This window comes from Salvelinus namaycush, chromosome 34, assembly GCF_016432855.1.
Source record: "Salvelinus namaycush isolate Seneca chromosome 34, SaNama_1.0, whole genome shotgun sequence".
Lineage (NCBI taxonomy): Eukaryota > Metazoa > Chordata > Actinopteri > Salmoniformes > Salmonidae > Salvelinus > Salvelinus namaycush.
Window position 1 is genome coordinate 25,956,065 of NC_052340.1, and position 72,089 is coordinate 26,028,153.

The window sequence follows — 72,089 nt, forward strand, 5'->3', positions numbered from 1 at the left end:
AGCTTTTATTCCACCTCAGATCATGTTATACACTCCATTTCTTCTCTCACTGCCTGTTGACATCTAGTGGAAGGCGTATGAAGTGCATGTATACTAATATATATCAAGCACATTTATAGGCAGGCCCTAGAACAGAGCATCGATTTCAGATTTTCCACTTCCTGTCAGGAAGTTTGCTGCAAAATGAGTTCTGTTTTACTCACAGATATAATTCAAACGGTTTTAGAAACTAGAGAGTGTTTTCTATCCAATAGTAATAATAATATGCATATTGTACAAGCAAGAATTGAGTACGAGGCCGTTTAAATTGGGCACGATTTTCCCCCAAAGTGAAAATAGCGCCCTCTGTCCTCAACAGGTTTTAATGTCTTATGGAGTGCGTGTGCAATTTATAGCCATCATGACTTTATGTCCAGGAGTGTGATCAGGAGAAATATGAGTGAATGACATGTTGAACAACTGACAGGCAAGTCCATGGGTTAGAGACTACTTACTGAGGTGAGCTTGCATAATGTAGTAATATTAGTCGGACTAAAGGATGTGTTGGAATGCAGAGCATGGTGCCAATCATAAACCTGTTTGTATGTCCCACCAATAAATGATCAAATCTTCGCAGAAACAGTTCTCTTTTGTCTTTACTTTAATGGTTAGTCACCCTTTGAAGTATCCTGTTTTTCAAGTCCCGCAGTCAAGTGATTCCATTTTTGTTTTAGCTGGGCTGAAGTGTGTTTGGCTACACTCTCTTTCCCTGGTGCCAATCATGTTTGGTTACAGTAGACTGAATACGTCAGAGTTGCAACCAGGTCATCAAGTAAGCCTCTGTGCTGACAGTTTGAGTACAAGAGGCTGCCAGTCTCACAGAAATGAGGCGACATAATTACTTTTGCACTAATTAATAAATGGTCTTATCGCAACCTTTATGGATCAAGATTAATGAGTTGTATTCATGATGGGTACCTGTGAAGCTCCGTTTACTTCCACGATCTTTAATCATGTCTCACCTTTTTTTACAAAGTTGTCATAGTTTTTTAATTGCTAGGCAACATGCAAAGGCTTATTCATCACTGACTCGTAACATCATATATTCAGACTTGGGAAAATATATTCGACTGGTAATACACGTGCTGTAAATACTAATTGAATTTGCATTAATCTTAATTTTATACACTGAGTTAATGTGAATGACCCACTTGATTAACATTAACTTTCACTGGCATATTAATTAAATAAATATTATTCATGAGTCTTCAGCATTTGAGACAATATGTAACATTAGCTACAGTGCTTTTTCTTTTCACCTCATTTTTTTCTTTCTTTGATCAAGTTTAATTGAGCAGTTAAGCAAGTTATAACTTTCTAACCTTAATAGTTCTAAATAAGCCTATTATATATTTTCTCAAACTTTTGAAATCTCAATTATCAATTTACAAGGAACGGACAGAGTTTTACTTGTACTATATTGAGATCAATTACTAGACCAATGAAAGTGGAATGGAATTTTGTGCTACAAACTGTATAGGTAGCAGTATATATTAGGGGCCTTTTGAAAATGAGCTGTTTGATTCAAAGCTGTAATAACAAGTTAGCATTCAATTGATGTAGCGATATCAGCTTAAGAAAATGAAAGACAAGTATGCAAATGTAAGATGCTTTACTCAATGAAAATACTATTGTGTGGAGGCAATAGGGCCTTTGTTACCAGATTGAATCAGTGTTGTCCACGTCTGGATTATTACCTAGCTTTAATTCATTCATATTTTTTTTTATTTTACTCAGCAAGGAGCGTAAACTGTATTGTTTTGTTAATTGACTATATTGCAGTAGGCCTTTAAGGCTGCAGGTATGGGTGTGGTTGGAGTCGTGTCTAACCCAAACCACAGGGGTTATTTTGAATTAGGCCCCAGGCCAATTGTTTTGAGAGCATTATTTGCTACAAAGAGGAATTTCAGGACTCTTTTCTTCATTATTCAATGCTGCTTTAGTGGAAAATAGACATTGAAATATTCAGTCTTCATCTTCCATTGGACGGTGGGAGAGGAATTATATCTATTTCCTTGGATTTGGATTTCGACTTTATTTCAATGTCAATCAACCAGTTTTGAATTTGAATAACAAAATAGTTAGGAGATACTGTATTTGTCACTACTTTGTAAATCCTTTGAACATTTGAGTCTAAATCCAAATCCAAGGATATAGATATCATTCCCCCCCCCAACAAATAATAATAAAGGAAATCCCAAAGCTATTTCAGATATAAAGTCAATAATCCAGCTGAAAATCTTATGGTCCAATGGAAGATGAACGATTCAATGTCTATTTGCCACTGAAAATGCTAGGCTCTCCAAACAATTGGCCGGTAGCCTAATTCAAGATGGCACCTTTGGTGTGGGTTAGACATGCCACCAACCAAACCAATACCTGCAACCTTAAAGGCCTACTGCAATATAGTCAATTATAATCTCAATACAGTGTGATAACATAGTCTTGGCCAAGTACATACATAGACACATTATTTTCATAGTTTCATAATTTCATTTATTTTTAATTTAATTTCCAATACATTTCTTTTTTATTTAATTTCCAATACATTTCTTTTTTATTTAATTTCCAATACATTTATTTTTTATTTAATTTCCAATACATGCTTTCATGGTAAAGCATTTTGCATAGTGATTAGGGTGCCATTTCAGACACAGCTCTTGACTGGATGGAGAAACCTGTTGATTACAATAGGCTAGCAGTATTCAGTGTTAGATGGAAGGTGAAAGAGGTTTTCTCTTGCCATTTAGAAAGTAGATTTTATCCCTTCTTTTAAGTTAGGAAAACAGGAACAAAAATGCTCTTAATCTTAAATTATCTTCAGCGATGATGGAGGTACTGTAGTAATTGCAACATCAATAATAGATGTGGTTCCTTTTGTAATGGGCATTAAAGGATAATTGCCAGTTTCAGGGAGAGTGGCCCAATGGTTCCGTAGTACATTGATAAAGTCCATGTGGACATTGTTTTATCATACATACACTGGTGTAGGTGTATAAGGTCTAGGGCAGTGGAGACTGGTGGGAGGAGCTATAGGAAGAATTTTGATCTGTTTGATACGTTCCATTAATTCCATTCCGTCCATTACAGTGAGCTCGTCCTCCTATAGCTCATCCCACCAGCCTCCACTGGTCTAGGGGTCAATATGAATATGACCTATTGTATTTTCCACTGCCTAAAAAATGACTATAAGAATGAGCTTATTTCAGCAATTCTATGCATTTTCTGTGAGGATCAGATAATAAGTCATGAAAAAGTGAATGTTGCATTACTTTATGTCTCATAATATCATCTGTAACCTCTGCAACTTTACATTCTACCCTTCACGCTATCAGATTATGTGTTCATTTCCCCCCCATTCATATTCACTATTTTCAATGTATTATCACTTAAGCCTTTAACTTTAATTTATTATCCTGTTTTCCATGCTTTGAGAAATTGGTTTACAAATGTATGAAGTTGATTCTTGAATTTGACATTTTTTCCAAGAGCTTATATCAAAATTGTCCACTCAGCTGAACTGTATGCTCTGATGGAGAGAAAAGTGCAATATACATTATTTTCCTCTCCTTCAGGTAAATTGGAGATTAGGGTTTGTTATTGTTATTAGTGTAGCATGTGAAGACTATTTTACCCAATATCAAGCATTTTTTCACACAATTTACCTGGATGGTATTTTGAACTTGGGGTCCCAGGGGTCTACTTTAGGGTTTTGACAGGATTTTCCATATCAGATGTTTTTATGATAACAAATGCATTCTAACATGGTGCATATTTCTTTAAGGAACATATGTATCTCAAAATAAGTACAGTATAGAAGCAAACTATTGTTCTCTATATTTGAAAATGTTCAAGACAAACAGAACAGAATGTTTTTTTGTCATCTTCAAATGCTCATGAATTTGAGTCAATTATAATGCTATTAAAAACATCCAGAATTTTGACTTTGGTGGGTTTCATCAAATCAGTTAGACCCTCCTCATAGAAATCTGTTGTGTTTGACGTCTGCTTTACCTTCATGCTATTGTTTTTGCCTCGGGAGGGGGGGGGGGGGGGGTGTCTTCAAATGGAAATGGGTCATCCTTTCTTCTTTTTGGCCCTTTAATTTCGGTTTTTATAGTTTCCCTGCTGTACAGTCCCTAATATACATCACATGCATTTGCTTTGAAATGCAAGTTACCAATTTATCTAATTTGGAGTATTTTGTTTTTAAGCTTACATTTCTTGACCTCTAAATGTAAACCCTCTAAAACAGGAAACAGTTTGTAGTGCAACATGATATGACTTAATAACAACCTGACATACCTGTTCTCCTAAACCCAGGAGAAATGCCAACACAAAATATACTGAGCAAAAATATAAAACGCAACATGTAAAGTTTTCCTTATAGGAACTGTAACTGTAAAATCTTAGAAATTGTTGCATGTTGCATTTATATTTTTGTTCAGTGTATATTTAGTCCACATCTGAGTGTGGATATGTTTCCAGCTGTGGGAGCCTACAAGGCAGAGGCACCCGTTGATCATACAAATAGTAGGTTATGAAGAGAACATGATTAAGTGTTACACAAAAAATGTTGTACTTTCTCCAGAACATGATGGGTGAACTGACAGATCTAACTCTCGCTACAACCATAAGGGATCTAAAATCGAAACAGGTCCCTGATGTCTGTTCCTGCTTACGCAACAACGCATATGAGTCATATGCAGATCTATTGAACCAGAGGGAAGAACATAGCTTTCTAAAGGGGGGCTCTGAGCATCTTAGATGTGTTTCAGTCCGTTTTTTCATCTCTATATTGTGGGAGTTTAATCTCGTTCCAATTGACATATCCCCAGGCAGGGGTTTTCAGATAAAAACCAAACAACAGACATATCCCCAGGCAGGGGTTTTCAGATAAAAACCAAACAACAGACATATCCCCAGGCAGGGGTTTTCAGATAAAAACCAAACAACAGACATATCCCCAGGCAGGGGTTTTCAGATAAAAACCAAACAACAGACATATCCCCAGGCAGGGGTTTTCAGATAAAAACCAAACAACAGACATATCCCCAGGCAGGGGTTTTCAGATAAAAACCAAACAACAGACATATCCCCAGGCAGGGGTTTTCAGATAAAAACCAAACAACAGACATATCCCCAGGCAGGGGTTTTTCAGATAAAAACCAAACAACAGACATATCCCCAGGCAGGGGTTTTCAGATAAAAACCAAACAATAGACATATCCCCAGGCAGGGGTTTTCAGATAAAAACCAAACAACAGACATATCCCCAGGCAGGGGTTTTCAGATAAAAACCAAACAACAGACATATCCCCAGGCAGGGGTTTTCAGATAAAAACCAAACAACAGACATATCCCCAGGCAGGGGTTTTCAGATAAAAACCAAACAACAGACATATCCCCAGGCAGGGGTTTTCAGATAAAAACCAAACAACAGACATATCCCCAGGCAGGGGTTTTCAGATAAAAACCAAACAATAGACATATCCCCAGGCAGGGGTTTTCAGATAAAAACCAAACAATAGACATATCCCCAGGCAGGGGTTTTCAGATAAAAACCAAACAATAGACATATCCCCAGGCAGGGGTTTTCGCATAAAAACCAAACAACAGACATATCCCCAGGCAGGGGTTTTCAGATAAAAACCAAACAATAGACATATCCCCAGGCAGGGGTTTTCAGATAAAAACCAAACAACAGACATATCCCCAGGCAGGGGTTTTCAGATAAAAACCAAACAACAGACATATCCCCAGGCAGGGGTGTTCAGATAAAAACCAAACAACAGACATATCCCCAGGCAGGGGTTTTCAGATAAAAACCAAACAACAGACATATCCCCAGGCAGGGGTTTTCAGATAAAAACCAAACAATAGACATATCCCCAGGCAGGGGTTTTCAGATAAAAACCAAACAACAGACATATCCCCAGGCAGGGGTTTTCAGATAAAAACCAAACAACAGACATACCCCCAGGCAGGGGTTTTCAGATAAAAACCAAACAACAGACATATCCCCAGGCAGGGGTTTTCAGATAAAAACCAAACAATAGACATATCCCCAGGCAGGGGTTTTCAGATAAAAACCAAACAATAGACATATCCCCAGGCAGGGGTTTTCGCATAAAAACCAAACAACAGACATATCCCCAGGCAGGGGTTTTCAGATAAAAACCAAACAATAGACATATCCCCAGGCAGGGGTTTTCAGATAAAAACCAAACAACAGACATATCCCCAGGCAGGGGTTTTCAGATAAAAACCAAACAACAGACATATCCCCAGGCAGGGGTGTTCAGATAAAAACCAAACAACAGACATATCCCCAGGCAGGGGTTTTCAGATAAAAACCAAACAACAGACATATCCCCAGGCAGGGGTTTTCAGATAAAAACCAAACAATAGACATATCCCCAGGCAGGGGTTTTCAGATAAAAACCAAACAACAGACATATCCCCAGGCAGGGGTTTTCAGATAAAAACCAAACAACAGACATACCCCCAGGCAGGGGTTTTCAGATAAAAACCAAACAACAGACATATCCCCAGGCAGGGGTTTTCAGATAAAAACCAAACAATAGACATATCCCCAGGCAGGGGTTTTCAGATAAAAACCAAACAACAGACATATCCCCAGGCAGGGGTTTTCAGATAAAAACCAAACAACAGACATATCCCCAGGCAGGGGTTTTCAGATAAAAACCAAACAACAGACATATCCCCAGGCAGGGGTTTTCAGATAAAAACCAAACAATAGACATATCCCCAGGCAGGGGTTTTCAGATAAAAACCAAACAACAGACATATCCCCAGGCAGGGGTTTTCAGATAAAAACCAAACAACAGACATATCCCCAGGCAGGGGTTTTCAGATAAAAACCAAACAACAGACATATCCCCAGGCAGGGGTTTTCAGATAAAAACCAAACAACAGACATATCCCCAGGCAGGGGTTTTCAGATAAAAACCAAACAACAGACATATCCCCAGGCAGGGGTTTTCAGATAAAAACCAAACAATAGACATATCCCCAGGCAGGGGTTTTCAGATAAAAACCAAACAATAGACATATCCCCAGGCAGGGGTTTTCGCATAAAAACCAAACAACAGACATATCCCCAGGCAGGGGTTTTCAGATAAAAACCAAACAATAGACATATCCCCAGGCAGGGGTTTTCAGATAAAAACCAAACAACAGACATATCCCCAGGCAGGGGTTTTCAGATAAAAACCAAACAACAGACATATCCCCAGGCAGGGGTGTTCAGATAAAAACCAAACAACAGACATATCCCCAGGCAGGGGTTTTCAGATAAAAACCAAACAACAGACATATCCCCAGGCAGGGGTTTTCAGATAAAAACCAAACAATAGACATATCCCCAGGCAGGGGTTTTCAGATAAAAACCAAACAACAGACATATCCCCAGGCAGGGGTTTTCAGATAAAAACCAAACAACAGACATACCCCCAGGCAGGGGTTTTCAGATAAAAACCAAACAACAGACATATCCCCAGGCAGGGGTTTTCAGATAAAAACCAAACAATAGACATATCCCCAGGCAGGGGTTTTCAGATAAAAACCAAACAACAGACATATCCCCAGGCAGGGGTTTTCAGATAAAAACCAAACAACAGACATATCCCCAGGCAGGGGTTTTCAGATAAAAACCAAACAACAGACATATCCCCAGGCAGGGGTTTTCAGATAAAAACCAAACAACAGACATATCCCCAGGCAGGGGTTTTCAGATAAAAACCAAACAACAGACATATCCCCAGGGAGGGGTTTTCAGATAAAAACCAAACAACAGACATATCCCCAGGCAGGGGTTTTCAGATAAAAACCAAACAACAGACATATCCCCAGGCAGGGGTTTTCAGATAAAAACCAAACAACAGACATATCCCCAGGCAGGGGTTTTCAGATAAAAACCAAACAACAGACATATCCCCAGGCAGGGGTTTTCAGATAAAAACCAAACAACAGACATACCCCCAGGCAGGGGTTTTCAGATAAAAACCAAACAACAGACATATCCCCAGGCAGGGGTTTTCAGATAAAAACCAAACAACAGACATATCCCCAGGCAGGGGTTTTCAGATAAAAACCAAACAACAGACATATCCCCAGGCAGGGGTTTTCAGATAAAAACCAAACAACAGACATATCCCCAGGCAGGGGTTTTCAGATAAAAACCAAACAACAGACATATCCCCAGGCAGGGGTTTTCAGATAAAAACCAAACAACAGACATATCCCCAGGCAGGGGTTTTCAGATAAAAACCAAACAACAGAAATTAGGACAGAGTGAAGATAGAATGCATTTTTTCCAAGCACTGATTTTATTTTGGATGGTGTTTTTTTCCCCTCATCTCTCTCTCACTCTCTGTCTCCCTCTTTCTCTCTCCAGACCATTTTTACAGAGATTATTTTATCTTATTTGCCCGGTTCTGGCCACGCTGGCCTTGGGGCTGAGAGGGCTTTTATGGACTAATCCCCCACAAAGCCAGTAATAACCTGTCAGTTCATCCCCAGCCACCCCTCTACCCCTCCTCCCTCTCCAATCCAAGTCTCACTCCCATCCACAGACAGAGATCCCAATCTGGGCAAGATGGCCAGAGGAGGTCGAGGCTGAGGGAGGGAGCAGCGAGGGGTAATGTGGGTTCTTGGGCGATGCTGCTAAGTCTGAACTGAACCATAAACATTTTACAGGGAATGGATAGATCTCTTTCCACAACGCATACCATTTGTATGTCTTTGCATACAGTTTGAAGGAAGTGGAAGGAGAAAGAGAAAGAGCTTCTCGCACTAACCTTTTAAACTAGGAAACTAACAGTAGTGTATTTATGGTTCACCAAATCACTCAACGTGTATGGGCAATGATTAACAAATTTCTGCTCTTCATAATGTTTCTTAGTGAGTTCAGAATCTTAATTGTACCTCTTCCTCTAAAAGCATTTCTGCCTTTAAACAGTAGAGCAGTGTGAGGGACTATCCCATCTCTCCCACACTCTCTGTTAAATCTGTTTGTAGGCATATATCTCACTTTTACAGAATTATGTTTTTACATGTTTGAAACTACGCCAACAATGCTATTGGAGGGATATTATGCAATGATGTCAACATCAAATCCCTTAATCAATGTGGAGATGTTATTTTGACTGTGGGGTTGTCTATGATACTCTGAATAAACACAATCAAAATCACATTTTATTTGTCACATGCGCCGAATACAACAGGTGTAGACCTTACTGGGAAATGCTTACTTACAAGCCCTTAACCAACAACTCAGAGTTTTAAAAAGTCGGTAAGAACAATTTGCTAAATAAACTAAAGGGAAAAATAGTAACACAATAACATAACAACAACGAGGATATATGCAAGGGTTACCAGTACCGAGTCAATGTGCAGAGGTACGGGTTAGTCGAGGTAATTGAGGCAATGTATATGTAGGTAGGGGTAAAGTGAATATGCATAGATAATAAACAGAGTAGCAGCAGCGTATGTGAAGAGTGTGAAGGAATGTTTGTTTGTGTGTGTGTCCGTGTGTTGGTGTGTAAGTGTGTGGTTAGAGTCCAGTGAGTGTACAGTGAGTGTACATCGACTGTGAGTCCAATACATTGTTGCTAGGTATTTCCCCTTACACCAACAAGATTTTAACATAAACTAAAAATGTATCTATTTGATATGGCAGTTTACCAAATTAATAAAAGCCATATTGCTTTAGTAATGTAGACTTACATGATGAGGCGATTGACTGTGATCCTTCTAAAATTACAAATGACAAATTAGATATTCATCCAGTAGATTTACAGTATGTATCATTCAGATATACAGTGCCTTCGGAAAGTATTCAGACCCCTTGACTTTTTCAATATTTTGTTACATTACAGCCTTATACTAAAACTGATTACATTTACATTTTCCCTCATCAATCTACACATAATACACCATACCGACAAAGCAAAAACAGGTTTTTATGAATTTTTGCAAATGTATAACCTTATTGACATAAGTATTCAGACCCTTTGCTATGAGACTCTGAATTGAGCTCAGGTGCATCCTGTTTCCATTGATCATCCTTGAGATGTTTCTACAACTTGATTGGAGTCCACCTGTGGTAAATTCAATTGATAGGACATGATTTGGAAAGGCATGCGCCTGTCTATATAAGGTCCCACAGTTGACAGTGCATGTCAGAGCAAAAACTAAGCCATGAGGTCGAAGTAATTGTCCGTAGAGCACCGAGACAGGATTGAGTCTAGGCACAGATCTGGGGAAGAGTACCAAAAAACTTCTGCAGCATTGAAGGTCCCCAAGAACACAGTGGCTTCCATCATTCTTAAATGGAAGAAGTTTGCAACCACCAAGACATCTTCCTAGAGCTGGCTACCCAGCCAGACTGAGCAATCTCCAAATACAGGTGTACCAAGCTTGTAGCGTCATACCCTAGAAGACTCAAGGCTGTAATCATTGCCAAAGGTGCTTCAACAAAGTACTGAGTAAAGGGTCTGAATACTTATGTAAATGTGATATTTCCATTTTATAGATTTTTTTTATTAGCAAAAATGTCTGAAAACCTGTTTTTGCTTCGTTACTATGTGATATTGTGTGTAGATTAATGAAATATATATATTTTTTAATCAATTTTAGAATTAGGCTGTAACCTAACAAAATGTATAAAAAGTCAACGGGTCTGAATAGTTTCAGAAGGCAATGCATATGTACAACACAATATAGCCCTGGCATGGTCTGAAAATAACCATTTACCACTATATATTATTTTGAACAGGGATTAACTGATGGATAAGCAGACAGCTCTGAGTGTGCAACCAGTTTTTTTTATTTTATAAATAAGCTTTACAAATGGCATTGTGCTGGTATATTCTTATTAAACTATATAGGACTAAAACTAAACTTAACCAAAACAAAAGAGACCACATGTTTACCACCAATGTCTTCTACAGTTCATCCCTGATTTATCAGCAGCTAGCGCCCACTTTTTTAATCCCGGCCAGTCACATCTCCCATACTGTACAGTTACAGTACCTACCCAGCTTGTTATTTTTACCTTCTGTACTCTCATCTCATTGGAGCCAGATGGAGGCATGTCCCGCAGCATGTGTTTTGGCAGAGCTGCACTCCCGGTTAGCCTCTGCCTCACTCACCATTGAAATGAAGCCTGTCATAAGGCATCAGTGTGACTCATCTCAGGAGGGTGCGTTAACACATCATTGCCCCAGACTTTGACTACACATTTCTGTGGAGGTTGATTGTCCATGAACAATGCAGTTCCCATCAAGTGCGTGCATGATTTTCATTCATCATCATCCGTATGGTGTGAAAGGAAAAAATTATAGAATTAAATTGTATGACGTTTGTGCCTGTTTGCCTTGACTCACGTTCACATCTGCCTTCAGTTTGTAAATGCATGTTTTGATTAACATAAACTAAAATGTGTTGTCATATTGGTGTGTCAGTTATGGACTTTACAAAAACATAAAGAGCAATGAACATGGCTAAAATTAACATTTTACCCAAACATCCTCAGCACATACTCGAAACACAGAGTCACTAACCAATACGATAAACCTCTAATCTTAGAGTTGTGTCACGAATCAGAGTAGCCACCTCATAAAAATACAAAGTATGTCAGAGTGCTGGGCTTACTATTTCTTGATTTGGAGTGGTGGCAGAAATAAACATTGTCATATTGCAGACATCGCTTCTAAAACCGAATGTGTCGCAAAACAAGATTGAAACGCAAAACCACGAAACGTGGAACAAAACAAAATATGTCTAAAAGGGATGAGGTGTTTCACACCAGACATAAAAATTCAAAGAATAAATAGCACACATGCCCACTCTAGTACAAAACAATTTACCATGTAGCTTAGCATGTTTTTTCAGAAGTTTACAGATGCATTACTGTTCCTGTGAGCACTGCCTTATTTTCTGGATCATTTATATATGTCTTGTTTGGGCTCTGGGTATAAAACACAAATACTTTTTCTCTGGTGCATATAAAGAATCTATACTGTTCGATCCAAATTCCACTGTATATAACCCCCTCATCCCTAGGGATTCATGAACATTCATTAGTGCAATGTTTATGCTGATTCTAAAAAAAGGAAATAGGTAAACATATGTTAAGATGAAACAACAGTTAAGTAATGTGTGAGGAAACCACTCTGCATGTTAATTGAGCACACAGTTGTCACGCCCTGACCGTAGATTGCTTTGTATGTTTCTATTTTTAGTTTGGTCAGGGTGTGATGTGGGTGGGTATTCTATGTCTGGGTATTCTATGTTATAGGTCTAGGTTTTCTGTTTCTGTGTGTTTGGCCTGGTGTGGTTCCCAATCAGAGGCAGCTGTCTATCGTTGTCTCTGATTGGGAGCCATATTTAGGTAGCCTGTTTTCCCACTTTTGTTTGTGGGTGGTTGTTTCCTGTTTAGTGTTTTGTTTCACCTTTCAGGACTGTTCATTTGTCGTTTTTGTTGTTTGTCAAGTGTTTTCGTATTTTATAAAAAAATATGACCACTTACCACGCTGCACCTTGGTCCTCCTTTCCTTCTCCAGACGACAATCGTTACAGAACTACTCACCAACAACGGACCAAGCAGCGTGGTAAAAAGGAGGAATGGACATGGGAGGACATTCTGGACGGCAAGGGATCTTACACATGGGAGGAGATCCTGGCTGGAAGGGATCGCCTTCCATGGGAACAGGTGGCGGCAGCCAGGAGAGCGGAGGCAGCGGGAGAAAGGAACCGGTGGTATGAGGGAACACGGTTGGCAAGGAAACCAGAGAGAAAGCCCCAGATTTTTTTTGGGGGGGTGGCACACGGGGAGATTGGCGGACTCAGGTAGGAGACCTGAGCCAACTCCCCGTGCTTAACGTGGCGAGTGTCGTACTGGTCAGGCACCGTGCTATGCGGTGGAGCGCACGGTGTCTCCAGTACGTGTGCTTAGCCCGGTACGTTACATCGCAGCTCCCCGCATCTGCCGGGCGAGAGTGGGCATCAAGCCAGGAAGGAGTGTGCCAGCCCTGCTCTCCAGGCCTCTAGTGCGTCTCCTCGGCCCGGGTTATCCTGCGCCAGCTCTACACACTGTGTCTCCAGTGCGTCTGCATAGCCCAGTGCGTCCTGTGCCTGCGTCCCGCACGTGCAGGGCCAAAGTCACCATACAGCCAGGACGGGTTGTGCAGGCTCTTTGCTCGAGACCTCCAGTGTGCCTCCACGGCCCAGTGTATCCGGTGCCTCGGCTAAGGACAAGGCCTCCTGCATGTCTCCCCAGCCTGGTGAGTCATGTGCCTGTGCTAAACTCTAACCCTCCTGCATGTCTCCCCAGCCTGGTGAGTCCTGTGCCTTCTCCCAGAGCAAAGCCTCCTGTGATAATCCATGGCAAGAAGCCTCCAGTGATAATCCATGGCAAGAAGCCTCCAGTGATAATCCATGGCACGAAGCCTCCAGTGATGATCCATGGCACGAAGCCTCCAGTGATAATCCATGGCAAGAAGCCTCCAGTGATAATCCATGGCACGAAGCCTCCAGTGATGATCCATGGCACGAAGCCTCCAGTGATAATCCAAGGCAAGAAGCCTCCAGTGATGATCCATGGCACGAAGCCTCCAGTGATGATCCATGGCACGAAGCCTCCAGTGATAATCCATGGCAAGAAGCCTCCAGTGATAATCCATGGCAAGAAGCCTCCAGTGATAATCCATGGCACGAAGCCTCCAGTGATAATCCAAGGCAAGAAGCCTCCAGTGATGATCCATGGCACGAAGCCTCCAGTGATGATCCATGGCACGAAGCCTCCAGTGATAATCCATGGCAAGAAGCCTCCAGTGATAATCCATGGCACGAAGCCTCCAGTGATGATCCATGGCACGAAGCCTCCAGTGATAATCCATGGCAAGAAGCCTCCAGTGATAATCCATGGCACGAAGCCTCCAGTGATAATTACATGGCAAGAAGCCTCCAGTGATGATCCATGGCACGAAGCCTCCTGTGATGATCCATGGCACGAAGCCTCCAGTGAGGATCCATGGCACGAAGCCTCCAGTGAGGATCCATGGCACGAATCCTCCAGTGAGGAGTTATGGCACGAGGCCTCCAACGAAGGACGTCAGTCCGGAGCCTCCAGCAACGCATTCTAGTCCGGAGCCTCCAGCGTCTCCCTCTAGTCCGGAGCCTCCAACGACGCCCTCTAGTCCGGAGCCTCCAGCAACGCCTTCTAGTCCGGAGCCTCCAGCGACGCCCTCCGGTCCGGAGCCTCCAGCGACGCCCTCCGGTCCAGAGCCTCCAGCACCTTGGTCCTCCTCTCCTTCTCCAGACGACAATCGTTACAACAGTAGCCGGTTCGTAGCTACTGATCAATAGGGTAACTTTTTAACACAATCTGAATTATTTTGTCATGTCTAAGCATTATATTTATTTTATTTTATGTATTTAGACTTCATTTAAATAGGCAAGTCAGTTAAGAACAAATTCTTATTTACAAGCCCTAATGACGCTGGGCCAATTATGAGACGCCCTATGGTACTCCCAATCACGGCCGGTTGTGATACAGCCTGGAATCGAACCAGGTCTGTAGTGACGCCTCTATCAAATCAAAGTTTATTTGTCATGTGCGCCGAATACAACAGGTGTAGACCTTACAGTGAAATGCTTATTTACAGGCTCTAACCAATAGTGCAAAAAAGGTATTAGGTGAACAATAGGTAGGTTGTGGTGGCATATTTCTGCTTTACCAAATGAGGAGAGTTACAAACTTCCCACACCAGTCAGAGTTATACTTAAACTACATCTTTAATAATAAGAGCTTTGCAATAGCCTTTGACTTTCAACGATGCGCTATCTCTAATGAACCATTGAAAGTGTCAACAGAAAAGTACAAAGATCTTTTATAGCCAAAATACACCCCTCTCAACTTACATGACGAACCACAGATCTTAGGAACTGTTCACAAAGAAAGACATTTACTTGAGAGAGAGGAGTATCCCATAGCCAGATAGCATTCGCTATAAATTATCGTTCAGTTTGGTCCCTAAGACGAGGTTCTAAACTCGTTCCTGGTACTTCATAGCACAAAAACATTACCTCATGTTATTTGGAATGCTCTTTAGGTTTTATCACCCAAAGACATTGTAAATCTCCTCTGTCTCCTCTGTTATCTCATAGGCCCATCCTCAGTGGAACACACACACAATAGTTAACAGAATGCTCAATTCTGTCGAATAAAACAACCATTATAATGCAATAAAAGCATAATAACATAATCTTGCAATTTTCCACGACAAGGTAAATAAATAAAACAACAGTAAAAAGACAGGCTATATACAGTAGCGAGGCTGCAAGCCCTGCCACATAAAATGAGCACCGGAGCCGGTGTAGTATGATTCAATCTTAGCCCTGTATTGACGCTTTGCCTGTTTGATGGTTCGTCGCAGGGCATAGCAGGATTTCTTGTAAGCTTCCGGGTTAGAGTCCTGAACCTTGAAAGCGGCAGCTCTACCCTTTAGCTCAGTGAGAATGTTGCCTGTAATCCATGGCTGTCACGCCCTGACCTTAGAGATCCTTTTTATGTCTCTATTTTGGTTTGGTCAGGGCGTGAGTTGGGGTGGGCATTCTATGTTTTTGTTCTCTGTTTTATATTGCTATGTGTTTGGCCGAGTGTGGTTCTCAATCAGAGGCAGCTGTCTATCGTTGTCTCTGATTGAGAACCATACTTAGGTAGCCTAATCCCACCTGTGTTTTGTGGGTTGTTGTTGTGTGTCTGCACCAGCCAGAACTGTTTCGGTTGTTATCTTTGTTAGTTTTGTTATTTCAGTGTTCATTTAATAAATATGGACACGTACCACGCTGCACCTTGGTCCTCTCCTTCCAACAGCCGTTACAATGGCTTCTGGTTGGCACTGAGTTGTAGTGCCTTAGACCACAGCGCCACTCTGGAGCCATTACTGTTAATGTTTATAGTCATGTCTGCTAAATATTTGTTATTTCAACCTTTGGGAGTGGCATTAAACATGAGTGCGATGTTAGTAAATGCACTGTAAAAGGAAGGTTTAAAAACCAAATCCTTTTTCAAACAACACATTTTACTGTGATTTTGTCAACCGTGTAGCTAGATCTTTCCATTATTTGCCATATGTTTTAAACATTTACTTTTTGTCAAAGCAGGATGGAAAAAATATTGCCTTGAGAAAAAAACATTTTTTGGAGGAAACACACTATGCCTTAGAGACACGTTCTTGTAATGGACTGATTATTTAAAAAATAATAATCAACTAGGCTTGTATATGAAATCCAGGCAACAAGTACAACAATTCACTAACAAATGTAGTTTATGTCTACACCAACTGAGAAATGTTATGCAGGCTTATTGGGAGAAAAAAATTGAGACTTCTGTAATGGTAGGGTGGGCGTAATATTATGTCATTTCTCTCTGCTCTTATATTTCACATCGATTGAAATCATACCATGAAAAATATTTATGACGCTGATACAACACTATGTAATGAACACATCAATTACATAACCACACTTCCTGGACTCTGCATCAGGACATGTAGGGTTCTATACATCCTCAGGGTTCACGGACGGCCAGAGCAGAGTGAGATGCACTTAACTTCTTGAGGGCAGGGGACAGCATTTTCACTTTCGGGAAAAATATGCCACAATTCAACTGCTTGCTACTCATCCCCAGAATATAAGATATGCATATTATTAGTATATTTGGATAGAAAACACTCTGAAGTTTCTAAAACTGTTTGAATCATGTCTGTGAGAATAACAGAACTTATGTAGCAGGCAAAACCCTGAGGACAAACCATTCTGAATTTGTATTTTTTTGATGTCACTGTCTTTTCAATTAGGTTTTTTAGAGACACCAGATTTCTAATGGACTTGCTTGCAGTTCCTACCGCTTCCACTGGATGTCACCAGTCCTTGGAAATCGGTTGAGGTTATTCCTTTGTGTAGTGAAGAAGTAGGGCTATCGTAAATGAGGGTCACATGAAATAAATATTTTGAGAGAGTCACGTTACGAAAAAAGTTGCGTCAGATTGTTTTCTTTTTGTATTGAACACAGATCATCCCGTCTTCATATTGATCGATTATTAACGTTTAAAAATACCTAACGTTGTATTACTAAAGTAGTTTGAATGTAACTTTTGATATATTTTGCAGTGACTTGGCGAAAGTTGGAAAGTGTGTTTTTCTGGATGAAACGGTCCAAATAAATTGACATTTTGGATATATATCGACGGAATTAATCGAACAAAAGGACCATTTGTGATGTTTATGGGACATATTGGAGTGCCAAAAAAAGAATTTCGTCAAAGGTAAGGCATGATTTATATTTTATTTCTGCGTTTTGTGTCATGCTTGCAGTGATGAAATATGCTTCTCTCTTTGTTTACTGATGTGCTATCATCAGATAATAGCATCTTATGCTTTCGCCGAAAAGCTTTTTTGAAATCTGACATGTTGGCTGGATTCACAACGAGTGTAGCTTTAATTTGGTATCTTACATGTGTGATTTAATGAAAGTTTGATTTTTATATCATGTTATTTGAATATGGCGCGCTGTATTTTCCCTGGCTATTGGCCGGTGGGACGTTTGCGTCCCACCTGCCCCAGAGAAGTTAAGCCATGATACAGTTCCACTCCAACTTCATCAGCATGGTTAACTCATTCCATGGAGAGCAGCAGCCCTCGTCTTTCTACTGTATATATGTGCTGGAGTGCACTCACCAACTAGCTGAACACTGCCTTGCCTTGAAACTTTCCACTGCAGATACTGTAGAGTAGAGAGCGTGGTACTGCAGTACCTTGAATGGCCGATTGAATAGAATGAGAAATAAAAATAAATATAATGTTGTATTGTCAGTACATACACACAGACAAATCAAGTCACATTTTATTGGTCGCATACACATATTTAGCAGATGTTATTGCGGGTGTAGCAAAATACTTGTGTTCCTAGCTCTTACAGTGCAGTAATATCTAACAATACACAACAATACACACACATGATGGAAATGGTGTCGGAGGAGATGGCTGCCGTTTTTCGGGCTCCTTACCAATTGTGCTATTTTGTGTCACGATCTTTCAAGATCGAACCCAGAAGCAGACCAGGACAAGGAGCGTAGGAAGAAGGTGAGTATTTATTTACAGTGAAATGTGAAAAGGTAGATATATCCAGATGGCGTAACGGGCAGCGGTGGTGAGTAGATGAGAGGAAATAGGTGAATCCAATGTAGTAGCAGAATCCTCTGTCAACCAGGCGGGAATGGAGTGAATGATCCAGGTGAGTAACTGAAGACAAAACAAACGGAGGTAAGTTCAAGGCAAGCAATACGTAAATGAAAACAACAAAACAAATTCTATCCAACTGGAGTCTGGTACTCAGGCACAACATACTGTTCATGGCTAACGATCCGGCAGGGAATGGAAGTCAGGTCAGAGCTTTTGAAGGGTAGAGATGATGATCAGGACAGGTGTGCAGATTACTGACGGGAAACAGGTGCGGGTGAAATCAATCTCCCAATGAGCTAATTCGCCCGGCAACCAGACAGGGTGCGTTCCAGGACACCTGAAACACACTCCAGGACAGACACACAGGCAAACCCAGACTCAGGAAGCGGGATTCGTGACAGTACCCCCCCTCCGACGAACGCCACCGGGCGGACTACCTGGAGCGCCAGGATGGAGGCGGTAGAAGTCACGAATCAGGTCGTCATCCAGAATCTGTCGCCGAGGAATCCAACTCCTCTCCTCTGGACCATATCCTTCCCAGTCCACTAGAAACTGGTACCCTCGACCCCGCCGTCTGGAGTCCATGATGCGGCGCACCGTGTAGACAGGACCACCTCCGATCATCCGAGGAGGAGGAGGACGAGGAGGAGGAGGCAACAGAGGACTGAGGTGAACCGGCTTGAGACAGGAGACATGAAAAGTGGGATGCACTCTAAGTGTTGCAGGCAACTTGAGTCGAACCACCACAGGATTTATGATTCTCTCCACTACAAACGGACCAATGAACTTAGGTGACAACTTCCTTGACTCCGTCCGTAGAGGAAGATCCCGTGTAGCCAACCAAACCTTATCTCCAACCGTATAAGCTGGGGCAGGAATACGGCGACGGTTCGCCTGTATCTGATACCGGTCAGAAACTCTAAGGAGAGCCTTCCTGGCCCGATGCCAGGTCCGGTGGCAACGACGAATATGGGTCTGGACAGAGGGAACCGAGAGATCCCTCTCCTGAGAAGGAAACAAAGGAGGTTGGTATCCGTAAAGGCATTGGAAGGGGGACATCCCAGTGGCAGATGAAGGAAGGGTATTATGGGCATACTCAACCCAGGGTAATTGAGATGACCAAGAGGTGGGATCAGAGGAGACAAGACAACGCAGCGTGGACTCCATCTTCTGGTTGGCTCTCTCCGCTTGACCATTAGATTGTGGGTGAAATCCAGAAGTGAGACTGACTGTAGCTCCAATGGCCAAACAGAAGGATTTCCAGACAGCAGAGGTAAACTGAGGACCACGGTCAGACACAATGTCACTGGGCAATCCGTGAACCCTGAAAACCTCCCTGACCAGGATCTCGGACGTCTCCGTAGCCGATGGAAGCTTGGAGAGAGGAACAAAATGAGCAAACTTGCTGAATCTGTCCACAATGGTCAGAATGACCGTGTTCCCAACAGAAGGGGGCAATCCCGTGACAAAATCCAGGGCCAGATGCGACCAAGGTCGCCGAAGAATAGGTAGGGGATGAAGAAGCCCAGAGCTGGGCCGATTGGTACTCTTGTTCTGGGCACAAACAGGACATGCGGCAACAAACCTCCGGGTATCTTCTCCCATGGCAGGCCACCAAAAACGTCTGCGCAGTAGTGCCATAGTCCGAGCAACGCCAGGGTGACAAGCTATCTTGCTGGCGTGGGACCACTGAAGGACAGCAGAACGGACCGACTCGGGTACGAACAACCGACCGGGTGGACCGTTACCGGGGCCGGGCTGCGTCCGAAGGGCCGCCATCACATCCTCCTCTATCCTCCATGTAACGGCTCCCACGACAACATTCTGGGGAAGAATCGTCTCAGTCTTGACCCCACTCTCCTCCGTCTTAGAGAACATCCGGGACAGGGCGTCCGCCTTCCCGTTCTTAGACCCAGGTCGGAACGTCAGGGAAAAATTGAAACGTCCAAAAAACAAGGCCCACCTAGCCTGACGGGCGTTGAGACGTTTAGCCGATTGTACGTAAGCCAGATTCTTGTGGTCAGTCCAGACCACAAACGGTTGCTCCGCTCCCTCCAACCAGTGCCGCCACTCCTCCAAGGCAAGCTTCACAGCGAGAAGCTCCCGGTTACCCACATCGTAGTTTCTTTCAGCTGGAGAAAGACGACCAGAGTAGAAAGCGCAGGGATGGAGTTTACCGTCAGTGGAGCTACGCTGGGACAGGATGGCGCCCACACCCACATCAGAAGCATCCACTTCCACAACGAACTGACGGGAAGTGTCAGGTTGAGAGAGAATCGGGGCGTTGGTGAATCGGCTCTTCAAGTCCAGAAATGCTCGGTCTGCCTCAGGAGTCCAACAGAACTTTCTGGTGCAAGACGTCAGGGCAGTTAAAGGTGCAGCCACCCGGCTGTAGTCACGGATAAACCTCCGATAAAAATTCGCAAACCCCAGGAATCTCTGGAGCTGCAATCTTGTACCGGGCTGGACCCAATCCCGAACCGCCCGAACCTTCTCTTGGTCCATCTTGATCTCTCCCCTGGATATGATGTACCCGAGGAAAGACGTTGTATGGGCGTGAAAATCACACTTCTCCGCCTTCACGAACAGACGGTTCTCCAATAACCGCTGCAGGACCTGCTTGACATGCAGAACGTGGCTAGAAAGCTCCTTTGAGAAGATGAGGATATCATCCAGGTAAACGAACACAAAAATCCCAATCATATCTCTCAAAACGTCATTCACCATACTTTGGAACACCGCCGGAGCGTTGGTCAGTCCAAACGGCATCACCTGGTACTCAAAATGTCCCATCGGAGTATTGAACCCAGTCAACCACTCGTCCCCCTCCTTGATCCGAACCAAATGATAAGCATTACGTAAATCAAGCTTCGTAAAAACCGTAGCACCCTGTAAGGAATCGAAAGCCGAGCTCATCAAGGGCAGGGGATACTTGTTCTTAACCGTAATCTCATTCAAACCCCGATAATCAATACACGGTCGAAGAGAACCATCCTTCTTGCTCACAAAAAAAAATCCTGCTCCCAAAGGTGATGACGATGGCCGAATGAGACCTGTAGCTAGAGACTCCTTGATGTAGGTCTCCAAGGCCTCACGTTCCGGTCGAGAGATACTGTATAACCGTCCCTTGGGAAAGGCAGATCCAGGAAACAGATTAATCGCACAATCATAAGGTCGGTGGGGAGGAAGAGACAGAGCCTTCTGTTTACTGAATACCTCACCCAACTCGTGATATGTTTCTGGAACCAGGGACAAATCAGGAGGAGCAGAGTCACTGACCTGACTGGAAACAGCAGGAGAACAGGCAGTCCTAAGGCAGTTAGCATGACACTCAATGCTCCAACTAGTTACCTTCCCTGTCACCCAATCAAACGAGGGATTGTGTTCCTTCAGCCAGGGGTAACCAAGAACCAGAGGAACATGGGGCGAGGACAAAATGAAGAAAGAGATAAACTCTGAATGATTTCCCGACACCAACATCTTAACCGGTTCAGTCCTCATAGTGATCCGTGCCAGACTACTGCCGTTCAGAGTGGTTGCTTCAATGGCTTCCGGCAATTGCTCCTTGGAAAGCCCCAGCTGTTCCACCAAGTCGGCATCCATAAAGTTGCCATCGGCACCTGAATCGATAAAAGCGTTCAGGTCAAAACTCTGATCCTTATTCATAAGGGTCGCAGGAAAACGGGGTCTGACAAGATCCTTGAGAGATTGAAACTGGCTCGCTAAAATTCCTCCCAAATTTAGCGAGCCGGGCAGTTTAACGGGCGCTGTGGACAAGCGGAGTTGTAATGTCCCGATCTACCACAGTAGAAAGAGCTATTGGTCTCACGTCTACTTTGGCGCTCCTCCTTAGTTAGCCCGTGTCGCCCCACTTGCATTGGTTCAGAATCTGGTGGCAAGACTCCTCCACTAATCCCTTGTGGAGAATAACGATCAATACGTCCTGGTTCACCTCCTGAACCGAATGGTAACCGAGTTACAGATTGATTGGATAGACCCCACTGCTTCTCCCTCCTTCTCTCTCGGACTCTATTATCAACCCGAATAGATAAAGCGACCAAGCTGTCTAAGTCACTAGGCTCTGGATAAGAAATCAGCTCATCCTTAAGTTCATCTGACAACCCCTTGTAAAAAACCGCTTGTAGTGACTCCTCATTCCAACCACTCTCCACAGCCAATGTCCTGAACTCAATCATAAAATCTGCCACACTGCGATCTCCTTGGCGAAGAGAGAACAAACGTTTAGCTGCGTCCTTACCTCGGACTGGATGATCAAAAAGCTTCCTCATCTCTCCCGTGAACTCCTGATATGAAGCCGTGCAGGTTCCCTGTCGTTCCCAAACGGCTGAAGCCCATTCCAGAGCTCTTCCACGCAACAGTTCAATAACAAAGGCTATCCTAGCCTTGTCAGTGGCGTAAGAATGGGGCTGTAGATCAAACACTAACCCACACTGCATAAGAAACGAACGGCATTTTCCCAAATCCCCTTCATATTTATCAGGCGTCGGTACCTTGGGTTCACGAAATGGAACCGCTTCAGACACGGCAGGTGAGATGGGTGAAACCGGTAGTGAATGAATCACCTGCAAACTGAGCTGATCCTGGACTTGTGTCAAGCTAGCAGATAAATTCTGGATCGAACTCGCTATCTCCTGTAGCGCCGTATTGTGTTGTCCCAATTTCTTCTCCTGCAGGGTAATGGCATGGCAAACGGAGTCCAGGTCCGCTGGGTTCATTACTGGCCGGATCGTTCTGTCACGATCTTTCAAGATCGAACCCAGAAGCAGACCAGGACAAGGAGCGTAGGAAGAAGGTGAGTATTTATTTACAGTGAAATGTGAAAAGGTAGATATATCCAGATGGCGTAACGGGCAGCGGTGGTGAGTAGATGAGAGGAAATAGGTGAATCCAATGTAGTAGCAGAATCCTCTGTCAACCAGGCGGGAATGGAGTGAATGATCCAGGTGAGTAACTGAAGACAAAACAAACGGAGGTAAGTTCAAGGCAAGCAATACGTAAATGAAAACAACAAAACAAATTCTATCCAACTGGAGTCTGGTACTCAGGCACAACATACTGTTCATGGCTAACGATCCGGCAGGGAATGGAAGTCAGGTCAGAGCTTTTGAAGGGTAGAGATGATGATCAGGACAGGTGTGCAGATTACTGACGGGAAACAGGTGCGGGTGAAATCAATCTCCCAATGAGCTAATTCGCCCGGCAACCAGACAGGGTGCGTTCCAGGACACCTGAAACACACTCCAGGACAGACACACAGGCAAACCCAGACTCAGGAAGCGGGATTCGTGACAATTTTGTGTATTTTTTTGCGTTGTTTGTAACTTATTTTGTTCATAATGTTTCTGCCATGGTCTCTTATGACTGAAAATAGCTTCTGGATATCAGAACAGTGATTACTCACATCCAACTGGACGACGATGTTTTCTTTAAAGATAATCGTCTTGTGTTCCTGTGTCATCTAAAGAAGAAGATGTATGTTGTTCCTTGGGAGATTCTCATTGATTGTGTTGGAGTATTTGTATTGTCAGAAATCTCTCAATAGAGAACTGTGTTCAATCAAGAAAACCTACTCCTGACTCGTTTATTCCACCTTTCCGCTTTAGAGTGACACCAAATTACTTGGTCTGCTCACATTGGTGGAGAACGCGGGCAACTAGGTGGACGAGTGACACAAGGATAAGTGAGTAAATCAAAATTCTTCCAGTAGACACAGAGGAACCATTCAAGAACGATGGACAACGCCCTACTACAACAGTTGATCACGGCACAGCAGACAACCATAGAACTCCTGCAACAACAGCTGAGCCGGCGAGAAGAACGTAGAGTTAAGCCAAGAGCGGCTGCACACGCCATCTTACCTCGTCTCTCCAATGAGGATGATATCGAGGCCTTCCTCATGACTTTCGAAAGGACGGCCACCTTGGAAGAGTGGCCGCCCACAGAATGGGCGAGCGTATTAGCCCCTCTTTTGACCGGGGTGGCCCAGGAATTCTATTTTGACCTGGATTCCCGGGAAGCTGCGGACTATGGGCGACTAAAAACCGAGATCCTGTCCCGGTACCAGCTGACTGCCAGAGATAGAGCCGTAAAGTTCCATCAATGGACCTATACGGCTGACCAACCCGTCCGTGCCCAGATCTTCGCACTAATACGACTGACGAAACAGTGGCTGGAACCCGGAAAGGGAGAAGGACATGTAATAGAGACCCATGTAGTGGACAAGATATTGAGGGAATTACCCAGTGACTTAAAGAGGGTCGTGGGGCAAGCCAACCCGTTGTCAGCCGACGACATAGCCCAGGCGGTGGAAGCATACCGATCTACAGGGGGAGTTGTTAAAAGGTGACAAGGAGGAACGGAAGGATTCTGCAAATCCCGTACCATGACTCACCCTAGCGCTTCCGCCACCTAGATGTCCCAACCCCCTCCGGAGGTGGGAGAAGTCATCCCCCACACAGCAGGGTCAGTGTTATAAATGTCAGTCTCCAGACCATTATGCCCCACAATGTCCTAGCTAGGACGAGTCCATGGTCACGGAGTCATCGCTGCACATCCCCATGCATCCCGGTTCGAGAGGGCAGGATCAACACTGTTGGTAAGCAGAAATAGCCCCAGCGCCAGAGATTCCGGTTCGAGTAGAAGGATAAGACGTGGTAGCCATTCTCGACTCGGGAAGTATGGTTACATTAGTAGAGGAGCGGATGGTGACCTCCGCAACACTGTTACCAGACAAAGTAGCCTTGTCCTGTATCTATGGAGACACCCACTATTACCCCACCGTGAATATGTCTATTCTCACTCCGAAAGGAAGGTGTACAGTCAGGGCAGGGAAAGTACCCCAGCTGAAGGTGCCATTATTGATCGGGAGAGACTGTCCCCTATATAAAGAGCTTCGGCAGATGACGTTATGCATGGGAAGAAGGGGGACAGGAAAGAAGAAAGAAAAACGAATCCAAGCCCGAGGTAGTAGTCCTACAAGGAGACGTAGCCTCGTCCTCGTCCTCTGGAGCAGAGGAAGAAATAGCGACCCAACGTTTACGACAGATATTCCAGGAAACCACCGATGAAGACACCTCCGAAGGGTTATACACGACGCAGGAAGGAAGGAGCAACCAGGCGCTAAGGGATATATTTGAAGCCCCATCCGAGGAGGGAACCTGGAAGGGGAACAACCTCCACACCGCTCTACCGAGGTCAACCTGCATCAGGAATTAAAGGGAGACGGGACGGAAGATGAAAATCTACTTTCTAAATGGCAAGAGAAAACCTCTTTCACCTTCCATCTAACACTGAATACTGCTAGCCTATTGTAATCAACAGGTTTCTCCATCCAGTCAAGAGCTATGTCTGAAATGGCACCCTAATCACTATGCAAAATGCTTTACCATGAAAGCATGTATTGGAAATTAAATTAAAAAGAAATGAAATTATGAAACTATGAAAATAATGTGTCTATATATGTACTTGGCCAAGACTATGTTATCACATTGTATTGAGATCATAATTGACTATATTGCAGTAGGCCTTTAAGGTTGCAGGTATTGGTTTGGTTGGTGGCATGTCTAACCCACACCAAAGGTGCCATCTTGAATTAGGCTACCGGCCAATTGTTTGGAGAGCCTAGCATTTTCAGTGGCAAATAGACATTGAATCGTTCATCTTCCATTGGACCATAAGATTTTCAGCTGGATTATTGACTTTCGATCTGAAATAGCTTTGGGATTTCCTTTATTATTATTTTTTGGGGGGGAATTATATCTATATCCTTGGATTTGGATTTAGACTCAAATGTTCAAAAGATTTACAAAGTAGTGACAAATACAGTATCTCCTAACTATTTTGTTATTCAAATTCAAAACTGGTTGATTGACATTGAAGTAAAGTCGAAATCCAAATCCAAGGAAATAGATATATTCCTCTCCCACCGTCCAATGGAAGATGAAGACTGAATATTTCAATGTCTATTTTCCACTAAAGCAGCATTGAATAATGAAGAAAAGAGTCCTGAAATTCCTCTTTGTAGCAAATAATGCTCTCAAAACAATTGGCCTGGGGCCTAATTCAAGATAACACCTGTGGTTTGGGTTAGACATGACTCCAACCACACCCATACCTGCAGCCTTAAAGGCCTACTGCAATATAGTCAATTAACAAAACAATACAGTTTACGCTCCTTGCTGAGTAAAATAAAAAAAAATATGAATGAATTAAAGCTAGGTAATAATCCAGACGTGGACAACACTGATTCAATCTGGTAACAAAGGCCCTATTGCCTCCACACAATAGTATTTTCATTGAGTAAAGCATCTTACATTTGCATACTTGTCTTTCATTTTCTTAAGCTGATATCGCTACATCAATTGAATGCTAACTTGTTATTACAGCTTTGAATCAAACAGCTCATTTTCAAAAGGCCCCTAATATATACTGCTACCTATACAGTTTGTAGCACAAAATTCCATTCCACTTTCATTGGTCTAGTAATTGATCTCAATATAGTACAAGTAAAACTCTGTCCGTTCCTTGTAAATTGATAATTGAGATTTCAAAAGTTTGAGAAAATATATAATAGGCTTATTTAGAACTATTAAGGTTAGAAAGTTATAACTTGCTTAACTGCTCAATTAAACTTGATCAAAGAAAGAAAAAAATGAGGTGAAAAGAAAAAGCACTGTAGCTAATGTTACATATTGTCTCAAATGCTGAAGACTCATGAATAATATTTATTTAATTAATATGCCAGTGAAAGTTAATGTTAATCAAGTGGGTCATTCACATTAACTCAGTGTATAAAATTAAGATTAATGCAAATTCAATTAGTATTTACAGCACGTGTATTACCAGTCGAATATATTTTCCCAAGTCTGAATATATGATGTTACGAGTCAGTGATGAATAAGCCTTTGCATGTTGCCTAGCAATTAAAAAACTATGACAACTTTGTAAAAAAAGGTGAGACATGATTAAAGATCGTGGAAGTAAACGGAGCTTCACAGGTACCCATCATGAATACAACTCATTAATCTTGATCCATAAAGGTCAAGACCATTTATTAATTAGTGCAAAAGTAATTATGTCGCCTCATTTCTGTGAGACTGGCAGCCTCTTGTACTCAAACTGTCAGCACAGAGGCTTACTTGATGACCTGGTTACAACTCTGACGTATTCAGTCTACTGTAACCAAACATGATTGGCACCAGGGAAAGAGAGTGTAGCCAAACACACTTCAGCCCAGCTAAAACAAAAATGGAATCACTTGACTGCGGGACTTGAAAAACAGGATACTTCAAAGGGTGACTAACCATTAAAATAAAGACAAAAGAGAACTGTTTCTGCGTAGATTTGATCATTTATTGGTGGGACATACAAACAGGTATACGATTGGCACCAGGCTCTGCATTCCAACACATCCTTTAGTCCGACTAATATTACTACATTATGCAAGCTCAACTCAGTAAGTAGTCTCTAACCCATGGACTTGCCTGTCAGTTGTTCAACATGTCATGCACTCATATTTCTCCTGATCACACTCCCGGACAGTTCGGTACCTCACAGCATAGAGACCCAGACCTAAGGGAGGCCATGAGGAAGGTGAAGGTGATCGACGGGAGGAACGTCGACGGATCAGGTGAGCCCCCTCTTCCTTACTATGCAATCAGGCTGGGTCTCTAATATTGGGTCGTGCAACAAAGGGGGGAAAACCAGGAATTACTAATGGTGCCTAGACCATACAGGGATACAGTCCTACAGTTAGCCAATTCCCACGTCCTAGGAGGACACCTGGCACGGGACAAGACTATCGACAGAATCATGCAGAGATTCTATTGGCCCCTTGTGTCACCTGGGATGTGGCCAGATATTTTAGGTGTGATCAATGTCAGCGTACAGCCCCACTGCCACACCTACTTAACCCTTTGATTCCTCTCCCCATCATAGAGACCCCTTTGAACGCATAGCTATGGACCTCGTGGGACCCTTCCAAAAATCCGCCAGAGGACACGAGTACATGCTAGTGGTCGTAGATTACGCTACCAAGTTCCCAGAGGCCATACCCCTGCTTAACATGTCGTCAAAGGGAATTGCCAAGGGATGTTCTCTCGGGTGGGCCTTCCCAAGACGATCTTAACCGATCAGGGAACCCCGTTCATGTCCGGGTTGATGAAGGACTTGTGTCGGTTATATCAGGTTCAACAGATACGTACAAGCATTTTCCACCCTCAAACAGATGGGTTGTGCGAACGCTTGAACAAAACGGTTAAAAGCATGTTGAGAAGAGTGGTGTCCAGAGACGGGAAAAACTGGACATGCTTCTCCCACACTTAATGTTTGCCCTGCGAGAAGTACCCCAGGCGTCCACTGGATTCTCCCCGTTTGAATTGCTCTATGGCAGACCCTGTCAAGGGATCCTCGACTTAGCCAAGGAGACCTGGGAGACCCAACCATGCCCATTTCGATCCACAATAGAACATGTTACCCTGATGAGAGACGCCTGTCGGCAGTGTGGCCCATAGTAAAGGAGCATATGGAGAAGGCGCAAAGGACCCAAGCCGGGCCTACGATAAGTCTGCGATACCCCGTGAGTTCACCATGGGAGAGAAAGTGATGGTGCTCGTGCCCACGGCTGAACACGCTTGCTGGCGCAGTGGAGAGGGCCCTACGAGGTAATGAAAAGGGTCTCACCGGTCAATTATCTCATCAAGTAACCTGACAGGAGGAAGAAGGTCCAACTCTATCATATAAACCTGTTGAAGAAGTACCATGGAAGAGAGGAGGAGGTGGCTTTGATGGTCCTGGAGGGCAAAGGAAAAGAGGAGGCTCTACCACAGCTGCGCCGTGGCCAAACTCTCCTGCCGGAGCAGTCGAGACAGCTAGACAAGTTGATTATGAACTTCAGCCGGGTATTCTCTCCATTCCCAGGACAAACAGATGTCCTGTTCCACCATATCCACACTGAACCTGGCAAGAAGGTGCATATCCGTCCTTACAGGATTCCTCAGGCTCGCCGAGTCATCGCTAAGAACAAGGTAAGTGAGATGCTGAGGATGCGTGTGATCGAGCCATCAACGAGTGAGTGGTCCAGTCCCATAGTCCTGGTCGGTCCCCAAACCCAATGGTAGTATGAGACTCTGCAACAACTTTAGGAGCGTAAATGCCATCTCTACATTCGACGCGTATCCCATGCCTCGCGTGGATGAACTCTTGGAGCGCTTAGGAAAGGCCAAGTTCATCACCACCCTGGATTTGACGAAGGGATATTGGCAAGTGCCGGTGGCTCCAGAGGATCGCCCAAAGACTGCCTTCGCCACATCGGAGGGGCTTTTTCAGTATGTGAGGATGCCCTTCGGACTGCATGGTGCCGCTCCAACGCCTCATGGATGCCATTCTACAGCCCCATCAACAGTACGCAGCGGCGTACATAGACATCATCCACAGCGAGGACTGGGATAGTCACCTCCTGTGACTACGGGCGGAGCTCGTGAGCCTGGAAGCCACAGGGTTGACAGCCAATCCAAAAAAATGAATACCTGTGGTACACCGTGGGGAATGGGAAAATACGCCCACAGGCAGAGAAGCCCAGGGCAATTCGGGACTGAACTCGACCCCAGACCAAGCGGGACGTTCGGGCCTTCTTAGGGATTACGGGATATTATCGCCGTTTTATCCCTGGATATGCAACCATTGCCAACCCCCTCTCAAACCTCATCAAGAAAAACTTGCCAAACCGGGTAGAGTGGAAAGACGAGATGGAAGAGGCCTTTCAATTGCTAAAAGATAGGCCTGTGTTCTGATCCTGTCCTACAGGCTCTGGACTTCTCACAAGAGTTCATTGTGCAGGTAGACGCCTCGGATATGGGGCTCGGGGCCGTACTAGCTCAGGGTGAAGGCAAAGCAGAGAGGCCGATTCTCTTCATAAGTAGGAGGCTCAGCGATCGGGAACAGAGATATGCTACCGTAGAGAAAGAGGCCCTAGCCATTAAGTGGGCCCTCGATTATCTCCGTTACTACCTACTGGGTCAGAGGTTTGTATCAGTTACTGACTATGCTCCCCTCACGTGGATGGCTAATAAGAGAAACAATAACAACAGAATAGTCAGATGGTTTCTTGCTTTACAATCGCAGACGCGCTGTCTGCGACGGTGCGTCTGGCGCCCGACCCTCCAGTCTGGTCCTGAGAGGGGAGGGATGTGGAAGGACCACCAGAGGGCAGGCTGGGCTCACCGATAGTAGCCAAACAAGGCATTTGAGACAAGGTAACCAGAGGCAATTAAGTACAGCTGACGGTACTAATGATTCTCTTTCCCCTATAAGAGAGAAGAGAGAACCAGCAGGGAGGGGGAAGACAAACTATCTATGTAGAACGGCTACCAAGAGAGGGGAGCTATCCAAGAAGATCCATTAAGACGGTGACAAATCTGTGATTGTTGTTATAGTTTAAAGATAATCGTCTTGTGTTCCTGTGTCATCTAAAGAAGAAGATGTATGTTGTTCCTTGGGAGATTCTCATTGATTGTGTTGGAGTATTTGTATTGTCAGAAATCTCTCAATAGAGAACTGTGTTCAATCAAGAAAACCTACTCCTGACTCGTTTATTCCACCTTTCCGCTTTAGAGTGACACCAAATTACTTGGTCCGCTCACACAATTTTAGAATAAAGCTAGAACGTACATTTTTGGGGAAAAATCCAGGGGGTCTGAATACTTTCCGAATGCACCAAAGGCAACATTCGCACTGAGCCAAAGGGGAGAGCTGCCGCTTTCAAGGAGCCAGACTCTAACCCGGACACTTATCAGACTTATCAGAAATCCCGCTGTGCCCTCCGGCATAACATCAACAGGCAAAGTGTCAATACAAGAACTTTAAACAGGTCAACATTCACAAGGCCGCAGGCCCAGATGGATTAACAGGACGTGTAATCTGAGCATGCGCTGACCATCTGGCAAGTGTCTTCGCTGACATTTTCAACCTGTCCCTGATGGAGTCTGTAATACCTACATGTTTCAAGCAGACCACCAAAGTCTATGTGCCCAAGAACACCAAGATAAGTTGCCTAAATGACCTGTAGCAATTATGTCTATAGCCACACGGTAAGGATGCTGGTGGACAGGGTTCTGGTCAGGCTTCAAATGGATGACGTGTTCCAGGACTTTGTTCTTCCTGGCCTCTGACTAAAGAGGGCCATACCTAATCGGGAGGAAGATGGGCCCGGTGACCTACGACGTGCTGCACCTAGACAAGGGTAAGAAGAAGCAAACCTACCATGTGAACCTCCTCAAGGCCTGGGAGGCACTTCTCGGACTGCTCCGTCACATGTATGCTGAGGAACTTGTAGCTTTTCACCTTCTCCATTGTGGCCCTGTCGATGTGGATGGGGGCATGCTCCCTCTCCTGAAGTCCACGATCTGCTCCTTTGTTTGGTTGACGTTGAAGGAGAGGTTATTTTCCTTGCACTACTCCACCAGGGCCCTCAACTCCTCCCTGTAGGCTGTGTCGTCGTTGTTGGTAATCAGGCCTACCACTGTTGTGTTGTTTGCAAACTTGATGATTGAGTTGGAGACATGCATGGCCACACAGTCACATGGGTTAGTACAGGAGGGGGCTGAGCACGCACCCTTGTGGGGTTCCTGTGTTGAGGATCAGTATAGCAGAGGTTTTGTTGCCTAAATTCACCACCTGGTGGTGGCTCATCAGGTAGTCCAGGACACAGTTGCACAGGGCGGGGTTCAGACCCAGTGCCCCAAGCTTAATTATGAGCTTGGAGGGTGCTATGGTGTTGAAGGCTGAGCTGCAGTCAATGAACAGCATACATAGGTATCCCTCTTGTCCAGATGGGATAGGCCAGTGTGCAGTGTGATTGCATCATCCGTGGCTCTATAGGGGCGGTATGCAAATTGCAGTGGGTAGAGGATGTTGGGTAAGGTTCGAGGTGATATGATCCTTAACTAGCCTCTCAAAGCACTTCATGATGACAGTGAGTGCTACAGTGCGATAGTTATTTAATTCTGTTAACTTTGCTTTTTTGGGAACATGAACAATGGTGGACATCTTGAAGCAAGTGGGGACAACAGACTGGGATAGGGTGAGATTGAATATGTCTGTAAACACTCCATCCAACTGGTCTGAGCATGCTCTTAGGACGCGGCTAGGGATGCCGTCTGAGCCGGCAGCCTTGCGAGGGTTAACAAGCTTACATTTCTTACTCATGTCGGCCACAGAGAACGAGCGCTCACAGTCCACAGAAGCAGTGGCGGCCCGCATCGGCGGCACTTTTTGTTTCCTTTGAAATGGGAGAAGGTGTTTAACATGTCCGGGAGATAAACATTGGTGTCTGCGACGTGGCTCTTTTTCCCTTTATAATCCATGATTGTCTGAAGTCCCTGCCACATACAGTACGTCTCGTGTCTGAACCGTTGAATTTCTACACCGCTTTGTCCCTGTACTGACGTTTTGCCTGTTTGATTGCCTTTTGGAGGGCTTAACTGGACTGATTTTATTCAAACATATTCCCAATCACCTTGTTGTGGTTAAATAGGCCGGAATTTGTGCATTCAAATTGCCATCGATAAATGCAATTCTGTTCATTGTCCGTGGCTTATGCCTGCCCATACCATAACCCCACCGCCATCATGGGGCACTCTGTTCACCATGTTGACATCAGCAAACCGCTTGCACACAAGACGCCATACACACCATCTGCCCGGTACAGTTGAAACCAGGATTCACCCGTGAAGAGCACACTTCTCCATCGAAGGTTAGCATTTGCCCACTGAAGTCGGTCAAAACCCTGGTGAGAACGACGAGCACGCATATGAGCTTCCCTGAGATGGTTTCTGACAGTTTGTGCAGCAATTCTTCGGTTGCGCAAGCCCACAGTTTTATCAGCTTTCCGGGTGAATGGCCTCAGACTATCCCGCAGGTGAAGAAGCCGGATGTGGAGGTCCTGTGCTGGCATGGTTCCACTTGGTCTGTTGGGTTGATGCCGGTTGGACGTACTGCCAAATTCTCTAAAACGATGTTGGAGTAAATTACAAATTACAAAAAAAAAACTCATACCATCTTCCCTTGCAACCAAAGTCCACTTTTGAAATAGTTGATTTAGCAATATAGGGAACACTTACTGTTTGTTTGTTGGTTTCAATTAGGTTTTTTTGTACAACAAATGGAACTAAATGCAACAAAACTCGATTATCTAGAAGTACCATTGACTTTAACCCCAAACTAGAATTTTAAAAAATTGTTCTGTCAGCAAAGTGAAAAATTTACTTTCTGAAATTGTTGCTGTCAGTCCAATGCACCAGCTCTGGCGAGAGTTTTGTTGCGTTTTTCCTTTCATTGTCTGTATGTTTATCTTCCATGCACCAAACCCAAAATGAATCACGGCTATTTGTGCTGGACAGGCCCAGTGACCTGTGAAACATGTGTGTGTTTGTGGTGGCAGGTTGTCTCTCGTAAACAGTTCACTCAAACAAAATCCTCCCAATCACACAGAGATGATATAGCTCGTCTGAGGTCTGAGGGCTGATGCATCTGCATGCGTGATGTAGGGTAATGTTTGGTAGTATCACAGGCTCTCACAGGTATAGTCATATAGTAGGCTTTGTCTCGCTCTTATTCTGAGAGGATCTACCCAGGCTTAACAGAAGAGGAAGCTGCTAACAAGTGGTTTATAAAGGTCCCTTTATGTCAACAGTCAGCTTTCAACTTCTCGTAAAGTTTTGCTACAATCCCTAAGGGTAAGGTTTTGAATAATCAACGATAACTCTTGAAATATTGGAATACCTTAAAGCTCAGCTGTCTGTACCAAGTCCTAAATGATAGGTTGTAGAGATAGCATACTTATGCACTGTTCATAAGTACATAATGTATGCTCTCATAAGCTGTAATTACAAGGTTAGAGGGACATTAGGTCATGCTCTGTAAAGGGGTTACTGTGAATTTGACAGTAGCTTATTAGAGTATACCTATTGTAATTTAAATACAGTTACAAATCAAGTACTGTGTAATAACCCACGGTACAATACTGTAAAATTGACTCTATTATACTGTAAAAAAGTAAATGCTATCGTAATCAGAATGAATGAAATTCATTCAGTGGATGGGTTTGCATTTCAGAGTGTTTTACTGTAATTACAAGGGAGTGGTGCAAGCAGGTTGGCTGTTTACACATTACAGTATATTAACAAATATTTGGTGCTTCATATCACTTGCACTTCTAGAAGCCTTAACAAAGTCTTCTAAACTTGCAGCAACTATGAATCAAAACAGACCAAAAGTACATGGAAAAATGTTCAATAATTTAAGGTTTAAGACTTACTGCTACTCCAATCTGCCTCCTATGCTAACTGATGGGGCACTATAACCACATAGGAGTTAACTTGGTACATCATTCTCACTCAAGGGTGCAACAAATATAGCCTCTTACGAGGCACACAATATGTTAATGAGCCAGAAACAACATTAACCATGCCCCCACTAGTGGTTAACAGGTTTTTGTTGCTCCAAAGATGCGGTACAGTACTGTATTCTGTGGGGTAGAATTAAAGTACTATTCTAAATACAGAAATGTATTCCCGACCAGAAAATTTTCCCACAATGCACCATCATTTACAGTAACCTGCAGTAAAACGTTTCAAAAGCATTTTACTGTTGATAATACCCCCAATTACAATATAATTTACAGTTGTCCGTTACAGTGTGGTGTCTTCCTTCTCACCTCCCATGCTCATTAACCCTCAATGGAATACTTTTCAGGTTGTAGGTCCCTAGAGGAACTCACCTTAGAGACTCCAATACCAATGACGTGTCTTGTTACAGATGATTGACTTTTGACTAGATGATCCTATTATATGAGGAAACATCAGCTACATCAGCCCCACTAACAAAGCAGCTCCAACTCTCCCTCTGTTCATCGGAGCTTCACCAGGCCTGGGCTCCAGAGCTGGGGGGAATAAAGGCCTATCACAGCCACTTCCACCTTCTTTGCTTATGGTTTCAGCCTGATGCAATAGTATCAGTCCGGTGAGTGTCATCAGTAGAACGATATGGAATCTACCAGGCCCTCTCTGCAGATGAAAATCAAGCCTTCTATTCAGAGCCTCTCTAGGATGTGGAATATCTTCTGTGTTTTGACAAGTGGAGCCAACAGTAGACAGGCTATGTGATCAACCAGGAAGAATAATTGTATGGTCTGTATCCATAAAGGGGCTATTAGGTTCTAGCACTGCTTAATTGGCCCCGGTGTGCTAGCCTCTCCAGTTGCTCGCATTGAGCCTGATCCGGAGGTCAGATATTGACCTTAATATTATTATTATTATCCCAGTCATTAACCTACTGAGGGCCCAGGGAGACCGTGGGGGACTGGGGGAATGGGATCCATGGCAGGGGAGACACCAGGCACAAAGGGGCTGCTTTCACGGAGCGGACAATAGCACGCAGGGGGCTGAGAAGCCAGACGGAGTGTGCTATTGATCTGGGTGGATTAGGACCCCTTGTTTGTGGGGGCATCTCCCTCAGTTGACAGATTATTACAGGCTTTTCTGGGATTTGGGCCTGGAAAAGACTCCCAGCACAATAACTGTGTATGGCAGAGACATATGTAATAAGATATACTCCATAAGCTTAGAGGAGAAAAAAATGATTTCTGGGAAGCTTCTGGCAATGGAGGCAATCTTTTTTTTCTTCTGTCTTTTTTCTATTATTTCGCTCTTGTTCTCCATTCATTTAAAAATAGAAAAAGCGGGATTTACAAAACAGATTGACTCTCTTTATTAGTTTCAGTATGCCGCAATTCATTTATGAGCTCTGACGTTCTCTGCCCATTAAACATTTTGTGTTGGAAGATTGTGATGTGGAGGGACTTATGAGTATTAAAATTAACATAAGAGAGAGAGAAAGAGCCTCACATCTGGCCAGATGGGTCTGAGGAACCAAAAGGTCCAACTCCAGCCCTACTCTTCCAATCCTTGATCTGCACTCAAACAGCAGGGTGCCAGCCAAGTGCACCAGCACTTGCCAGGCATGACTTATGATGCAATTAAGGTTCAGCTCAGTGGTGGCCAATCAACTTCTCACAGTCAGAACACACAGAGTCACAGCACAGAGATTTATGAAGAGTAAACACAATTGAGGTACATCCTTTTTAACATAAGTTCACATTGAACAAACCAAGAAAACGTAATGATAATGTTGATGGATATATTAGGCTGGGACATGAACAGAGAGTGGGATAGGTACAGTAAATGGCTTCATCTCAGTGTAGTCAGGTCATACAAGCGCCATACTGATCAGGGGTTGGAGGGGTGGTGTGGGCTTCAGAGCTAGGGCCCTTGTCAAATCAAAAGACTGATGAAAATATTAACTCCATCAGGATCTGCCAAAATTGCTGTGGATATATGGTATATAGTCTCTCTCTCTCTCTTTATCTCTCCCTCTTTCTCTCTCGTTCTCATTCTTTCTACCCCTCTAATTCCTCATCAGACATCAACCTCCGCTGATAATGCCGTGAAGGACCTGAAGGAGGGCATGTGTGGGATACATACAAAGCAGAACAGCACTATTTCAAACAGGCGTCCAATGAGGGAGGCTGGGGTATGAAAAACAGTGCTGAATATGCATATACACTGAACAAAACTATAAATGCAACATGTAAAGTGTTGGTCCCATGTTTAATGAGCTGAAATCAAAGATCTCAAACTTTTTCCATACGCACTAAAAGCTTATTTCTCTCAAATGTTGTGCGCACATGTCCCGCCCTGACCTATCTGTTTTATATGATATCTGTTTTCTTTATATTTTGGTTAGGTCAGGGCGTGACTAGGGTGGGTATGCTAGTTTTTGTATTGTCTAGGGTTTTGTATGTCTAGAGTTTTGTAGGTCTAGGTATTTGTATGTCTATGGTGGCCTGATGTGGTTCCCAATCAAAGGCAGCTGTTTATCGTTGTCTCTGATTGGGATTCATATTTAGGTAGCCATTTCCCTTTGGTGTTTGTGGGATCTTGTCTATGTTTAGTTGCCTGTCAGCACTCGTTTGTATAGCTTCACGTTTAGTTTTGTTATTTTGTTATTTTGTTCAGTGTTCATTCTTTAACTTCTTTGGGGTAGGGGGCAGTATTTTCACGTCCGGATGAAAAGCATGCCCAGAGTAAACGGCCTGCTACAAAGCCATAAAAGCTAGAATATGGATATTATTAGTAGATTTAGATAGAAAACACTGAAGTTTCTAAAACTGTTTGAATGATGTCTGTGAGTATAACAGAACCCACGCCGCACCGGAGATCTGGAGCGTAGAGCTGGCACAATGCGTCCTTGCTGGATGCTCACTTGAGCCCGGCAAGTGCGGGGCGCTAGCACAGGATGCACTGCGTCGGTGGAGGTTCCGGACTGTGGACCGTCGGTGGAGGTTCCGGACTGTGGACCGTCGGAGGAGGTTCCGGACTGTGAAACGTCGCCGGAAGCTCTGGACTGGGAACTGTCGCCGGAAGCTCTGGACTGGGAACTGTCGCCGGAAGCTCTGGACTGGGAACTGTCGCCGGAAGCTCTGGACTGGGAACTGTCGCCGGAAGCTCTGGACTGTGGAGGCGCACTGGAGGGCTGATGCGTGGGACCGGTACTGGTGGTACCGGGCTGATGACACGCTCATCAGGGCGAGTGCGGGGAGGAGGCACAGGACGTACTGGACTGTGGAAGCGCACTGGAGGTCTGATGCGTGGTGCCGGCACTGGTGGTACCGGGCTGGGGACACGCACCTCAGGGCGAGTGCGAGGAGCAGGAACAGGACGTACTGGACTGAGGAGGCGCACTGGAGGCCTGGTGCGTGGGACCGGTACAGGTGGCACAAGGCTGATGACACGCACCTCAGGGCGAATGCGGAGAGGAGGCACAGGACGTACTGGACTCTGGAGGCGCACTGGAGATCTGGAGCGTAGAGCTGGCACAATGCGTCCTGGCTGGATGCTCACTTGAGCCTGGCAAGTGCGGGGCGCTAGCACAGGATGCACTGGGCTGTGCAGACGCACTGGAGACACAATACTCAGAGCCGGCACAGGATATCCTGGTCCAAGGAGGTGTACTGGAGACCAGGAGCGCTGAGCCGACACCATCCGTCCTGGCTGGATGCCCATTCTAGCCCTGCAAATGCGAGGAGCTGGAATAAAGTGCACCGGGCTATGAATGCGAACTGGAGACACCGTGCGCATCATTGCGTAACACGGTGTCTGACCAGTCACACGCTCCCCACGGTAGGCACGAGGAGTTGGTTCAGGTCTCCAACCTGACTCAGCCCCCCAAAACTTTTTATGGGGCTGCCTCTCGTGCTTGTCTCGTTGGTACAACTCCTCGTAACATTGCCGTTCCGCTTTCGCTGCCTCTATCTCATCCTTAGGAAGGCGATACTCCCCAGCCTGCGTCCAGGGTCCTGCTCCATCCAAAATCTCCTCCCAGGTCCATTCCTCCTGAACACGCTGCTTGGTCCATTTTTGGTGGGATCTTCTTTCACGTTCGTTATAAGGATCGGACCAAGGCGCAGCGTGGTATGCGTACTTCCTTATGTATTTAACCTCTCTAGGGTACGTGAGACGGTAGCATCCCACCTCTTCAACAGCCAGTGAAACTGCAGGGCGCCAAATTCAAAACAACAGAAATCCCATAATTAAAATTCCTCAAACATACATGTATTTTACACCATTTTAAAGATACACAATGTTGTAAATCCAGCCACAGTGTCCGATTTCAAATACGCTTTTCGGCGAAAGCACCACAAGCGATTATGTTAGGTCAGAGCCAAGTCACAGAAAAACACAGCCATTTTTCCAGCCAAAGAGAGGAGTCACAAAAATCTGAAATAGAGAGAATTAATCACTAACCTTTGATGATCTTCATCAGATGACACTCATAGGACTTCATGTTACACAATACATGTATGCTTTGTTTGATAAGGTTCATATTTATATCCAAAAATCTTAGTTTACATTGGCCCGTTATGTTCAGTAATGTTTTGCCTCCAAAACATCCTTTGATTTTGCAGAGAGCCACATCAATTTACAGAAATACTCATAATAAACATTGATAAAAGATACAAGTATTAAACATGGAAAAGATACACTTCTTGTTAATCCCACCACAGTGTCCGATTTCAAAAAGGCTTTACAGCGAAAGCACCACAAACGACTATGTTAGGTCACCGCAAAATCACAGAAAAACACAGCCATTTTTCCAGCCAAAGACAGGAGTCACAAAAAGCAGAAGTAGAGATAAAATGAATCACTAACCTTTGATGATCTTCATCAGATGACACTCATAGGACTTCATGTTACACAATACATATATGTTTTGTTCGATAAAGTTCATATTTATATCCAAAAACCTCAGTTTACATTGGCGCCATGTTCAGAAATGCCTCCAAAATATCCGGAGAAATTGCAGAGAGCCACATCAAATAACAGAAATACTCATCATAAACTTTGATGAAAGATACATGTTTTACATACAATTAAAGATAAACTTGTTCTTAATGCTGTGTCAGATTTCAAAAAACTTTACGGCAAAAGCACAATATTCAATCATCTGAGAACAGCGTTCAGCCACAAAAGGAAGCCATACAGTTACCCGCCAAATTGTGGAGTCAACAAAAGTCATAAATAGCATTATAAATATTCACTTACCTTTGATGATCTTCATCAGAATGCACTCCCAGGAATCCCAGTTCTACAATAAATGTTTGTTTTTAGGAAGTGCAAAATGACCAACATCCCACTGTTTATTGGATAGGCAAAACTACAAACCTCAGATTTCTCACTTCCTGGTTGGATTTTTTTCTCAGGATTTTGCCTGCCATATGAGTTCTGTTATACTCACAGACATCATTGAAACAGTTTTAGAAACTTCAGAGCGTTTTCTATCCAATAATAATATGCATACATTAGCAACTGGGACTGGAGAGCAGGCAGTTTACTCTGGGCACCTTTTCATCCAAGCTACTCAATACTGCCCCTAGAGACATTAGAAGTTAATCAACATCCACAGTGCCAGAACAGTGGGTTAACTGCCTTGCACGGGGGCAGAACGACAGATTTTTTGCTTTGTCAGCTCTGGGATTCGATCCAGCGACCTTTCCGTTACTGGCCCATTGCTCTAACCACTAGGCTACCTGCCGCCCATATGCACCTCTAAGGTCGCATTAGAGAATTTGGCAGTACGTCCAACCGGCCTCACCGGCCCCAGAGACCACGTGTATGGCATTGTGAGCGGGCGGATTGCTGATGTCAACATGGTGATCAGAGTGCCCCATGGTGGCATTGGTTTTTATTTATTTATTTTTTATTTCACCTTTATTTAACCAGGTAGGCCAGTTGAGAACAAGTTCTCATTTACAACTGCGACCTGGCCAAAATAAAGCAAAGCAGTGCAACAAAAACAACAACAGAGTTACACATAAACAAACATAGTCAGTAACACAATAGAAAAATCTATCTACAGTGTGTGCAAATGTAGAAGAGTAGGGAGGTAGGCAATAAATAGGCCATGGAGGCGAAATAATTACAATTTAGCATTAACACTGGAGTGATAGATGTGCAGATGATAATGTGCAAGTAGAGATACTGGAGTGCAAACGAACAAGAGAGTAAGTAATAATATGGGGATGAGGTAGTTAGGTGTGCTATTTACAGATTGACTGTGTACAGGTACAGTGATCGGTAAGCTGTTGTGACAGCTGATGCTTAAAGTTAGAGAGGGAGATATAAGACTCCAGCTTCAGTGATTTTTGCAATTCATTCCAGTTATTGGCAGCAGAGAACTGGAAGGAACGGCGGCCAAAGGAAGTGTTGGCTTTGGGGATGACGAGTGAAATATACCTGCTGGAGCGTGTGCTACGGGTGGGTGTTGCTATGGTGACCAGTGAGCTGAGATAAGGTGGGGCTTTACCTAGCAAAGACTGATAGCCAGTGGGTTTGGCGATGAATATATAGTGAGGAGCAACCAACGAGAGCGTACAGGTCGCAGTGGTGGGTAGTATATGGGGCTTTGGTGACAAAACAGATGGCACTGTGATAGACTACATCCAGTTTGCTGAGAAGAGTGTTGGAGGCTATTTTGTAAATTACATTGCCGAAGTCAAGGATTGTTAGGATAGTCAGTTTTACGAGGGTATGTTTGGCAGCATGAGTGAAGGAGGCTTAGTTGCAAAATAGGAAGCCAATTCTAGATATAATTTTGGATTGAAGATGCTTAATGTGAGTCTGGAAGGAGAGTGTACAGTTTAACCAGACACCTAGGTATTTGTAGTTGTCCACATATTCTAGGTCAGAACCGTCCAGAGTAGTGATGGTTTTCGGGCGGGAGGGTGCGGGCAGCAATCGGTTGAAGAGCATGCTATTCATTTTATTTGCATTTAAAAGCAGTTGGAGGCCATGGAAGGACTGTTGTATGCCGTTGAAGCTCGTTTGGAAGTTTGTTAGCACATTGTCCAAAGAAGGGCCAGCTGTAATACGGAATGGTGTCGTCTGCGTAGAGGTGGATTAGAGAGTCACCAGCAGCAAGAACGACATCATTGATATATACAGAGAAAAGAGTCGGCCCGAGAATTGAACCCTGTGGCACTCCCATAGAGATTGCCAGAGGTCTGGACAACAGGCCCTTCGATTTGACACACTGAACTCTATCTGAGAAGTAGTTGGTGAACCAGGCGAGGCAGTCATTTGAGAAGCCATTGCTATTGAGTCTGCCGATAAGAATGCGGTGATTGACAGAGTCGAAAGCCTTAGCCAGGTCAATGAAGACGGCTGCACAGTACTGTCTTTTATCGATGGCGGTTATGATATCGTTTAGGACCTTGAGCGTGGCTGAGGTGCACCCATGACCAGCTCGGAAACCAGATTGCATAGTGGAGAAGGTATGGAGGGATTTGAAATGGTCGGTAATCTGTTTGTTAACCTCTCTAGGGTACGTGAGACGTTAAGGTCCCACCTCTTCAACAGCCAGTGAAAGTGCAGGGCGCCAAATTCAAAAAGCAGAAATCTCATAATTAAAATTCCTCAAACATACATGTGTTTTATATCATTTTAAAGGTAATCTTGTTGTTAATCCCACCAAAGTGTCCGATTTCAAATATGCTTTGAAAAACCACAATAAGCACAGCCATTTTTCCAGCGAAAGATAGCTTTCACAAAAACCAGAAATAGAGAAAATTAATCACTAACCTTTGATTATCTTCATCAGATGACACTCATAGGACTTCATGTTACACAATACATGCATGTTTTGTTTGATTAAGTTCATATTTATATCAAAAAATCAGAGTTTACATTGGCGCGTTAGATTCACTAGTTGCAAAAACATCAAGTGATTTTGCATAGCCACATCGTTTCAACAGAAATACTCATCATAAATGTAGATGATAATACAAGTTATACACATGGAATTATAGATATACCTCTCCTTAATGCAACTGCTGTGTCAGATTTCAAAAAAACTTTACGGAAAAATAAACCATGCAATAATCTGAGACGGAGCTCAGAACAATAGCCAAATTAGCCGCCATGTTGGACTCAACAGAAACCAGAAAATACATGATAAATGTTTCCTTACCTTTGATGAACTTCATCAGAATGCAGTCCTAGGAATCCCAGGTCCACAATAAATGCTTGATTTGTTCGATAATGTCCGTTATTTATGTCTAATTAGCTACTTTGGAATTATTTACCAAACGCCCTAACCAAAGTCACAAAGCGCGACCACTATAACGTGACAAAATGTCCAAAAGTTCCGTTACAGTCAGTAGAAACATGTCAAACGATGTACTGAATCAATCTTTAGAATGTTGTTAAAAAGCAACTAGGCATCATCTACTGATGGGATGAGGTCAATATCCTTCCAGGATACCCAGGCCAGGTCGATTAGAAAGTCCTGCACGCTGAAGTGTTTTAGGGAGTGTTTGACAGTGATGAGGGGTGGTCGTTTGACCGCGGACCCATTACACACGCAGGCAATGAGGCAATGATCTCTGAGATCCTGGTTGAAGACAGCAAAGGTGTATTTAGAGGGCAAGTTGGTTAGGATGATATCTAAGCGGGTGCCCATGGTTACAGATTTACGGTTGTACCTGGTAGGTTCCTTCATAATTTGTGTGAGATTGAGGGCATCTTGTTTAGATTGTAGGACAGCCGGGGTGTTAAGCATGTCACAGTTTAGGTCACCTAACAGTACGAACTATGAATATAGATTGGGGGCGATCAATTCACATATGGTGTCCAGGGCACAGCTGGGGGCTGAAGGGGGTCTATAACAAGCACCAACGGTAAGAGGCTTGTTTCTGGAAAGGTGGATTTTATAAAGTAGAAGCTCGAATTGTTTGGGCAGAGACCTGGATAGTATTACAGAACTCTGCAGTAGATTGCAACTCTGCCTCCTTTGGCAGTTCTATCTTGTCGGGAAATGTTATAGTTAGGGATGGAAATTTCAGGACTTTTGGTGGCCTTCCTAAGCCAGGATTCAGACACGGCTAGGTCATCCGAGTTGGCGGAGTGTGCTAAAGCAGTGAATAAAACAAACTTAGGGAGGAGGCTTCTAATGTTAACATGCATGAAACCAAGGCTTTTACAGTTACAGAAGTCAACAAATGAGAGCGCCTGGGAAATGGGAGAGATGCTGGGGAATGCAGGGCCTGGGTTAACCTCTACATCACCAGAGGAACAGAGGAGGAGTAGGATAAGGGTACGGCTAAAGTCTATAAGAACTGGTTGTCTAGTACGTTCGGAACAGAGAGTAAAATTAGCAGATTTCTGGGCGCGGAGGAATAGATTCAAGGAATAATGTACAGACAAGGGTATGGTAGGATGTGAGTACAGTGGAGGTAAACCTAGGCATTGAGTGACGATGAGAGAGGTTTTGTCTTTAGAGGCACCATTTAAGCCAGGTGAGGTCACCGCATGTGTGGGGGGTGGAACAAAAGGGCTAGCAAAGGCATATTGAGCAGGGCTGGAGGCTCTACAGTGAAATAAGACAATAATCACTAACCAAAACAGCAATAAACCAGGCATATTAACATTAGGGTGAGGCATGTGTAGCCGAGTTATCATAGTGTCCAGTGAGTAGCTAGGCGAGCTGGAGACATGGCGATTCAGACAGCTAGCAGATGGGCCTCTGGTGGACGTCGCAGAGGAATAGCCTGTTGAAACCCCCTCGGACGATGACGTCGGCAGACCAGTCGTGATGGATCGGCGAGGCTCCGTGTCGGCAGTAAAGGGTCCAGGCCAATTGGCAAAAGGGTTATCGTATGGGCAGACATAAGCTATGGACAATGAACACAATTGCATTTTATTGATGGCAATTTGAATGCACAGAGATACCGTGATGAGATCCTGAGGCCTATTGTCATACCATTCATTCGCCGCCATCACCTCATGTTTCAGCATGATAATGCAAGGACCCATGTCGCAAGGATCTGTACACAATTCCTGGAAACTGAAAATGTCCCAGTTTTTCCATGGCCTGCATACTCACCAGACATGTCACCCATTGAGCATGTTTGGGATAGTCAGGATTGATGTGTACAGCGTGTTCCAGTTCCGGCCAATATCCAGCATCTTCTCACAGCCATTGAAGATGAGTGTGACAGCCTGATCAACTCTATAGGAAGGATGCGTCGCACTGCATGAGGCAAATGGTGATCACACCAGATACGAACTGGTTTTCTGATCCACGCCCCTACCTTTTTTACAAGGTATCTGTGACCAACAGATGCATATCTGTATTCCCAGTCATGTGAAATCCTAGATTAGGGCCTAATTTATTCATTTTAAATTGATTGATTTCCTTATATCAACTCTAACTCAGTAAAATCTTAGAAATTGCTGCATGTTGCATTTATAGTTTTGTTCAATATATAAATGGCCTGTTCAGAAATACTATATACAAATAGCTAGTATGTGAAGAGGATTCATCTTTCAGGGTATGTTTTGAGCACATTTCTGTTCCCATGGATGTATTGCATTTCTGCAGCACACACCACTTTACAAAAAGTGTTTAGTATTATTTGGTTTTGGGAGATTTATCTCTTCAGTTTGTCTGGTGAATTGCAAATTTAGAGAACTGTGTAGGCCAGAGGCAACATTCTTCTTAAAGGGTTACTGCCTCTGACTGGATCTTAATATTCTGCATGCGCAAAGGGACCAAACAGTTCAACAGTTCCTCTCCTGCCTGTGGAACGGCAAGCTTCAAGTATGCTTGCTGGTCAGCAAGATATAAAAGAAGGAATTGAAGAATGGTGTATGCTTTTTTTTCTCTCAGCATATTTTATACCTAAAGCAATTTAAATTGTTTCTGTCTTCCTCTTAACTTTATCTCATTGTTTGTTTAAGACAGTGGATTGCCTGATTATGACTTGGTTGACACATTGAATATACATTTTTTTTTCTCTCCAGTTAACCATTCTCATTGTTGAAATTAATTCTGGGAATGAAAAACAACATAACAACAACCTGCCAGTATTATTCATGATTGATGAATCACAAGTAGAAATGATTGAACAGTATTATCATTTCAATTATTGGGGTATAATGCAGTGCATTCGCAAACTATTCAGACCCCTTGACTTTTTTAAAAATGTTGTTACGTTACAGCCTTATTCTAATATGGATAAAATTATTTTGTCCTTCCTCAATCTACAAACTATACCCCATAATGACTAAGTAAAAACAGGATTTTAGAAATGTCACTTTTATATAATATTCAGACCCTTTATTCAGTACTTTGTTGAAGCACCCTTGGCAGCGATTACAGACTCAAGTCTTCTTGAGTATGACACTACAACCTTGGCACACCTGTGTCGTGACGTTGTATTGATTAATGTGACGACTGCTGCTAGTCGAATGATTAACGGTTTATAATTACGTGATTAAATGAATCAGGCAATTATTAACTCATTAACCTGGGGCACCATGGGAAAGTTTTAGCTTTATTGAGTTTGTATTTCCCAAATTAACTCAAGGAATATCAGAATATTGATTTTACAACAGTCGCTAGTTAATCAATTTCCTCTACAGTCTCATTCTGAATGTCACATAATCCGGGCATCTGCACATACCCGAGTCTCACCAAATTAGTCCGTACCACACCAATTGAGTTGTTTATTTATTTGCTGACAAGCTAAAATTAATATATTAATATAATATAAGATACACAAACACACAGTCTAGGCTATTGATTAGAACAGTACAATAAAACAGGTCCCTAGAGGGCCAACACAATATGACACGTGTTACACAAAATGGGGATTTCAACAGACAGAGTGCATGAGAGAAAAACACACTTGGGTGCATTTCTCAGCTATGCTTATTTTAACCCTAACCTTGCCGTGAACTGCAGCTCTTATGGGTCAGAATATAATGATGTAATTACGTGTTGAAGGTCTCCGATGGGGTGTCTCTGCGTCGACCGGATTCCGACTTGTCTGATGACGGTCCGTCCTTGGTTACCTGGTATAATGTTTTCGTTATAACGTCGTCCTTTAACTTTTAACAACATAACAAAAACTACATTAATTTTCATATTCCATCTATCATGAAACCTCCCCATCTCCATACCTCTCGATCTCTTCCCCTCTTGTGGGTGTGAGAGATCTCTCTGTAGGATTGTGGTCCACGGTAACCTGACCCGAGCATGCCAGTCATGACACCTGTAATTTTGGGAGTTTCTCCCATTCTTCTCTGCAGATCCTCTCAAGCTCTGTCAGGTTGGATGGGGAGCACCACTGCACAGCTATTTTCAGGTCTCTTCAGAGATGTTCAATCGGGTTTAAGTCCGGGCTTTGGCTGGGACTTTCAAGGACATTCAGAGACTTGACCCGAAACCACTCCTGCGTTGACTTGGCTTTGGGTCGTTGTCCATTTGGATGGTGAACCTTTTCCCGAGTCTTAGGTCCTGAGCGCTAATGGAGCAGATTTTCATCAAGGAACTCGCTGTACTTTGTTGCGTTTATCTTTACCTTGATCCTGACTAGTCCCCCAGTCCCTGCCGCTGAAAAACATCCCGCAGCATTATGCTGCCACAACCATGCTTCACAGTAGGGATGGTGCTAGGTTTCCTCCAGATGTGACGCTTGGAATTCAGGACAAAGAGATTAATATTGGTTTCATCAGACCAGATAATCTTGTTTCTTATGGTCTGAGAGTCTTTTAGGTGCCTTTTGGCAACCTCCAAGCGGGCTGTCATGTGCCTTTTACTGAGGAGTGACTTCCATCTGGCCAATCTACCATAAAGGCCTGATTGGTGGAGTGCTGCAGAGATGTTGAAGGAAAAGCAGCCAACAAGAGCTCAGCATATGTGGGAAATCCTTCAAAAATGTTGGAAAAGCATTCCAGTTGAAGCTGGTTGAGAGAATGCTAAGAGTGTGCAAAGATGTCATCAAGGAAAAGGATGGCTACTTTGAAGAATCTCAAATATAAAATATATTTTGATTTGTTTAACACTTTTTTGGTTACTACATGATTCCATTTGTGTTATTTCATAGTTTTGATGTCTTCACTATTATTCTTCAATGTAGAAAATAGTAAAAAATAAAGAAAAACCCTTGAATGAGTAGCTGTGTCCAAACTTTTGACTGGTACTGTATATATAAATATATATATATTGTGAGAGTCATATAAGAACGCGTTGTTTGAAACATCCAAACTAACCAGAAATACTCTATGTCAAAGAAATAACACATTTTTGTTCACTTCCAGCAGAAGAAGCAGACAGCAGCTATATGTAGGCCCCAGTGGGGGGTTAACACTGGCCTAATCTCCAGTCTGCGATGCATGTAAACCCACTCCTTCCCTGGCCATGGCCCCTTCTGCCTCTCATGATGTCACACCACAACTCTCCAAATGTGATGCTTCCCAGAGGCTTTGTCAGCGTCTTCGTTGCCTCTCACTTTCACCCACTCCCCATGCGGCCCCATGCTCCTGCCAGTGTTGGCAGTCAGGCCCAGACCTCAACAGTCCCTCCCTCCCAGAAAGTTCTCTCCCTCCACTAGCAGGCTGTGTCGCGGCTGATAGATTCTTTGCTGTGTTTTTCTTGCTTTCCCCCCTCTGCTTTTCTGTTTTAAAACCTGACATTCTGTTTACTATAGGATTACTGCTTATGTATGTTTCAAATTTGACAGCTGCTTCATTCAACTCCCCATTGTGGAGGCACTGTGATAAAACAGATATGGGATTCAAATTTTTCCCTGCCTAAATCCTTTCCAAATCTTCTATTTTTCTCTCTTTTTCCAGCATTCCTGCTTTAAGATTAGAGAGTGTTCCGGCAGCACAACTCTCGGATTTTCGCGGAGGCCTGGAACATTCCTGCAGGACTGCTAATGAAGGGTCTGCTCCTCTGACAGCTGTTGCTTCCACAGCAAAAGTTTCTCAATAAAGGCCACAATCAAACCTCCTCCACTCATTCACCCTGTCTGTCTTCCTCTGGCTAGACACCACTGGCATTTAAAAAATAATCTAGGTGTCATGTGAACATCACACTGAAACAGTGTTACGATGTGGAAGATACTTATTTTGTGCAGGATCTAGGGTGTACACTGTGTGCAGTTGAGACAGTCCTATGACATTACAATGTACTGACAGAGGAGTTACATGATTCGAAATGGAGTTGTCACTCAAATACCCACTTGCAAAACTCCATTCATTCACAGATTGCATGAGCGATTAATTCAGCAGAATAGCAGGAGCATGTCTGCTGTATCTCTTCGGAGGCCTTTCAACGCACCGCACCACGGCATCACGCACCACAATAGCCTGACTGGAATAGTGATGGAGGCTTAGACTTTCAGGACTGATGGATTAACGTGAGTGAAGAGCCAGAATTTAGCAAAAACATATCCATCATAACTTATACATGAATCATGAGTACCATGGGTAATAACCAATTCCCAGAATTTAGTGGCTGCAGTGGATTGCAATGAGGCTTGACCTACAACCAGGTCTCATCCTGAAATATCATTAACTAAAGAACCTGTCCCATCAAGCACACATCAATGACAAAGTGTTAATACTTGAATTTATTGTTAATGTGACATGCATTATGTCCTATGAGTCTATTAAGTATACCTGGAGATATGATGATTGGTGGAATTCAAAATTATGGCCTCATCATGTTTACTATCATGGCATTGTAGATTGATTAATTGCAAGGCCATGGCCCTTCACTGCTTCACTCTTTTCATCTGAGACTATGAGGACATGCAGCCTGTATCTTTGTTCTACCTCCGTTGGTTTGGTGTCTCTCACCCATGGCTCCATGGGTTTGATATCTTGTCTCGCACACACACAGGTATGGTCTCTGTATGATCTGTCAACACGCTGCATGACTGTGTCTGGACACAGCTTCCAAACACACAGGTATGGTCTCTGTATGATCTGTCAACACGCTGCATGACTGTGTCTGGACACAGCTTCCAAACACACAGAACGATTTCCCATACAAATGAAAATATACTTTGTACAGCCTAAGCCTCTGACGAATGTCAGACATCCTTGCACAAGTGTCATTTGGGTGATTTACAAGCATAACCCAAGGCTAACCTTTCCTTTGATGTGGAATACAGAAATCTATTGAAATCAGAAGAGAGATGCTGCATTTTCTATCCAGGACTCTGCAGAGCACGCTACTCTTATTGTGGGATTTGTGAAAGGGGTAGCAAAACTGCATACTTTAATGTAAAAATAACACTGTATGAATATCAATTGATGCCTTTTGTCAGGCAAACATATTTCCTAATTAATGAGCTAGTTAGCTGAAATGCTTATATTACTTATTGTTAGTGTATGATTATATGCTGATGAGATCTTGGGGGTTTGAACTACAGACACTGACACATTCAAAATGGAATAAATAAAGCCTTCATAGAGAATTCTATGATCATCACGTGCTGAAATTGAATTCAACAAATAAAATGGTCGCTGTGGAGATTGTCTTTGCCATTTTTGATTGTCAAATCATTGCAGTTTATATTAATTCAGGGATAAAGAGTAGGCACGTTTTTTTATCTGTCACTTTTTAGAATAAGTGAAAGCAAAAGCTTATCCAAAGTCTGAGTTTCATCCTCAAAGTTTAGCACTGTGACACAGTCATGTGTACAAGAGAAAAAGGCAAAGAAATCCCTCTGAATTCAGCTCAAAGTGCTGTGGCCAATGCTCTTACAATCCATTCACAGCATTGTACAGATTGCATTTTACATGACAAATGCAGTGCAAAGTGGACCACTAAATCTTCTCAGTGTACCCAAGACCCTGGTTGAAGGATGACAGTGTGGAACTGATTTACACAATCGGATGACAATCCATAAAATATTGAGCCTCTTAATCAGCAAAATACAACAGCTCCCTGCTGCCAATTCAGGGCTTTTGGACACCAGATGGGTGTGTACCACTGTAATATCCCTGGACCTTATCACCTTACAGCCAACCCATCGTTTGTCTTACAGTACCATTCAGAAGTGGGGGGCTTGGGAAATAGTGGTAGTGCTGTGCTATATTTCTTATATTTTCCACTTTGATAGAGGGAGTATTTTGTGTAATCACCCTATAACCTTGGGAATTAATGAGCCATCGGAAAACAGCTCCAATTGTCAGATATTTCTGAATGTCCCCCCCAGTCCATATCTCAACTATAGTGATGGCATGATATGCCAATGAATCTTTGTTATACTAAACCTTTAAATGATACTGCTTGATCAAGATATAATATAATTATATTAATATCTAACCGTTTGGCTTATATTGCTTTTTTAATTCACCTGATACTATATTATGTTTTGTATGGCATACTTGGGGTGTGTCCTCATTTTGCATGGTCATCAGGGAAATAAGTCTGCTGCTATTGTATAGTAATAATCAAGATATCACCCTAAGGTTTCAGCCTACTATATTACTCACAGACACTTTCATGGGAGAACAAATCATATTAAAAGTTTCTTGCCAGCACTAAATTAAAATATCAACCATGTGGACTTTTCACACCGACTTTAACAGGCAACACCATTCACCTCCCTCTTGCATCTCAATAATGTTTGCCTATCCTTCTCTACTGCCCTTCATATATAACTGGACAGGTAAAAGCACATTTCCATGTAGGCTTGGTCCATACAGCTTTTACCTGTCCTGTCTTCTCAGCTCAATGCAAATGAAGGAGAAGAAGCCACTTAAGGCTATTGAAATGTTCTCTCCATCTCCCCTCCACTCTCTCGCTCTGATTGACACCCTCCACCTCAGAACCCCTTCTCTCTCTCTCCTACATTTGTCTCTCATTTTAACGAAGGAGGAGATGCCTATCTGGGGGCCCACAAGTGGCCCATCCTGAGGGCTGGCTGAGATTGATGCCTGTGATCCAGCTGTGCTGATTTACTCCCCGGGCCCACGGGGGAGTGGAGATTACACTGTGGCTCGGCTGGGCTGGGGGGAGAGAGAGAGAGAGAGATGAGAGAGTGACAGAGAGAGTCACAGCGAAACTGACAGAGAGAGAGAGAGAGAGAGATGGAGATGGGGAGAGAGAGAGAGAGAGAGAGAGACAAAGCGAGAGACAGAGAGAGAGAGACTGAGCGAGAGAGAGCTATAGAGACAGAGCGAGAGAGAGCTATAGAGACAGAGCGAGAGAGAGCGAGAGAGAGAGAGAGTGTAAGAGAGAGAGAGTGAGATGGAGAGAGTATGTGAGAGGGGGAGAGGCTCTCAAGAGAAGACAAGCTATGTGCACACTGCCCACAAATTGAGGTGGAAACTGAGATACACTTCCTAACCTCCTGCCAATTGTATGACCATATTAGAGACACATATTTCCCTCAGATTACACAGAGCTACAAAGTATTCGAAAACAAATCCAATTTTGATAAACTCCCATATCTATTCGGTGAAATACCACAGTGTGCAATCACAGCAGCGAGATTTGAGACCTTTGCCACAAGAAAAGGGCAACCAGTGAAGAACAAACATCATTGTAAATACAATATATATTTATGTTGATTTATTTACCCTTTTGTATTTGAACAATTTACACATCATTACAACACTGTATATAGACATAATATGACATTTGACATTTCTTAATTCTTTGGAATGTTTGTGAGTGTAACGTTTACTGTAAATGTTATTGTTTATTTATCTTTTGTTTGTTATCTATTTCACTTGTTCTGGCAATGTAAACATATGTTTCCCATGCCAATAAAGCCCCTTAATAAATTGAGAGAGAGAGAGAAGAGAGAGAAGAGAGAGAGAGAGAGAGAGAGAAGAGAGAGAAGAGAGAGAAGAGAGAGAAGAGAGAGAGAGAGAGAGAGAGAGAGAAGAGAGAGAGAGAGAGAGAGAGAGAGAGAGAGAGAGAGAGAGAGAGATGCAAGGGCTGCTTCTGATCACCATTTACTCTGTTCTAATGGTTGATTGTGCTGCATACAACACCCCACTGCATTACTTCTCCCGTGTTCTAATAGGCCCACCGACATATGCTCCAAATGAAGGTAATGCTGTACAGTGACAGTAAGAAATATCAATCACAAAAAAATGATTGAATCAGGCAAAGATTGAAATAGTAGCCTTGATTGTACAGGGTAAACAAATTGGACAGAAAAAGTCAGAAAGGTCAGCTATCTATTTCCCCTGTAATGGCAGAATTAATCTACAGCAGTGATCTAAACATTGATTCCAACATTACCTCAACAGAGTCATCTGTATTCACCCAGCATGGAGCACGGTCCTAAATTTGCCCTGTCTCATTGTTGGCTCGCAGTGCCTTCATTGGCTATCAGCATCAAATTGAATGTCTTGATTGATCGTGGGTCATGAAGGAATGATAACACTCCATCACACTGCAACTACATCACTGTACTCGGCCTAAATAATATATTACAGTGTGTGACAGAAGAAAATTAGCTTCTGACACTTAAATCTATTGTATACCAGTGGATTAAGCATCGGCTAAAATGGACTGGAAAAGACACTTTATACAAGAGTCTTTGTAGATCACCTTCACACTTCTTCTGCTCAAGTTTTCAGTTGAACTTTGGTGAAAGATTGGATAACTTTAACATAGTTAGATTCAATACAGCATGAGGAAGAATTGACATGAATGACTTATTTTATTGGATTAAAATGCCATTTATGATTTGCTATATTTATTCAGCGTTTGTTTCACAATGTGGGAAATTGAATTTATCTTCATATCTTTGAAGCTGGTGACAAGAAAAATATTATATGTTTTGAACTTTTCTTGACACTAAATCCCATATGCCATTCCTGCCCAGGCATAATCTTGGAGGATGCAAGATTTCTGAGTTTTAGTCTGCTGAGTTTCATGCACTGTATTTATAGTTGACAAAAAATAAGCTGACAGTAAACTGCCTAGCCTGCCCATCTCACCTTTAACAAGATAGATGCTGGCATAGATAACATTCCAAGGAGCAAGGTCACAACACAAAGGCTCAAAACTATGTGCGGTGGAGCGCGTGTGTGTGTGTGTGTGTCCATGTGCCTTTGCCTGTGTGTGTGCCTGTGTGTATGGCCGTGTGTGTGTTTGGGTATTTTTAGGGATGGAAGGGTTACATACATTTGAAGTCGGAAGTTTACATACACTTAGGTTGGAGTCATTAAAACTCGTTTTTCAACCACTCAACAAATTTCTTGTTAACAAACTATAGTTTCGGGAAGTCGGTTAGGATATCTACTTTGTGCACGACACAAGTCATTTTTCCAACAATTGTTTACAGACAGATTACTTCACTTATAATTCACTGTATCACAATTCCAGTGGGTCAGAAGTTTACATACACTAAGTTGACTGTGCCTTTAAACAGCTTGGAAAATTCAAAAAAATGATATCATGGCTTTAGAAGCTTTTGATAGGCTAATTGACATCATTTGAATCAATTGGAGGTGTACCTGTGGATGTATTTCAAGGCCTACCTTCAAACTCAGTGCCTCTTTGCTTGACATCATGGGAAAATCAAAAGAAATCAGCTTAGACCTCAGAAAAAAATTGTAGACCTTCACAAGTCTGGTTCATCCTTGGGAGCAATTTCCAAACACCTGAAGGTACCACATTCATTTGTACAAACAATAGTACGCAATTATAAACACCATGGGACCACACAGCCATCATACCGCTCAGGAAGGAGACGCGTTCTGTCTCCTAGAGATGAACGTACTTTGGTGCGAAAAGTGCAAATAAATCCAAGAACAACAGCAAAGGACCTTGTGAAGATGCTGGAGGAAACAGGTACAAATGTATATATACAGTAAAACAAGTCCTATATCGATATAACTTGAAAGGCCGCTCAGCAAGGACGAAGCCACTGCTCCAAAACCGCCATAAAAAAAGCCAGACTACGGTTTGCAACTGCACATGGTACAAGATCGTACTTTTTGGAGAAATGTCCTCTGGTCTGATGAAACAGAAATAGAACTGTTTGGCCATAATGACCATCATTATGTTTGGAGGAAAAAGGGGGAGGCTTGCAAGTCAAAGACCACCATCCCAACCGTGAAGCACGGGGGTGGCAACATCATGTTGTGGGAGTGCTTTGCTGCAGGAGGGACTGGTGCACTTCACAAAATAGAAGGCGTCATGAGGAGGAAAATTATGTGGATATGTTGAAGCAACATCTCAAGACGTCAGTCAGGAAGTTAAAGCTTGGTCGCAAATGAGTCTTCCAAATGGACAATGACCCCAAGCATACTTCAACATTTGTGGAAAAATGGCTTAAGGACAACAAAGTCAAGGAATTGGAGTGGCCATCACAAAGCCCTGACCTCAATCCTATAGAAAATGTGTGGGCAGAACTGAAAAAGCATGTGCGAGCAAGGAGGCCTACAAACCTGACTGAGTTACACCAGCTCTGTCAGGAGGAATCGGCCAAAATACTCCCAACTTATTGTGCGAAGCTTGTGGAAGGCTACCCGAAACGTTTGACCCAAGTTAAACAATTTTAAGGCAATGTTACCAAATACGAATTGAGTGTATGTAAACTTCTGACCCCCTGGGAATGTGATGAAAGAAATAAAGCTGAAATACATCATTCTTCCTACTATTATTCTGACATTTCACATTCTTAAAATAAAGTGGTGATCCTATCTGACCTAAGACAGGGAATTTTTACGAGGATTAAATGTCAGGAATTGTGAAAAACTGAGTTGAAATGTATTTGGCTAAGGTGTATGTAAACTTCAGACTACAACGGTAAGTATGGAGTCACTGTGGTCTTTAATTCGGTAAACATAGAGAGCCATGCAGTGAACTTTTGGTTTGTCTGTGGCTCAGAGGACATTAAATAGGTGGCAAAAGAAACAAATGACTTGCTGTTTGCGGTCGTTACGGCAAATAAAATCAAATGTTATTTGTCAAATGCTCCGCATACAGCAGGTGTAGACTTTACCGTGTAATGCTTACGTGCGAGCCCTTTCCCCAACAATGCAGAGTTAAAAATGACAAAATAGAAAAAAACTGTCCCTCCCACGGAATGAACCCAAGTATGTGTGCTTGTGGAATGAAGTGAGGGCAGATAAACACTGTGGCTTTGCAATGTCCCCTGTGCATCTTGGAGATCTTAAAGCCTAGGTCTGATGAGACGGGCCGTATCGAGCCGTTTGCATAGCTGCACGTTTAGGCGTGGAGTCACAGAACGTTGGTCAATATGGTTTCCACAGAAACTTGATATACAGTGCATTCGCAAAGTATATAGACCCCTTCATTTTTTCCAAATGTTGTTACTTTAAAGGCTTCTTAACAGCTTCTACCCCGAAGCTATAAGACTCCTGAACAGCTAATCAAAGGGCTACCCAGACCCCTCCTTTACACTGCTGCTACTCTCTGTTTATGATCTATGCATAGTTACTTTAACTCTACTTACATGTACATATTACCTCAATTACCTCAACTAACCGGTGCCCCCGAACATTGATTCTGTACCGGTACCCCCTGTGTATAGCCTAGCTTGTTATTTTACTGCTGCTGTTTAATTATTTGTTACTTTTATTTTCTATTTGTTACTTAAAGCATTGATGGTTAAGGGCTTGTAAGTAAGCATTTCACTGTAATGACTACACATGTTGTATTCGGCGCATGTGACAAATAACATTTGATTTTATTTATTCTAAAATGGATTAAATATATTTTTTCTCATCTGTCTACACACTATACCCCAAAATGACAGAGAATTTTTTTATTTATAAAATGAAATACCTTACTTACATAAGTATTCAGACCCTATGCTATGAGACTCAAAATTGAGCTCAGGTGCATCCTGTCTCCACTGGTTATCCCTGATATGGTTCTACAACTTGATTGGAGTACATCTGTGGTAAATTAAATTGATTGGACATGATTTTGAAAGGCACAAGCCTGTCTATTTAAGGTCCCACAGTGCATGTCAGAGCAAAAACAAAGCCATGAGGTCGAAGGAATTGTCCTTAGAGCTCCGAGACAAGATTGTGTTAGGTACAGATCTGGGGAAGGGTACCAAAAATGTCTGCTGCCCGGCCAAACTGAGCATTCGGGGGAGAAGGGCCTTGGTCAGGGAGGTGACCAAGAACCCGATGGTCACTCTGACAGAGCTCCAGAGTTCCTCTGTGGAGATTGGAGAACCTTACAGAAGGACAACAGCACTTCACCAATCAGGCCTTTATGGTAGAGCAACCAGACAGAAGACAATCCTTAGTAAAAAAGCACGACAGCCCTCTTGGAGGTTGCCAAAGGTAACCTAAAGGACTTTCAGACCAGGTAAAAAACCTTTCCCTCAACGTGATCAAGACTAAGGAGATTATTTTGGACTACAGGAAAAAGAGGACTGAGCACGCCCCCATTCTCATCGACGGGGCTGCAGTGGAGCAGGTTGAGAGCTTCAAGTTCCTTGGTGTCCACATCCCCAACAAACTAACATGGTCCAAGCATACCAAGACAGTTGTGAAGCGGGCACGACAAAACCTATTCCCCCACCAGAGACTGGAAAAATTTGGCATGGGTCCTCAGATCCTCAAAAGGTTCTACAGCTGCAACATCGAGAGCATCCTGACTGGTTGCATCACTGCCTGGTATGGCAACTGCTCGGCCTCCGACCGCAAGGCACTACAGAGGGTAGTGCGAACGGCCCAGTACATCACTGGGGCCAAGCTCCCTGCCATCCAGGACCTCTATACCAGGTGTCAGAGGATGGCCCTATAAAATATCAAAGACTCCCGCCACCCTAGTCATAGACTGTTCTCTCTGCCACCGCACAGCAAGCAGTACCGGAGCACCAGTCTAGGTCCAAGAGGCTTCTAAACAGCTTCTACCCCCAAGCCATAAGACTCCTGACTCCTATCTGGTCAAACGGCTACCCAGAAAATTTGCATTGCCCCCCCCAACCCTCTCCACACCACTTCCACTCTCTGTTGTCATCTATGCAGTCACTTTAATTAACTCTACCTACATGTACATACTACCCCAACTAACCGGTGCACCCCGCACATTGACTCTGTACCGGCACCCCCCTGTATAAATTTATATTTTTTACTTCTGCTCTTTAATTACTTGTTACCTTTATCTCTTATTCTTATCCATATTTTTTGAAACTGCACTGTTGGTTAGGGGTTCATAAGTAAGCATTTCACTGTAAGGTCTACACCTGTTGTATTTGGCGCATGTGACTAATACAAGTGAATTTGTTTTGGCGAAGGCGAACGTTCACGTTCCAACAGGACAACAACCCTAAGCGCACAATCAAGACAACGCAGGAGTGGCTTCAGAACAAGTCTCTGAATTTCCTTGAGTGGCCCAGCCAGAGCCCAGACTTGAACCCCATCGAACATGTCTGGAGAGACCTGAAAATTGCTGTGCAGCGATGCTCCCCATCCAACCTGACAGAGATTGAGAGGATCTGCAGAGAATAATGGGAGAAACTCCCCAAATACAGGTGTGCCAAGCTTGTAGAGTCATTCCCAGGAAGACTCAAGGCTGTAATCGCTGCCAAAGGTGCTTCAACAAAGTACTAAGAGAAGAGCCTGAATACTTATGTAAATGTAATATTTACGTTTCTTTTTAAATTATACATTTGCAAAAAATTCTAAAAACCTGTTTTAGCTTTGTAATTATAGGGTGATGTGTGTAGATTAATGAGAAAAACAAAACAATTGAATACATTTTAGAATAAGGTTGTAACTTAACAAAATGTGGAAAAAGTCAAGAGGTCTGAATACTTTCCGATTGCACTGTATGCCCTCCACCCCTTTTGAAAAATCAACCCTTCAAACAAGCACAGGCACACGCATGCACACATACACATACAACACAGTTCAGGTGGGATGCTACAGTACACATCAGTGGCTTGATGACTTTGATGGTCCAACAGAAAACCACTGGCAGTGTTGTTGTTTTTTTGTTTTTTTTACCTTTATTTAACCAGGTAGACCAGTTGAGAACAAGTTCTCATGTACAACTGCAAACTGGCCAAGATAAAGCAAAGCAGTGCGACTAAAAACAACAACACAGAATTACACATAAACAAACGTACAGTCAGTAACACAATATAAAAATCTATGTACAGTGTGTGCAAATGTTGAAGATTAGGGAGGTAAGGCAATAAATAGGCCATAGAGGCAAAATAATTACAATTTAGCATTAAAACTGGAGTGAGTGATGTGCAGATGATGATGTGCAAGTCGAAATACTGGGGTGCAAAAGAGCAAAAAGAGAAATAACAATATGAGGATGAGGTAGTTGGGTGTGCTATTTACAGATTGGCTGTATACAGGTACAGTGATTGGTAAGCTTCTCTGACAGCTGATGCTTAAAGTTAGAGAGGGAGATATAAGATTCCAGCTTCAGTGATTTTTGCAATTCGTTCCAGTTATTGGCAGCAGATAACTGTAAGGAAAGGCGGTAAAAGGAGGTGTTGGCTTTGGGGATGACGAGTGAAATATACCTGCTGCGGGGGGTGCTACGGGTGGGTGTTGATATGGTAACCAGTGAGCTGAGAAAAGGCAGGGCTAAACCTAGCAAAGATTTACAGATGACCTTGGGTTTGGCGACGACTATGTAGCGAGGGCCAGCCAACGAGAGCATACAGGTCGCTGTGGTGGGTAATATATCGGGCATTGGTGACAAAACGGATGGCACTGTGATAGATTACATCCAGTTTACTGAGAAGAGTGTTGGAGGCTATTTTGTTAATGACATCGCCGAAGTCAAGGATTGTTAGGATAGTCAGTTTTACGAGGGTATGTTTGGCAGCATGAGTGAAAGAGGCTTTGTTGCAAAATAGGAAGCCAATTCTAGATATAATTTTGGATTGGAGATGCTTAATGTGAGTCTGGAAAGAGAGTTTACAGTCTAACCAGACACCTAGGTATTTGTAGTTGTCTACATATTCTAAGTTAGAACCATCCAGAGTAGTGATGCTAGTCGGGCGGGAGGGTGCGGGCAGAAATTGGTTGAAGAGCATGCACTTAGTTTTACATGCATTTAAAAGCAGTTGGCCACGGAAGGAGTGTTATATGGTGTTGAAGCTCGTTTGGAGGTTTGATAACACAGTGTCCAAAGAAGGGCCATATGTATACAGAATGGTGTCGTCTGCGTAGAGGTGGATCAGAGAGTCACCAGCAGCAAGAGTGACATCATTGATATATACAGAGAAAATAGTCGGCCAGAGAATTGAACCCTGTGGCACCCCTATAGAGACTGCCAGAGGTCCGTAAAACAGGCCCTCCGATTTGACACACTGAACTCTATCTGAGAAGTAGTTGGTGAACCAGGCGAGGCAGTCATTTGAGAAGCCAAGGCTATTGAGTCTGCCGATAAGAATGCAGTGATTGACAGAGTCAAAGGCATTGGCCTGGTCGATGAAGATGGCTGCACAGTACTGTCTTTTACTGATGACTGTTATGATATCTTTAGGACCTTGAGCGTGGCTGAGGTGCACCCATGACCAGCTCGGAAACCAGATTGCATAGTGGATTCGAAATGGTCGGTGATCTGTTTGTTAACTTGGCTTTCGAAGATTTTAGAAAAGAAGGGAATGATGGATATAGGTCTATAACAGTTTGGGTCTAGAGTGTCTTCCCCTGTGAAGAGGGGGATGACCGCGGCAGCTTTCCTATCTTTGTGGATCTCAGACGATACGAACAAGAGTTTGAACAGGCTAGTAATAGGCGTTGCAGCAATTTTGGCGGATCATTTTAGAAAGAGAGGGTCCAGATTGTCTAGCCCACCTGATTTGTAGGGATCCAGATTTTGCAGCTCTTTCAGAACATCAGCTATCTGGATTTGGGTGAAGGGGAGGCAGGGGGGCTTGGGCAAGTTGCTGCAGAGCTGTTGGCCGGTGTAGGTGTAGCCAGGTGGAAAGCATGGCCAGCCGTAGAAAAATGCTTATTGAAATGATCGATTATCGTGGAATTTTCGGTGGTGTCATGTCTTTGGCTATGCCGGATTAAGTGATATGACATGCTATTCTATAAAATAATTTTCCTGTAATTAATATTACCTTATTAAGCTAATCATGTAAATGTAATTAACTAGAAAGTCGGGGCACCATGAAGGAATGTTTATAGAGCTGTTATCTTCCGAATAAACTCTTAAAGACCTGGTAATCTTTTACCTCAATAGCAGTCAATATTTAATCGTCACCTTATTCAGTCTCATCTGAAAGTTGTAAAATCTTGGTTATCTTCACGAACCCTGGCTAACAAGTTGAATCAGCAATACAACATTTGGTTTAATTATTTATTTACTAAATACCTAAATAATCACACAGAATTACATCTACACAGAATGGATCATACATTGATTACAAATTATGTCATAAAGGAAAACGTCCCTAGCGGACGGAACAGATATGACGGCTGGTTACACAAAGAAAGGGTGTTGGGTTTTGAATGAAAGAGTGGGAAGACTGAGGAACAAAAATATTTTGTGTCTCTATCGTGCCGTAGGCAGCTATGCTATCGTAAATACAGTATCTTAAGCATTCTAAATAACCTCCCATTTGAAAAAGGAAAATGCAATAAATATTTACTCTAAGCTGCGCTTCGGTAGATTGGTCGTAGATAGAATGCTGGGTTGTCCAGCATTGATCTCTTGTCCTCTGAAGAATGTCTAGTGGTGAACTGGAGCGTGGTAGAATGGATACTCTTTCCGTCCTCTCCTAGCCCACGTTTACAGCTGCTGTTGCTAAGGCAACGGCTACAAGGTATCACTTCTTTAGTGAATAAGAGTTCAAAGTTCATACCAAGTTGCCATACGTCAAGCTCATGCTATATTCTGGCTGGTATAGTCGAAATTCATCCTTTCGGCGTGTTGATCGTCATCGTCACGTTGAAATTCGATGCTAATTTCGTTAGGTTCTTGTCGTTCAACCAAAGCTCACGCTGAGGTTGGCTTAGCTCTGTAGGTGATCTTTGTCCTTTCAACGTGGGGACCGCAAGTCCTCACATCCTTGGAACAGAAAGTTGAATTTTCGTCAACGGGTTTATATAGTGGTGAAAGAAGGGCGTGTTTCACAGTTTACAACCAATGTCTGTTCACTTGGGCGGGGCCTCTGAGTGAGCAGAGTTTACTCTTATGACAAACCGTTCTCTCATTTAAGAAGCTAAAATTACATTTAATCTTTTCACAAATTGTTTCAAATTTAAACATTTAAACTGCACAACAATTCCATGTGAATCTGATCTGGGTCTTTGGGTCTAATCTGGGTCTAATCTGACTTTCCAAGATACAGTTTATGTCATCCTGTCATTAGTAGTAATGTCTCAGACAACACCTGATCTGAGATCATATTCATTAAGTACCAACGCATATTTTCAACTGGTTGGATTACCGAAATATGGTTCCGTTTCCCACCTTTTTATGTTACCAGACTCTTTATGTTACAAAGGCTTTACAAGAGTCAACTCTATAAAGTAGAGAGAGAGAAAAGGGGAAAGGTATTTATGGGGGTCATAAACCTCCCCCAACAGTCCAATGTCATGACAGTGTTTCCTAGCCTCAGTGCAGTGGGCAAATGGGAGGAGGTGCTCTTAAAAAAAAAAAATCAGATCAAATACACCCCAAGGAAGAAAATAACAATTAAAAAAAAATGTCTTACAGGCGAGCACTTAGATATGGTCATTTTCACGTCTTTATAAACTCTTAGAATGTTTGGGAATTACGTATACTAAGGCATTGGTAAAAATTCTATAGCAATATAGTGGGAAAACGGCCGTGCGTTTGGACAATTAAAAGACACTGCAGTAAATAAAACCTAATAAAACATCGTCCAGGACCGGAGTTTACACAGACCGGTGTACCATAGCCAATCAGAGCTACAGTAGGCCTTTATGCAAACAAGCCATTTGCCACACAGACCTACCATCATTCACTTTGAACTGGACTGTGTGGTAACAGGCATTTGCAACAGTGGGACTTTAGATCATTAGAGAGCATTCACCAAAAGCCACAAAATACACCTGAATAGATCTCTGCAAATATGTCAATACCACAGGAGTAGGGCAGTGGCGGTCATGACATTTTGTCAGCCGGTGATTGTCAAGCAAATAACTACTGAAAATGTGGTCTATTTCAGAAGAATAGAATAGCCGACCCTGAGTTGTCCTTACGTTAGGCCCTGATCTGGCTATGTCATATTGCTGTGGGCTACACTACTGTAGTTTATTTAGCAGACAAGATTTACTTAGAATTCTGTGGCATTATTTTATATTATATAATAGTATAAAGAATACAATTGAACATAGCTGAATAATATAGAAAGGATCTTTTCTCCAAACGATTTAAGGGAGCGAGCACATGCGGCTATTCTGTGTTGAGCGGTTAACAAAGAAACAGGTCCTACAAACGTTTGGCTATATGTTTACATTTTTTATAAATTCTAAGGCTGCATGATGCGACAAATGATGATTTGAATATAGTTGTATTAAAGGCATGGGCTCTGCTTTGTTATTTGCGCAGGCTGCACACATTGCTCATTCACAATTTGACAAGCACTTGATAATGCCTCGAATTTCCCGGCGGCATTCCCTTTGAGTGGCATTAATGCCCCCTAAAAACATCCATGGCCATTGTGCCCTTGGACTGAATATAATATATACATAATTCCCTTATCCCGGCTATGTGCTCCAAAGCACCTCTCACTCACATGGCTCTCTCAGATAGGAATTGGCTAATAAGAATTGATCTGTCACATGATCAGGTCTTTCTCACAGGCTACAAGTGGAAACGGACACATCGGGGACGCAACTGTGTGCGTCCTTATCCAATTCCGAGGAGCATATTGAAGATATTGGATGAACTGTCCACATTTACTTACTCAACAAGATGAGTTGGCCTAACAAACAGCAAAAGCACTAGCCTATTAACTTTTGTACTATGAAGGACGTAGATTGACATGTCAATTTACTATCCTCCATAGTACAAAAGTTGACCTATTCTATTCTGTGTGAGAAATAAATATTCCAAACATGGTCTGGGACAGTTGTGGGATGTGATAGATCCCAAATGAATACAACTACTAGCACAGATCAGAACATTTAACTTAAAATGTTGATAAACTATTAGGCTATTTCTTCACATTATAAGCGCAACAATGCGCACACGGCAGTAGTCTATAATTGCAAATGTTCCAAAATGCAATCAATTAGCAGGAAAACACCATTCTCAAAAGTGACCGCAAATGCAATTATTTTATTATAAAGGTGAATCTTTATGGTGAAAATGAACTTCCCTAAACGTGAAACTCACGCGCTGCATATGTATGCCAGTTAGGCTCTACACCCGTTGTAAAGCGGATTCATGTGCTTAATTTGAAGAAGTTATTTGGCCACCTTCTCAAAACATATAGGCCTATAGGCTAGGCTACATGAGGTGTGTGACTATGATTAGAAAAATTCTGAAAAGAAATGCATGCACTGTTTCTTGCCATACTGCACACAAGCTGGGCATCATTCACAGTGATAGTATATCTAATAGTATCACTATTAGATAGTATCTAATATTGTCACCCATCAGACTGTTCTTGATTTAAGCTTGTCTTTACATATACTAAATAATACATGTATGACATTTGTTTTGATTTAGAATGGACCATTATCCTGCACCTGTTTAGAATTGGGCAGGGAATATGTAATCTATGAAATTTTCAAATCATAGTCACACACCTCATAGCGAATGGAGGACGCTTTTCCCATGGTTCATTTTCATGCCAGCCAGGTAGGCTATACTCATTTTGTAAAGAGAAGCAATGTGCTTAATATTAGGAAAGTTGACAAATAAATGTAGTAGCCCTAGCCTATAGAAAGCTGATGGGATCCTCCTCTTTTTAATAGAGGCCATCACTCTGTTTTCTCACGCAATTGTATAGCCTATATAAATGTCACACAACATGAGCTCATGTGCTCTCATGAAGTGTTTGATTACATTTTCGATTACATTTGCATTGATGTCAGAGTGATTAGAGGGATAATAGAGTGCTGATAACCAAATAGTTAGCAAGTTTGGTAGGCTACTAATGACCATCAGCAGCATCAGAGCTTGGAGAAGCCTAATTACTGTAATTATGGAATTTGACTGCTGTCATGTCTCTTGACCGCCGGTGTGGCAGTAATACGGTCACGGTAACAGCCCTATATGGGAGTCCTCTTACATTTGGGAATTTTACAGTCCTATTCATCAAACAACCATGAAAAGGTAGGGTCTCTTTCCCTCAGTTATGCACATCAACAACAATAAGATCAACAACTAATGCAATCCAGAGGAAGATGAGCTAAAATCTAATCTAAAGGAACTGTAAGAAATTGTATTAGATATTGGTAACTTGTTTTAACAACTTCTCAACATTAGCTATAGTTGACACAATATGCCCACACCCCCTCTTTCTCTTGGACATATGCTGGACTCATTAGACATATACACGACACCCACAACTCCCCTCCCCCATGACAATCACACAGACACACACAACTCAGGGTTGGAGCTCAAGACAAAGAACTATCTCAGGAACCAATGGAACGTGGACACCAGGCCTGTTCAGGACTACCCAAGACCCAGATCGACCAATCGGAAGGCCAGACTTCCAGATCAACCTACTTTGCTTGTTGTCTATATAAAACTGTACAACTGTTGACACTACTCTCTTTTCCGGACGATTTCATACAAATCAGACAGAAAGAGCCGTGCCGCACGCTTTGCCTAATATTTTTACACTTGAATAAATCTGCCTTATTATAAAATTATACACCTTGTCATATGTCTCCTCTTGTTCTCCTGTCTCAAGTAAAACGAATTATCAACAGAAACTTGGTAGCAGAGGATGGTTAAGACATCTTTGAATTCGGCCCAATAGAAAATTGATCGGACAGGAGACGAGAGGGAGAAAGATTCCAGAGGAGAGGTGACCTTTTCGAGGAAAATTGCGATTCAACGCACCCAGGAAACTGATCAGAGAGCTCGAAATTAAAAGGTGAGCAGATGCCTGTTTAATCAAAATCTGTATATTGTATTATAGCCAATATCTAAATTATGATCAGGAGTACTTGGGTGAGTGTGAATTGTGTTAAATTTATGTGTAGAATCTAAGGCATTGTGTAAAGATATTTGCGAAGTATAAAATCAAGTTGTATTAGTAATCTGGAACTAGTTGAATTGTTCTTCAACTAGGAGTATCGGGGATAAACCTAAGCTTGATGAAGTGTTGAAATGTAATGTGATCTTGATGAAGTGTTGAAATGTAATGTGATCTGTTCAAGTCGAATTAGTAATCTGGGGTTAGTGGACATGGCACCCCACTAGGAGCATCGGTGATAAATCTAAGCTTGGCGTATTGGGATTCAAGTTGCATTAGTAATCTGGGACTAGTCGAAATATTCTTCAACTAGGAGCATCGGTGATAAATCTAAGCTTGAAATAGGAGTAATGGTATTTAAACCTGAAACTCTCCAAATTAATGTGAGTGATTGAACGTTCCACGAGACCGATTGCTACTAATTAGCCATATGCTAAGTTGAGGCTGTGTTGAAGTGACCGCCGAGTCTACTGTGAAGCAGTTATTTTCTGTTGAGAAGTTGACCTGATTTTTCCCTCTCGTGCTGTTGGTAAATCCTTAAGGGTTAGAATTAATTTGACAATTATTTTAGAAGCGCTAGAATATACTAGTATATTGTCCCCAAAGGAAATTTCTGAAATGTTTTGCCAAAGTATTTAATTAATTGAATAAGCGAAAAGCAATAATAATTTTTGAATAGTAGAACCTAAAATTGTCATTCCAATTATATCAGGAGCGCGTGAATATATTAGTATACTGTTCCAAAGGATATAGCTGAAATATTGTTGGAAAACGGAAAAATAATTTACTGAAGATACGGAAATTACATCGCTGGTTTCGATCAAGTGACGGGCTAAGCGCACCAAAATAGAATAGACCCAGACATAGCTTAACGACAAAATGACCACGACTATCGTCCCCAAACACAAATTCAACGAATATTTAGATCAGAGAATGAAAGACAGAGCAGGCGGGAGATTACATTACAAACCCGTTAAAAGAATTTGGGAAGAAGTGAGGTTGAAATGGACGCAAGCCGGTTTCCTTAGTGGAGTCGCCCCATCAAAAGGGCAACTCCTCACTATGGAGAAAGAATTGGAGGAAGCAGTGAAGCAAGGGATAGAATGTGAAGTTGAGAAGAATAAGAGTCACTTATTTAAAAAGGAAGGAACAAAGCAAAGGGAAAAGGCAGAGGCTGAGATGAAAATAGGATTATGGGCAATTGAAGAAATTAGAAGAGCTCTCCCTTACAGGAAACCTGACACGATGTGGGTGGTCACTGGAGCACCAACTGACACCAAAGAGGGCAGGCCCAACAATAATGATGCCCCACCTACCACCACAGTAACCCCATCGGCCCCCACCCATCTATACCCAGAACTGCCACAGGGAGAGAAAAAAGCACCACCTCCCTATTTTCAAAATCCATTCAGCCACCTCCCTCAAAACCCTTTTTTGACCCCTGCTGTGGTACAGGCACCGGTGTTTGTGGTGCATGAAGGACACCTAAAAGGAAGCATGACTTTGGGGATCAAAGAAGGGCAACTCGTGTGTGAAGAGAGGCCTGATCATCGAGACAGGGAGGAAAGGGATAGAGCACACACACAGGGACGTGGGGGGGGTTCGAACCCTGCCTCACTACAGGGACACGGTGGGTCTCTACCAACCAACCCACAAGAGGGGGGTAATGGGTCTCAACCAGGCCCTTTGAAGAGAGAAGACAGAGAGCTGATTCAGTTTTCTTCCACTCCAAACCCAGACTGGTTCAGAAACAGAACACAGGGGGATAGTCAAATAGTCTCTGAAGGGTCATGGTCGTCACCAGGACAATGTTCCTCTGGGGCCTCATTAAGAAGGAACCACAACAAGGACGATGAAGGTGAGAATAAAACAGGACAAGATGAAGAGGAGGTGGAGCGAGACCTCAGGGAGTCACTGGCACTGGCCAGAACTATGATAGAAGATGCTGAACGTGGAGAGGGCTCGTACCATATAAAAGGGGTAATGATGGGGAAGGTGACGGATTTGGTCGAACCTATTAGACAGTCCGTTCGTCTCAGGGAACAGAACAGCAGGGGAGTCTCGTCCAGGGCAGACTGGGATCCCCAACATGGAGGACGAGGAGGGTCGGAGATGCAGATGCCGTTGAGACCCACTCCAGACGGAGGGCATGAAGAATACCAACCCTGGAAAATAACAGACCTTACCACTTTGATGGGACAATTACCCAGCCTGCATGGGGGTGCCTCTGCATGGCTCCTTCAACTGCAAACACTGACATCAGGCCTACGGCTCTGTCTAGGTGACATGAGGGCCCTTCTGGCTAGAGCAACAGACCATACCACCATGAGTGCTCTGATAAGAGAGGCAGATCTTGCCACAGCCCCGGCTGCACTGGCCCAGGAAGACTTCCGAGCGGAATTGTGGGCAGTGTTGAGAAGGGCATATCCCACAGAACGAAACCATGCAACCCTTTCATCATTCACCATCAATCCAGGGGAACAACCGGCAGCCTACTTAGACAGAGCGAAGACCACATGGAGAACTGTTCATGAAGAACCATATGACCATACTGGCACCACGGTCAGCATGTGGAAGGAGATGGTGGTGAGCGGCGCTCCAATTGAGGTCCGAACTAAACTTAGGGCCACGGTGGGGTTAATGGCACTTCCCCAGGCTCAGTTCAATTCCCATGTGCATCACCACATCACCCAATACAATAAGGATAAGGGAGGGGCTGAAATACAAGTCCAGTCCCTACAGGTACAACTTTTGAAACTACAATTGAAAGAGGCCCAGAAAGGAGAAAAACCCAAGAAACAGATGGTGGCTGAAGATCAACCAGACATCTCACAAATCATTAAAAAAACGGTTTCACAAATGATACAGCAACAACAACCCCCTATGTCAACCCCACAGGGACCTAACCTACCATCACAACTCCTGGATCAGCCATTACCCATGGACATCCCACCATACTATCAACCAACACAACAAGGCTATCCTTCAACATGGGGACAACAACCACGATACCCATCACCCTGGGGGACAGGTCAAGCACGACCAATGAACTGCTACAATTGTAAACAAACTGGACATATGGCACGTCAGTGCCCATACCCATTGACACCGACCCAACATTACTGGATGACCAATCGGGCACGACAAACCAACCCAAGAGGACGTGGAGGAGTCCGGCCACAGATGTACCAACCACGTGCGGGCCCTCAACCTGCATATAATCACCCAAACCCAGACCCAAATCAGCAACCAACTCCTCTTTTCCAGGGCATGTCAGATGAATATGCCCCATGGTCCTGAAGCTGCCCACCACCACAGAACGAGAATGGGGGTCAACATTTTCCACTACACACCGAACCAACTATCATGTGTGAGGTGGAGGGAGTGACCCACCAATTTTTGGTAGATACAGGATGTACGTATTCTGCCATAAGATCTCGTCAACCACTCTCTTCGGAAACAATACAGGTGGTGGGGGTATCAGGAACACCCGAAGCACAAAACAAGACCATTCCATTGCTTTTTTCATGGGGCCCTTCCAATTTGAAGCATCAGTTCCTATACTGTCCAAATTGTCCAATTAACCTCCTAGGAAGGGACCTACTGTGCAAACTAAAATGTTCAATTTACCTCACTGAGAAGGGTGTGGAGGTCTCCATTGATCCTATTCCCTCAACACCTGCCCACCCCGTCAGTGTACTGATGTTACCTATCATCCCAACCCCTGTGTTGTCAGCAACACAAGAAATATATTGGCTAAAATGCATTGAGACAGGTCCTGGGACTCCGGAGGTCCAGTTTAAGTTCAATCAACTGAAATCACAGATCTATGCATTACACCCATACAAGACCCCACAAGCTGAGATTCACTGTACATTGAATGTGACAGACAATGACGTGAACACATACATTGATGACTGGGATGAGAACATGATGCACCTAACGCCATCCATCAGGTGTTGCACCATTGTGTGTGGACAAGAGGGGGTGGCAGCACCAGTCATCCTACCACCTCATTTGAAATCCTGGTACTTACTAGGGGAGGAGTCAGCTCCCCATGTTACACTAGCGGTGGGAAACGGTTTTGAAGCAAGGAGCCTGGGCCCTATGATCAGACGAGCATCCAAACTTCAGTGGGAACCCACCCAAACACCGGGAATACACAAGGCCACCACTGAAAACATGTGGAGGTTCATGACTGTTGACACTGAAGAACACTGTCTTCCAGAACGACTGACCCTGCCAAGACACCATGGTAAGCCATACACCGACCACCCATCTACCAAAGCATTGATCTCCACCATAGATGAAAGGTTATGGACTCACACCCCTTTTGATGTGGGCCAATTACAGGTGACACCGGTCACCATCACCCTACTGAACCCAGATCAAATACCTATCTACCGAACTCAATACCGTTTGAAACCCGAACAGATCATGGGGATCGAACCGACCATTGATGGGTTACTGAAAGCACAGGTTATCTATCGAACTGTATCTCCATGGAACACGCCGATCCTACCAGTGCTGAAAGCCGGAGGAGAAACATACCGGATGGTTCAAGACTTCCGAGCAGTAAATGACGTTACTGCACCTATAGACCTACCTGTCCCTGACCCTCACATCACTCTGAGCAATCTGTCTCCAAAACACCAATACTTCACGGTGGTGGATCTGGCTAATGCTTTCTTCAGCATCCCACTTGATGAAGCCTCTCAGCCACTCTTTGCTTTCACGTATGAACATCAACAGTACACTTATTTTGTTCTTCCACAGGGTTACAGGTGTTCTCCCGGAATTTTCAATCACATCCTTAAAACACACCTGGCAGAGTTGGAAATCCCAGAAGGTGTGATACTGATCCAATATGTAGACGACCTTTTGCTGGGGGCTCCCACTTCTGATCTCTGTCTACAGATGACAAAAACATTACTGGACTTCCTGGCCGTCAAAGGATACAAAGTCAAAATGAGCAAAGTCCAGTCCTGTCGCAGAACTGTCCTTTTCCTTGGCAGAGAAATCTCGGGAGAAGGAGCAGGACTCTCCAAAACCCACAGAGACTCTATACTTCATCATCCACGCCCCATCACGGTGTCGGGAATGTTGTCTTTCCTTGGTTTGACAGGGTACAGCCGAACACACATCCCAGACTACACTGCCAGAACTGAGCCACTGAGAGAAATAGTGCGAGAGGCGGGACCAAGGAACCTACACTCGTCATTGACATGGACCACTGAAGCATCAAAGGCTTTTGCACTCTTGAAAACAGATCTCTCAGTGGCAGCAGCATTGACATCACCTGACTACAAAAACAAATTCCATCTGGATGTTTCTGAAAAGGAAGGATTCACATCATCCATCCTTTTTCAGAAACAAGAGGGTGAGAGAAGAGTGTTGATGTATCACTCCTCCAAATTGGACCACATCGAAGTAGGACAAACCACATGTTCCAGGTATGTAGCTGCAGTGGCAAAAGCTATTGAAAAAACAGCCCATTTGGTAATGTGCCATCCATTGGAAATACACACCCACCATGGGGTTGCAGCATATCTGATGAGCAAAGAATTCACGTTCAGCGTTGAAAGAAAAACGAAAATCCAGAATAAATGCACACAATCACACATCACATTTGTCAACACTGACAAAAACATGGCAGACGCACTCAATGCTGAAGAAGGTTTACCCCACTCCTGTGCAGAAAGAGCTGCACAAGAACTGAAACTGAGACCTGACCTGGGGAACGAACCACTCACCAACCCGGACCTATGGTTATACACAGATGGATGCTGCTATAGAGGAGAGGAAGGGAACATAGCAGCATACGCAGTGGTGCAGCAGCTCCCGGATAGATCACATGTGACTTTGGAATCGGCCATTATCACACAACCTGCATCAGCCCAGTTAGCTGAAATCATAGGGTTGACAAGCTCTGGAAAGAGCTGAAGGAAAGACTGTAAACATCTACACCGACTCAGCGTATGCTCATGGAGCAGTCCATACTGATGGACCACAATGGGTTAGACGCAACTTCACCACCACAGGAAACATGCCAATCAAACACAAGACACAGATGGAAAAACTGATTAAATCAGTCTCACTACCTAAGAAGGTGGCCATCATGAAGTGTAAAGGACATCAACAACTGAAAAACAGAGTCAGCGAGGGAAATGATGCAGCTGACAAAGCAGCCAAGAAAGCTGGTGGATACACCCCGAGACAAATGATA